This window comes from Phoenix dactylifera, chromosome 9 (genome assembly GCF_009389715.1).
Source record: "Phoenix dactylifera cultivar Barhee BC4 chromosome 9, palm_55x_up_171113_PBpolish2nd_filt_p, whole genome shotgun sequence".
Lineage (NCBI taxonomy): Eukaryota > Viridiplantae > Streptophyta > Magnoliopsida > Arecales > Arecaceae > Phoenix > Phoenix dactylifera.
The window spans coordinates 4,001,859-4,073,947 of record NC_052400.1 but is presented as its reverse complement, the minus strand read 5'-3'; the positions used below and the strand labels follow the sequence as shown (position 1 = coordinate 4,073,947).

Genomic DNA, 72,089 nt, shown 5'->3' with positions numbered 1-72,089 from the left:
GCCAGGGGGGTGTTAGAAAACTCCGATCATGCCGCTGAAATTTAAAAAATTCAGATGCAACGGAAGAGGCATGCGCGGGATCAACCGTTCATCGCATGAACGTTGTTCAAAACCGTTCGTAGATAGATAAGGATTAAAACTTTTAAAACTTTTAGAAGATCAGATCTTCACCTTGTGCGGGTAGATGATCACCGCAAACTGATGATCGTGGTTTTGGATGAAGGTTCGCTTGAAGCCGTTCAAGTGCCCGGCCTCTACGGGTATCCACACGAAGCAGAGGACCGATCAAAGCTTTCTTGTCTTCCCGGGGTGCTAGCTCCCTTGCAAAGACTTCTTTTGATGGCTGATTTCCTCTCTATCAATCAACCCTTGATTGTGCTTGAGAGGAGGAAGAAGAAGGATGAACTCAAGGAAGAAGAACACAGCCTTTCTTTTCCCTGCGTTGGAAGAAGGATTGGAGGAAGAAGAGTGCCGCCAACCCTTCTTTCTTCTCTTCTTTGCTTGCGGATGAAACAAGGAGAGGGGAGAGGGTGATGACGGCTGAAGGAGAGGAGTTCCAAGCTTAGGGCGTCAGCCCCCTTGTGGTCCTCTTTAAAAACTATCTAGGGCTCCTACAATTTAGGAGCCCTAGACTATCTTCCTTAAGAGGAGGCGCCGGCCCCTTTCTCCCTTCATGTCGCACCAACCAAGTGAAGAGGGGCCCTCTTACTTGGTTAACCTAATCCTCTTCCAAAGAGGATTAGGTGCCCTTTTCATGGTTTAGTCCTAATCTAATTAGGATTAACCAAATCATGAATCAATCGGGTTCTATGCTATGCTAGTCCTAATCCAATTAGAACTTGAATGAACCATGACTCAATTGAACTCTTCAATCCTAATCCAATTAGGAGTCATGTTGATTCATTAGATTAATAATTAATTAGGACTTAAGGAATCCTAATCCAAATTAGGACATATTTAATTTTAGTCCTAATCCAATTAGGACTCTATTTGAATCCGAAGTCCTAATCCAATTAGGATTTCTAGGAATCCTATTCTAAGTAGGAATCCAAAGATGAATTCAAAATCCTAATCTAATTAGGATTGTAGGAATCCTACTCCAAGTAGGAATCCCAGTCCTACTCCAAATAGGATTCCCAGTCCTAATCCAATTAGAACTCTAGGAATCCTACTTCAAGTAGGATTTGTGTTTTAAGTCCAATTAATCAATTTCCATTCCTTCTTCAACTTCTTATCAATCGAATTGATTACTCGTGATTCATAATCACTTTTCAACCATCGAATCGGTCAATACTTCTAGTGTGTGTGACCCCATAGGTTTTACTCTAACTGGTAGTGAGATATATTATGATCTCTATCATAATATCATTGAAAACTCCTTTCAATGGATTGAAACGATTCCAACTCTACTCATTAGGGTTTATCGATCATCGAGATAATCCCTGTGAGTCCCACCATCCACCAGTGACACCTAGCAGCATGTAGTGGCTACTCAGTAGAATAGAATGATGAACCTCTAGGTGCAGTTATCGTGTGATACAGTCCTACTATCGTGGATCCCTACAGGACGGAGGTCATGGATAACTCGTCAAACCCCTTCGTCTGTCATATGTCAAGATTTATTCGACTCGAGTTCGTTAGTGGAAAACTCTTTCTCCACTTTATATTACTGCCCTGGCCAAGGTCTTAGAACTCAGTCTAACAAATCACATAGGATCACTCCTCTTCTATCAAGGTCGATAGATTCCATGTGAGTGCATACCCTACTCCTACAGTGAACTTACTGCAGCCAATCTACACTACAAGGACCCATATGACTAGAGACCATGTATACGTGTAGTCAAACTACAATAACCTCACTGTGAGTAGCTGAAGCACCGCAGGTCAAAGGACCAGTCATACTACTGCAACATCAAGCAAGTCACTGACGAGTGGATAGACATCCAAGTGACTTCTTGTCTTGGTCACGCTCAGTACCCTTGTTCTCTAACAAGCACCTGCACTATCACTTCAGTGTCCCTACACTGTGGACTCAAGTCTCGTCCATCCAGAAGGAAAGTGATCTGTGCACTGATCGGATCGATCACCGTCCTCGTGATGATCCATTGATCAGGAGCATTTAGAAATTAATCACCAATGATACATGGCTCAAATTCTCAACTCTTGAGAATATGCATCATCATCTTATTAATTTCTTGGACGATTCATAGACACATAAATAATATGAATGAAAAGATGCCTTTTATTTATTCAATAATAAATAGTCAAGTACAAAATTATGTCCCTAGAATTAACAATGTGTCAGCTAGATTGGCTTCTAGGGCATACATCTAACAATCTCCCACTTGCACTAAAGCCAATCAGCCATAAACCTAAGCCCCATCTTCTCAAGATGCGTTTTAGTTTTCTGCCGACTTAGCTGCTTAGTGAATGGGTCCGCCACATTTTCTGTGGAGTCTACTCTCTGATCCTCTACTTATTTTCTTTCGAGGTAGTCGCTTATTAGGTTAAACTGCCGCTCTATGTGCTTCGATTTCTGGTGAGACCTTTGGCTCCTTAGCTAGTGCTATGGTGCCTTTGTTATCGCAGTAGAGTGTTTATGACATCTGATGTCATTACACCTAACTCTGCAATGAATTTTTTTAAACCAAAAGATTTCCACTGCACCCTTAGAGACGGCTTAACATTCCGCTTCTAAGGTAGAATCTATAATGACCGGTTGTTTGGAACTCTTCCAATTTACTGAACCATCATTGCACATATTCTGATGTAGACTTTCTATCATCAATATGTGTGCATCCTTCTACCTTCAACTCTGATCTTCTCCCAAAGACCAAGAACATGTCCTTAGTTCTTCTCAAGTACTTAAGACTGTTCTTCACAGCTATCCAGTGCTTTTGCCTGGATCTGATTGACATATGCTCATGACATTCACAGCATGTACTATATCAAGTCATGTACATAGCATGGCATACATGAGGCTCCCTATTGCTGATGCATAGGGGATCTTGCTCATGCGTTGAATCTCTTCAGATGTATTGGGGTACATCTTCTTGGAGAGATTAATTTCATGCCTTAGGGGTAAGAGACCCCTTTCAGAGTTTTCCATGCTGAACCTTTTCAGCACTTCCTCTATGTACATCTTCTATGATAGGCCAAGCATCCTTTTAGATCTATCTCTATAGACCTTTATTCCCAAATTATAGGATGCTTTTCCAAGGTCTTTCATGGACAATTCTTTTGACAACCAGACCTTGACCGAGGTTAGCATGGAAATATCATTCCCTTATCAGGAGGATGTCATCCACGTACAGTACGAGAAATACGACAGCGCTCCCACTAACCCTTTTGTAAACACATGGTTTCTTTTTGTTTTTGATGAAATCAAACGTTTTGATTGCGTCATCGAAATGAGTGTACCAACTCCGAGATGCTTGCTTTAGTCCATAGATGGACTTTTGCAGCTTGCAGACCTTGTGATCTCCATCACTGGAAGTGAAACCCAAAAGCTGTTCCATATAGATGTCTTCATCAAGATATCCATTCAGAAAAGCTGTTTTCACATCCATCTGCCAGATTTCATAATCATGAAATGCTGCAATGACAAGCAATGTTCGGATGGATTTCAGCATGGCTACAGGTGAAAAGGTCTCCTGATAGTCAATGCCCTTGCGCTGACTATACCCTTTCGCCACAAGCTTTGCCTTATAGTTCTCTACCTCTCCATTCGAACCTATCTTCCTTTTGTAGATCTATTTGCATCCAATAGGTACAATACCTCCTGGTGGGTCTACTAAGGTCCAGACTTGGTTGGAATGCATGGAGTCTAACTCTAACTTCATGGCTTCCAGCCATTTCTCGGAATCGATATCAGATATCGCCTCGTCGTAGGTTTTGGGATCTTGTGTATGATCCCTATCTCCCACTAGGAACATTTCCTCAGTATCCTCTTCTAGTATACCTAAGTATCTATCGGGAGGATGGGAGACCCTACTAGATCTACGAGGTGGTCGAGGGACATCATGTACTAGCTCTGTATGAATGGGTTCGATAGGATCCATGACTCGTTGTTTTTCAGAGACTTTCTCTTCAAGCTCAATTTTCCTCCCACTGCCTCTATCAAGGATAAACTGTTTTTCCAAGAAGATGGCATGACAGCTCACAAACACATTGTGATCCTCTGAGACGGAAAAATTGTATCCTAATGACTCTTTAGGATATCATATAAAACGAACACTTATGGTCCTAGCCTCTAGCTTGTCCGCCTGTAGTCTCTTGACGTGGGCCGGACATCCCCAAATCTTGAGATGACCAAGACTTGGTTTCTTACCATGCTATATCTCATACGGTGTGGTAGGAAGGGATTTAGAGGAAACTTCATTCAACAAGTAAATAGCTGAAAATAGGGCATCTATTTAAAGAAATAAGGGTAAATCAGTGAAGCTCATCATGGACTGGACCATATCAATAGAGTCCGATTCCTCCTCTCTGACACTCCATTGAGCTGAGGTGTACCAGGAGGAGTCCATTATGAAACTATACCATTCTCCTTGAGATAATCACGGAACTCTCCATTAAGGTATTCACTACCTCGATCTGATCGAAGAACCTTAATGAGTTTTTGTGCTTATTTTTCTACTTCATATCTAAGCTTTTTGAACCTTTCAAAAGTTTCATATCTGTATCTCATACACATATCCATACCGTGAGTAATCATCGGTAAATGAAGTAAAAAATTATAACCCCTAGCCTGCACATCGAATGGGCCACACACATCAGTATGTACTAGGATAAGTATTTCAGTGGACCTCCCTGTGTCCTACAAAGGATAACTTGGCCATCTTTCCTTGAAGGCAGAATTCACAAATCAAATATGACTCGAAAGTCAATGAGCCCAAAAGCTCATGTTTCTCCAATTTGTTTATTCTGTCTTCTCCTATATAGCCAAGCCTGAGGTGCCACAAATACTTTAGATTTATCTCATTTTTGGATCTATTAGATCCTATGGTATTCACTGTTTGCTTAGATATATTCACAGATACATCCATATGTATGTGATAGAGACTGTCAATCATAAAACCATGTTGAATCAATTTATTTTTCAAATAAAAATCTTTCTGTGCTAAATAAAATACAGAGATCAAATTTCTGCTAGCAATAGGTAACAGTCCCTAAGTATCCTGAGCATATCTGACATACCTTCTGAAGGTCTGTCACCCTTCATGTTCTTTATGCTTTCCATGTACATAGGACAGTTCCTTTTCCAACGGCCGTCCATGATGCAATGGAAACACTTTTCCTTGCAATTGGCCTTTTCCTTGGAACTTCCTAACTTGGTGTTTTCTTAGTCTTCTGCTTCTTCGCAGGCTTCTTCTTCTTCCAAATAGACTCTCTCTTGAAAGTAGAAACCAACTTGACAGCGAAAACGATGCCCCTTGAACTTCTTCAAGGTCCCTAAGTTAGTTACCAATTTATTCAACAATTCTATTTTGGTGCATACAATCTTGTTCATATGGTAATTTACTATAAACTGTTCATATGAAGCTAGAAGGAATTGTGGGATCAAATCCGTTTGCAATTCCTTGTGCATGGTCATGCCGAGCTTCTCAAGCTTCTTTAAGTCCTTTATCATGGTCAAACCATGAATATGGACAGACTGCCCATCGCGCATCTTTGCCTTGAAGAGCCTCTTGGACACTTCAAAATATGCTGCGCGACTCTGATCGCCATACAACTCTTGCAGGTGATTTAATATGTTCCTGGCAGTCTTCATGTTCTCATGCTGGCATTGTAATTCATTGGACATGGATGCCATTGTGCAGCACCTAACTTTATTGTCATTGTTCGTCCACTTAACAAGCGTCTTACGCTGATCAGTGATCTGACGGATTGGTAACATGGGGATTCCATGGTCTAGCATATATCCGAATTTCTCACAATTCAAAACTAATTTTGAAATTTGCTGAGCCAATCTTTATAATTGGGTTTGGTCAAACGGTTGTTCTATAGGATATGAGTTAAGAGTCTAGAAGCTGACTTTATAATCCTTAGAGAGTAAAGATTCTAGTTAGACTTTTGTACTTGATCCTAATCTGTTCTAAGGTCTTTTTAGAACAAATGTAACTCCCACTATTTTCTCGAATTCCTCACACTCCCCTGGTAGGAAAACGGAAATCCCACACGACTAGGGTTTCTAGTGGGTACTGCGGTCCCACCGATTTACATGCCACCTCACCTAACAGTTATTGGTGACACATAGATTGATGAATGTACAACTCTTGTACAATGCTTTTTAAGCATGTTGCAGTGTAACTTGGTCTCTAAGCCATGAAAACCTCACCTAACAGTTATTGGTCTCATTTCTTAGTTAAGTCAGACCCACCGGATAACCGTAGGAATAAAGTCATCATTGGGTCCTCACCTAACAGTTATTGGTGCCCAACCCCACCTTTACCCTACAACATCTCATGTCTATAGAGAGGTCCAGCCCCCCGATGCAACTTGACCACTGTATCCAGCCGAGACAAATCAACATCAGAAAGGCCTTAGCAGCTCTACTACAGTGGAAGACCTATTGACTTAATATTGGTTAATCAGGTCTTAGTGTTTGCAACTTGAGCTCTTCATAAGAGATAATCGAACAATTGGCCAGGTAAGCAGGTGGGAGGCTCCCCTTACTCAGAGAGTAAGGTCCTAATTAAGTAACCACCTTTCATGCTTTCCTAGACACCAATTAGATCAATTAATCTAATATGACTTGCTCATGTCGGTTCACTCTCGACTTGATTGAGGAGGTTTTAATTTAGGTCTCAATTGGGTTTGCTACATCACATGTAAACCTATCTACCCGACTCACATTCACATCACATGCAAACGGCACATTGCAGGCAGTTATAATCGCAGCAATAATTAAAGCCAAACTTTAAATAGGTGATGATCATGGATTCTAGTTAGGTCGTATTACAAGCACATGCACATCAATCGATCAACTGGTCTTCAACTCTTGAATTGGTTCCAAGCCTCCTTGACTCGATCCTTGACCAACTCTTGATCCAATCGCCATCAACCGCTTAGACCCCTGTTCATCTCATGCCTTGTCTTCAACTTGATCGTTGACGTACATCACATCACAGAAATACAACCAGATGTAAAATAAAAATAAAAATAAATTACATCCCCTTTTAGGAGGCACGCAGGCTTCTCAAAACATTAAACAAGATGCATGCAAGCATCTGAAAAATTACATGACATCACAGATCACATCGCAGGTCATAACATTTGATACCAAAAGGGTTTGAATCCTATGATCATCACCACATGCAGCAATTATAATTTTCAGATCTAAAAACTAATTGATTATCTTATGACATAGGTTGTTGATCATGCTAATCATGATTCTAAACTTTGTAATCCCATTAACAATGCAATTAGAATCATCTTTTTATCACATAAAAATCAGCATGTAAAAATCAGCACCCTAGAAAAAATCTGCATGCAGAAATTTTCAGCATGCATGATCATTCAATTTTCAGATCTAATAAGCCTTTAGATAATTAATTCTTACCTTAATCTACGATGCCTAGGCTCTGATACCACTGTTAGAAAATCTCGATCATGCTGCTGAAATTTAAAAAAATTCAGATGCAGCGGAAGAGGCATGCGCGGGATCAACCGTTCATCGCATGAACGTTGTTCAAAAACCGTTCGTAGATAGATAAGGATTAAAACTTTTAAAACTTTTAGAAGATCAAATCTTCACCTTGTGTGGGTAGATGATCACCGCAAACTGATGATCGTGGTTTTGGATGAAGGTTCGCTTGAAGCCGTTCAAGTGCCCGGCCTCTACGGGTATCCACACGAAGCAGAGGACCGATCAAAGCTTTCTTGTCTTCCCGGGGTGCTAGCTCCCTTGCAAAGACTTCTTTTGATGGCTGATTTTCTCTCTATCAATCAACCCTTGATTGTGCTTGAGAGGAGGAAGAAGAAGGATGAACTCAAGGAAGAAGAACACAGCCTTTCTTTTCCCTGCGTTGGAAGAAGGATTGGAGGAAGAAGAGTGCCGCCAACCCTTCTTTCTTCTCTTCTTTGCTTGCGGATGAAACAAGGAGAGGGGAGAGGGTGATGACGGCTGAAGGAGAGGAGTTCCAAGCTTAGGGCGTCAGCCCCCTTGTGTCCTCTTTAAAAACTATCTAGGGCTCCTACAATTTAGGAGCCCTAGACTATCTTCCTTAAGAGGAGGCGCCGGCCCCTTTCTCCCTTCATGTCGCACCAACCAAGTGAAGAGGGGCCCTCTTACTTGGTTAACCTAATCCTCTTCCAAAGAGGATTAGGTGCCCTTTTCATGGTTTAGTCCTAATCTAATTAGGATTAACCAAATCATGAATCAATCGGGTTCTATGCTATGCTAGTCCTAATCCAATTAGAACTTGAATGAACCATGACTCAATTGAACTCTTCAATCCTAATCCAATTAGGAGTCATGTTGATTCATTAGATTAATAATTAATTAGGACTTAAGGAATCCTAATCCAAATTAGGACATATTTAATTTTAGTCCTAATCCAATTAGGACTCTATTTGAATCCGAAGTCCTAATCCAATTAGGATTTCTAGGAATCCTATTCTAAGTAGGAATCCAAAGATGAATTCAAAATCCTAATCTAATTAGGATTGTAGGAATCCTACTCCAAGTAGGAATCCCAGTCCTACTCCAAATAGGATTCCCAGTCCTAATCCAATTAGAACTCTAGAAATCCTACTTCAAGTAGGATTTGTGTTTTAAGTCCAATTAATCAATTTCCATTCCTTCTTCAACTTCTTATCAATCGAATTGATTACTCGTGATTCATAATCACTTTTCAACCATCGGATCGGTCAATACTTCTAGTATGTGTGACCCCATAGGTTCTACTCTAACTGGTAGTGAGATATATTATGATCTCTATCATAATATCATTGAAAACTCCTTTCAATGGATTGAAACGATTCCAACTCTACTCATTAGGGTTTATCGATCATCGAGATAATCCCTGTGAGTCCCACCATCCACCAGTGACACCTAGCAGCATGTAGTGGCTACCCAGTAGAATAGAATGATGAACCTCTAGGTGCAGTAATCGTGTGATACAGTCCTACTATCGTGGATCCCTACAGGACGGAGGTCATGGATAACTCGTCAAACCCCTTCGTCTGTCATATGTCAAGATTTATTCGACTCGAGTTCGTTAGTGGAAAACTCTTTCTCCACTTTATATTACTGCCCTGTCCAAGGTCTTAGAACTCAGTCTAACAAATCACATAGGATCACTCCTCTTCTATCAAGGTCGATAGATTCCATGTGAGTGCATACCCTACTCCTACAGTGAACTTACTGCAGCCAATCTACACTACAAGGATCCATATGACTAGAGACCATGTATACGTGTAGTCAAACTACAATAACCTCACTGTGAGTAGCTGAAGCACCGCAGGTCAAAGGACCAGTCATACTACTGCAACATCAAGCAAGTCACTGACGAGTGGATAGACATCCAAGTGACTTCTTGTCTTGGTCACGCTCAGTACCCTTGTTCTCTAACAAGCACCTGCACTATCACTTCAGTGTCCCTACACTGTGGACTCAAGTCTCGTCCATCCAGAAGGAAAGTGATCTGTGCACTGATCGGATCGATCACCGTCCTCGTGATGATCCATTGATCAGGAGCATTTAGAAATTAATCACCAATGATACATGGCTCAAATTCTCAACTCTTGAGAATATGCATCATCATCTTATTAATTTCTTGGACGATTCATAGACACATAAATAATATGAATGAAAAGATGCCTTTTATTTATTCAATAATAATTAGTCAAGTACAAAATTATGTCCCTAGAATTAACAATGTGTCAGCTAGATTGGCTTCTAGGGCATACATCTAACAGGGGGGTTAGCATGCCACACTGGCCCAAGATGACAGTGATCTCCCGCCTGAGAGCTGAAAGGACAGGACCACCAGGTGGCCAACGGAGAAGACCTCCACAAACATGCAAAACGGGAACCCGCCACCTCCTCTTCCCCTCGGTAGGCGAGCTGTGAGCTGGCCTGAAGGGGAGGGGCAGCTGGTGGCTCCCGGGACACTGAGGAAGGAGAGGATGCCACCTCTCCTTCAGGAGAGGAAGGAGGGAGTGTACCGAGGTGATACTGCACAGCTTCAACCAGCCACAACAAGGTATGGAACCCTGTAGGTAGGTCTAGGCAAGAAAGGGGTGGAGGAACCCCTCTATGGGGTGTTCCCCTCCTTGTTTCATCAACGAAACAGGGAGGAGGAGACCAGCACAGTGAGGCAGTGAGGGTTATTCTTGATAGGGAAAACTAGAGAAAGACTCACGGGCTGCAGACCGGACCCACAGGCCGCGGGCCGGCCTGAGGACGGCCCAAGCCCAGGCCCAACTGCCACCCGGGCCAAGCCCAATCGGACTCGGCCTGCGGGTGACAGCCCTCGGCCGCCGCCGCCCTAGGGCTGAGGGGCAGCCAAAGGGGCCGCTGGGTCTGGCCGTACCAGTGACAGACGCGGCCTCGAGGCCGCCAGCCTCTGCCAAGCCCCCCGCCTCTCCGCCGGCGAAGAGGTGGCTGCGCGGCTCCCACACAAAAAAAAAAAAAGAAAAAGGAGAAGAGGGTAAACGGAACAAAAAAAAAAAGAGGGTTAAGTACTTACCTCGGTTCACGGCCTTACCTCGCCGTGGTCGGAGCCGGTGAAGACCCCCGGAGGAGATCCGACGTCGATCCCCCTCTCGGCTTTTCCCCTCTTCTTCGGCGTCACTTCGGAGAAGGGGAGAAAGGGGACCGGCCTCCCCCGCCACTGCCCCGAGAAGGGAGCACCGCTCCGGCCGGCGGATCGGAGGGCGCTTCATCTCCCCGGCCGCCTGCGAAAAAGAGGGAGGAGACGGGAGGCGGAAGGGAACCGGAGGAAGGGGGAGAGGGAGAGACACGGGCGAAGGGGGGGCCAAAGCCTCTGGAATCTCCCGGAAGAAGAAAAAAAAAAGAGAGGGGCCTTAACGGGCTGCCTAGCGGGTCGGATCCGAGTCCGGATCCGAAACCCGTTAGGCCCAAATAATTCAATTCGGTTTGGGTGAATCCAATAAAGGGTTGATCCAAGCCCAATCGAATTAAACGGATCAACTAAGCCTAATTGGTGTTGGGTCTGAACCCGACCAAGCCTGAATGAACCCAAATTAAGCAAATTGGGCTAAATCCGAACCCAATTAAACTCAATTCAACTGGGTCCGAACCATGTTCATAATAGGTTGACTCCAGGAGGCCCAATTAGCCCTAAATGAGGCCCAGACCAGGCCCAATTAAATTGGCAGAAGGCCAAATTGGCTAGAAAAGAGTGGACTTAACCACAAATCAGGCCCAACCTTTCCATTAGAGGCCCAATTAGGCCTTGTAGACTCAAATTTACTTCAATTGGACTAAAATTTATGATAAATAGAGGATAATGTGAGTCTTATAATATGGTTCTAGGAATTAAAGACTCGTCGTCCGAACTCAAAGAATTGATAACAACTTATTGTAAGTAACTTGTTCTAATCCTGTTATGGATCATGCCATGTTTACTAACATCCTCTAAATAATTTTTTTTAAAGTATATATGATTCATGCATGATGTGTTATGTTGGATAAGTAACTTGCCTGATCTCATAGACTATGGCCATGTATCGTACCATGATTTTGCTGCTATGTTAATCATATATGCAAGTTAGTACAGCAAAATACTATAATGGGCTCAAAGATGCTACTGATCGAATGCAACTGAGCTGGCCATGCTAGTGGCCGAGAATGACTAAGCTGGCCCCGCCAGTGGCCGAATGGACTTTGCAGTAGCATCCGAGAGAATGGACCACGGCATGCCGGGGCACGGTTAGATATGCATATTTTGTGAAAATTTTTGTGACTTGCAATACTGCTCTGTTTAATTCGCATACATATTATGCCATGATAACTGTTAGATAAATATGCATGTCAGCTTCTCAAATCCTGATAAACATGTTTAGCCTACTAGTTGATCCGGTAGAATTATGCAGGATTACTTACTAAGCCGTGTAGCTCATGCCTGTTTGTTTTTCATTTTCTTCCAGATCATCATTAGTGATCGCCATCAGATACATTTTTCTTTTGTTACAGAGCTTCGTTATTTTTGGAGAAGCTTATATACTTTTGTACATTTGAACAGCTTAGAAGTTCTGTATTTTTGTATCAATCTTCAAGGTTGTAATGCAAATATTTTAATATATGAAAGTTTGAAATCCATTGGCTACCTGTTACCCCTGTATGAGGCTGCGTGCTATTATGGGCGATAGCCGGCAATGGCACGGCCGTGTCATGGATCCGGGTCCGGGGCGTGTCAGTTGCCCCTACCATTCCTCTTCTTCCACCTGCATGAGGAGACAATGCACCTTGTGGGTCTACTAGGGTTTGTAGTTTTGTGTCCACATAGTTGTCTTTGCCTTTTGAGCTATGGACTGCGGCATGGTAGGGCTGGCGTTTAGTGTTCAGCTTGTTGGGTGGGTATAACGTAGTAGGATCGAGTGCTATTATGAGGCATTATAAAATGGATTTATTTAATAGTTTGTATACAAAATAACATTTTTGAATTTGGGAAATATTCCATTCTGAATCTGTCATTTTTTCTTCTTCTGAAAATACCCTTGCATATCTCATACAGTACATACCTAACCCTTATGTAAACTTTAAAAGACAACAATCAAATCCTTGTCTTTAAATTAAGGAAAGAAGGAAATAATTTAATTCTAATTACTCTTTCTGAAGGTGCTGATACAAGAAGAAAACAAGAGGGGTCTCACTGTTTTGCTTACAATTTATTTATAATATAGTTTAAAATTTAAATATCTCAAACATGCATTGCATGTTTCCTATTTGCAGTATATGGGGTTTGAAATGATGAATTTTTCAACATGCTTATTTTCTATAAATTGATATTTATTTTATTGCCTGTTTTATTTAGTTAAAATATTCATTACTTACTATGCTATCTAGCTTATTATTCTATATTTTACTATTTTTTTAGAACCTAAGAACTAAGACTGACATGGGGACATGCATTAGGAGAGAGTGATTTAGAAGCAAAATTTTGGTCTCTTAATTAGATTAAGATCTTATTTAAATTTGATAAAAGTGTATTGATTGGAATTTTACGATATATTAAATTCAATTTTTTTATATTTAATTAATTGATTATTTATTCTGCTATTTGCTTTATGATACTGTGATGAGATACCTTGCGTGCTTGTGAGATGAGTTTTCTATGGGTATGTAGTGTTTTTTGTGACTATGGCTTGTGATTTCGGGTCGAGGGCATGACAATTAAAATGGTAGCAAAGCATAAGAGGATAAATTATAGTATAAAGCCAGATATAGTATGAGTATAGATGGGTGGACACTAGGTACATTGGGATGTATTTGTGCTGATTACATTGTAAATTATCTGAATTAATTTTCTAAGCTTTATATTTATGTATGAAAACATCATCAAGGAATTATGATAAAATAGATTCGTAGGGTTTGACATATGCTAGAAGGCTAGACAATCTGTGAACCATGTCATGATAACTGGATTTTGATCTAAAATAAGTGCAGAAGGATTGACAATAGAATATTATCGTGCAATGTGATTATGTATTCATTATTTATTTAAATGGATTTGGAAGCCCAAATTTGATAAGGGAGAATACTGTGATATTGCTGAGTTTAAAGTTTATTATTTAGTGGCAAGGTAGGGTCTATTCATAAAAAGTTTATTTAGGTTTGGACTAGAAAATTTTTTATAATATTTGATTGGAATATTCTCTGAGGTTTGAAGCTGGTATGTGGATGACGTATAAAACTAGCATGTAGAAGGAAAATATATTTGAATCTATTGCAAGTAAGTCTATTTCTCATAGAAGAAATTAATTTTATTTGGGATTATAGAGTATTCATCTTGGTGGAATCTATGATTGCCATCTTTGGATCAAGATAAAAGATCTTATTTATATCAATCAGAGACTATGGAACGCATGTAAAACATTAATTTAAAATTTGGATTATGAGATGATCTAGGGTTCTCTTGCTATTGTTGTTGAGGTTGCTAAAAAAATTTAGTATTATATGGTTTCCAGAGGCTTACATGATCATCATAGAAGGTTCTTAACAGATGGTAAGGATCTTGATGAAGAAAACTCTAGAAGAGATAACTAGGTTGATTATACCCATATATGTATTAATTTAAGGCCTTCTAACTCGATGGAGCATCGAGACAATTTTTCTAATTGATTTTACTTATAAGAGTTCAATTTGAAAGCATCTAATTGGATTGATAAGGAAATCAAGATTTAATTCGCGTTTAGGAAATAATAAGTTAATTCATGTGGTAACCGGCTCATATGATAATTTTAGATGTAGCAATTGACTCAAGGGTTAATCAAGATTGATGTGCTCCAGGAAAATTGGAGACGAGACTCATAAGTTCCCCTTTAGCTTTACCTAAAATATGAAATTTTGGATATTTTCTGTTTACAATATAGAATAGTATTTTGGTAGAAAGTCATTTGATGAAACCAGAAAATATTAGTAACTTAAATTAGAGTACGCAATGGAAGTATGGTGATGTAAATTATTTTAAGTTAGTTAAAAACATTATTTCTTTGATTCTAGAAGGTTTATGATAAAAGACTTGATTGGTTTTCTTGTATAGGAGAAATTCATTTATAAATGAAAGGACAATGTTCTAATTCTTGGCTAATTTGGATGTTACTATGCTATTTTAAATTCTCCAATTTTATGTTGTGGTAAGAAAATTTTTAGCATGTTAAGTCTAGATTTAGTGGACCATTGATTCTTGATCTTGGATCTGCAATAATTTTGTGTTGATTTCTTTTCTCCTAGATTTGAAGCATACACTCCTCTATTTGTTTGAGAGAATTTGAGATTATTTATCTATCCTGAAGAATATTCTATGCTCAAATGTTCTTCTACAAAGAGTAAGTTGGAGTGTCTTAAGATCATATGATAGTTCTTCTATGTTGGTCACCGCTACCGACCATTGGTTGTAGGACATTTGACAGCACCACCATGGCCACTACCCCAGCCCCCTTCCTTTGAGTTTTAATTAATCCAAAGACCCTATCAGCCTTGTTTTTCTTCCGTTTAGAGAACCTCCTAGCCACTGTTCCACCATCGTGCCTAGTTGCCCGTCTTTCGGCCATGAATTGCCATTGCACCGGTGATCCTCCACTGCCTCCCTTCTCTTTCTTCTTTCCTAAGATAGAGTAGAGAGGGCCTTCTCTGTTTTGAGATTTCCTCATGCCTCCCCCCATCTCTCTCTCTCATTTTCTCTTCTTTTGTACTCCCTCTTCTTTTCTCACTTCCACTCTCTCTTTTAGGTTAGGTGGACCCTAGATTATTTCATCCTGATATCTCGATTGACCCTAGCAAGGGGTCCTGAGTTGTCTTGATGGTCATGAAGTATGTTGGCCCTACCAGTTAGATTACCAGATCAAATTAACCTGCACTACTGGACACCACTAGATTTGGTCACCCTTGATTTTTTTGAGCCATTGGTACCCTAGGTTGGCCTTTGATCAGATAAAATTGCTTTGATCGGACCAACTTGTACCATTGGGCAATGCCGCCTGATCAGGCCTGTTCCTCTTCCACCTTTTTCTTATACATTTCCATCATTGATTTTTCATTGATATTCTTTAATTGTAGGAGTTGGATCGATGTAGGAGTAAAGTTGTTTATATGAGAATATGTGACGCGAAGAGATATTAATGAGATAGTCTATGACTGAGGATTTTGAGAAAAAAAATCTGGAATTATTTGAATAGTTAGTGTATTTGTAAGGTAAGTAATGCTCTAACTTTTCTACATTTATCAGTAAATTAAAATTATTATATTAATAAATTTTCAATCGCACTATTCATATTACATAAATTTGATAAATGATAATTTTTATTGAATATATTTTATTTTGAAATAGAATGATGAAGAATGATCAAAAATATTGATTTTGTTCGATTGAGTTTAATGTCGCATGATTAATATATATTTGTCGAATTGAAATATGAAATCATATGATTATTTTGGACTCGCAACTTAACTATGTTAAGGACTCCGCTAGTGGGGGTTAATACGTTGGCAAATAATTGGTCTTAAAGGGTAACACTACAAGAAGATACGTAGCCAACTGCAAGAAGATACGCGGCCAACTGAATGAAGCCATGCGATCCTAAAGGACTATGCTGCAAAATGATGCATGGCACAACAAAAAATGATGTGTTGTATCATGTCCCTACTAAAGAAAAAAAATATGGTCATAGCACATGGCTAACAAGATGAACTTCATATTTTGAAAGAATTTGAATTTATGAATGAAATTTAAATTTCGAGAAAGATTTGATTTGTATGTATGATATTTCAATAATGATATATATCTAGATCTAGATTTTGAACTAATTAATTCAATACGCTTATTTTCTATAAATTGATATTTTTTTATTGCTTGATTTATTTGGTTAAATTGTCCATTGCTTACTATGTTGTCTAGCTCATTATTCTATATTTTACTATTTTTACAAATCTAAAAAACTAAGATGGCATGGAGATATGCATCAAGAGACAGTGATTAGAAGCATAATTTTGGTCTCCTAGTTAGATTAGAATTTTATTTAAATTTTATGAAAGACTTTGGTTGGAATTTTGTGATACATTATGTTTGAATTTTAGTTACTTAAAGTTTGAACTTAGTTACCTGATTATTTATTATATTGCTTGTTTTATGACATCATGATGGGATGCATTGCATACTTGTGGAAAGAATTTTCTATAAGTATGCGGAGATTGTTGCGATCTTGACTCCTGATTTTGGGTCAAGAGCATGACAATGAGTATGTAATATTTTATGATCTAACTTGTAATTGGTCAAATCACATAAAACATGAGCCCACAAGCTGATAGTAAAAGGCATTTTTCAAGTAGCAGATAACTTAAGTCTCAGGTTATAATCCTTTCTTGGATGTTGCTATATATTTTTAGGAATAAATATAAGGGTTATTTTATGATCTAAAGAATTATTAACAAAATGACCATCAGAAAATCAAAAGGATTTTTATTTTTTCCTTTGGTCTAAGCATTACATTTCACCATGTACCTGAACTTATTAATATGAAATAAGGAGAGGAAAATCTAGAAAATGAGTGTTAATTGAATACTTCACTAGGAACATATAAATTGAATATGTTAAAATGGATCTCAAGAAAACACGGTACCTAGGCCTCTCAAAATGATGAAGAAAAAAGAGATTCAAAAAGATAGAGAGAGAAAAACATAAAGTGCACAAATTTTTACATGGTTCAACCACTAGCCTACATCTACTAGCACATTAGGAGAAAAGAGTCCACTATAATGAATGATGGAGTAGAAGAACAATGCCGCCTCTCAACAAGATTTAACCGCAATACACCCCTATTTTTACCCCATCCTCTTTACAGAAGCAATCAACTAAGTAGGTGCCATATGGATAAGTTGAGGACTAGGCCAAGGTGGAGTAGGGTTGTACGACTTCTATCAAACCAATTAGGGGACTTGGTTGTGCTAGCTAAATGATTGCAAGAGGTATCAAGGGTATAGGCTGAACAATGCTAGAATTAGGTAAAGTCAATGCAGATTTTGGCTTACAAGTACATAGTGAGGAAGGTGTGTGTCTAGTTACAAAACCAAGCACACTCGTGGAATGTAACTTCTAGGTTTGCTAAGGATGCATGATGAGTGATATGGGTAGTTATAAGTAGGAAAACCAATGGTTATTAGCGGTTTAGGGTCATGTTGTACAAATAGGAAGATGCTAGCATTCTCTCCATCTTGTTCAAATGTATCACAGAGCTCGCTAGCAGAGTTCCATCCAAGTGTGGTAGAGAAGAGTGGTGACAAGTCAAATGGCAAAGGTTGGCATGCACAGGTGTGTTGCTAGTGTAGGATTAGCCAAAAAGTAATTGAAAGGAGGATAGAGAATATCAAGAGTCTAAGTGCCTTGACCCTCAAGGAATTTTGTGTCGCCACAACACCATTCAAATGGATGGAGAAGGGGTATGGTGCTGGGCTATGATAGACGAGTGCAGTGCTAGGTGATGAGAGCACAAAAGTACAATCGTCAGACCATTTTAATCAGTATTTTAGCTAATCATTAAAAATAAAATTAACTAATTAATGTTTTATTCGTGCAAGCATCCAACGGCGCCAAATTTCTGTTCGTCTGATTCCTGTCTGCCTAAAAATATGCTGGACAGATCGTTGTTAGAACCGACGAACAAAATTAAATTAATTTTACTCTTACCTTTCCTACTCGAAAAATAGTGGTTGTAAGAGGTCGATCCACAGGGAGGCGACTGGAGTTGCATAAAAATCAGAATATTCACTCAGATTTGAAATCGATTTTTGAATGATTAAAGAAAAACATTATTTTGAGGATGTTGATGGATTCTCTAGTCTGCCGAAGAATATTTTTTTAATTTAAAAATAATAAAAAGACAAATACTTAGAAATCAAAGAGTATTTATGAATTCATGAAATGTTTAACTATTCAAAGAAAAACTTTGCAATTGAAATTGGATGCAGAGTAGGGGTCGATTTTGAAAGACAGAATATGAATTAAAATCACCAGTCGAATAGCAAAGATTAATTTCAGAGTTATCTTAAAACTAAGAATTTCAGAATAAATTGCAGAGATTAAACAAAACCTAGAGCACCGATTGCATAAAAGAAAATTTAATAACTTGCATAAAAAGAAAAATGCTTACAAAAGTAAGAAGAAAAGAAAATGAAAACAAGGGAACAAGCAATTTTTCCCGGTGGAGCACTAAAAGAAACAATAAAATATATGCTTTTTTTTTCTTTCTTTCTTTCTTCTCCAAAAAGAACAGAGCTCCCCTGTTCTTTTCTAAAACTCTTCTCTCCCAAGCCGGCAGTCTCTTCCCTTCTCGCTCAACTTCTCCTCCCTCCTCTGTTCTTTGGAACCGACCCCCAACCGAGCACGCCTTCCTCCCCTGTTTCTTTTCCTCCTCTCCGCCTGTTCTCTTTGAACCAGCCGGCCACCACGTCCTCTTATAGTGCCACAGCAAGCATGGATGGCTGAATCATCGGCGGAAGGACAGCTGAGGAAACAGAGGAAAATGGGAAGAGGGGGACGCATGCGGAAGGTTGGACGCCATTCACGGACGCGTGATGCTGGCGTTGAAAGCGGAAGGTGGAGACGCGCGCTGAGGAGGAGGGGCTGCAGTCTTGATCGCGAAAGAGCTGCGGGAGTGCATCACGGGATGGATCGTGGAGAATGTGGAAGGAGCAGGGACTCGGGAAGATTGATCCGGCTGGAAGCTGAGATCTTGGGGAGAATCCGATCATGGCCACGGTAGAGGCTGGACCAGTCGCGGAAGGAAGGAGGCGCGTGGATCGCGGGAATACGAACAAAGGAAAGTCCTTTCCTTTTGTCATGACCACGCTTGTGGTGGTCATTTCAGTGGTAAAAAGACGACTGCAAAGGTTTTGCAGTGCGAATTCTATTGGCCCACACTATTTCATGACTCACACGAGTATTGCAAAGCATGTGACCGATGTCAAAGACTAGGAAAAATTTCAAGAAAAAATGAGATGCCCCTAAACCCAATCTTAATTGTAGAAATCTTTGATGTTTGGGGTATTGATTTTATGGGTCCTTTTCCTATGTCATTTGGGCACCAGTACATACTCCTAGCTGTTGACTATGTGTCCAAGTGGATTGAGGCTATCGCATGTAAGACCAATGATCACAAAGTAGTGATCAAGTTTCTTAAGGAGTCTGTCTTCGCTCGTTTTGGCACCCCTCGTGCTATCATTAGTGATGGGGGAAAACATTTTTGCAATAGAATTTTTAAAGCCCTTGCTAGGAAGTACAACATCACCCACAAGGTCGGTACACCATATCATCCACAAACGAGTGGACAAGTTGAGATTTCCAACAGAGAAATCAAGACCATCCTTGAGAAAACTGTCAATCCATCTCGAAAGGATTGGTCTCTTAGGCTAACAGATGCACTATGGGCATATCGAACGGCTTACAAAACACCAATTGGAATGTCCCCATATAGGATTGTCTATGGCAAGGCTTGCCATTTACCTGTCGAGTTAGAACACAAGGCCTATTGGGCAATCAAACGCCTAAATTTCGATCTCGACAAGGCGGGAGAACATAGAAAGCTTCAGCTCGACGAGCTTGAAGAAATTAGGAACGATGCTTACGAGTGTGTTAAGAAGTACAAGGATCGCATGAAAGTCATGCATGATAAAATGATTACTCATAAAGAGTTCTACCAAGGACAAAAAGTTCTTTTATATGATTCTCGATTACATCTATTTTCTGGGAAACTTAAATCTCGCTGGACTGGCCCATACACAGTAGAGAAAGTGCACCCGTATGGTGCAGTAGTAATATGCAATACCAAGGATGGTAGGTCCTTTCAAGTCAATGGACATCGTTTAAAACCATACCTTGAGTATCTGAGTCCAGAAGTCGAGGAGACACTTCTGACCGACCCTGTCTATTATGAGTAAATCGGAATTATCTGGCTGAAGACATAAAACTTAGCGCTCTTGGGAGGCAACCCAACATGTAAATATCTTCTATTAAAAAAAAATTCAATAAATTACTAACATGCAGGTTTGGGGGATTTTGCCCCAACTTTCAATTAACCCACCCATATCAGGTACTTCTCCTCTGTCCTCTTACTGCTTTAAATTTTCTTTAACATTGAAGACAACGATAGATTTAGGTTTGGGGATATTTTTACGCATTTGAAATTTTATTAAAAAAAAGTTTTTAGTTAAAATTTTTGAAAAAAAATATATATATACAACACACAAGATATATAAAATCTAAGAGCCCAATGACTAGTTGGAAGTAGTGCAAAGTGAGTTCTTTTTATTAAGTTCCTTTTAGTGAGTTGTAAGCTAATTAGTGCTTTGAATTTCACAATACATCTGGCCTGCATTTTCTAAGGTATAGGTTCGACATTGTGTTGAGAATATGGTAGCAACCTCGAATCCTGATGAACCATCTTTTTCTGATCCCAAAAAAAAAATGGCGGATTTAGTCAGGTACATCGATAAGGGCTACCTATTGTCAAAGGTCAGCGGGCTTGTGATGAGGAACCCGAGCATAGGTCCGTAGGGGAGTCTTGATGCCTGACACCTCATGCCAACTGGTGTGAGAATTGTCGACCAATTGCTAGCTACATGGAGGAATCATCACAGGAGTAAAAGTACACAATATATACATTATCATTTCTCTTTAATGCAAAAAAAAAACAAAAAAAAACAAAAACAAAAAAAAATGAAAAAAAAAATGTATATTGACCTTAAGAAAGACAATAGTGTGAAAGCCGTCATTGTAAAAATTCGAGTAAACTGGAATATTACAGATAAAGCCCATGAGGTATTAAAGTAAACATCCACAGCTCTCGAAATCCTGCAGATAAGATAATTTTGAATCAGCAAATAGGTCTTGTCCGACCAATTCTTGGAAACTACTAATATTAGCGATATTTTGGAGATCCGAAACCTTAGCTGGTGCATGGTCTAGACTTCACTAAGCACTCAAGTATAAATAAGTATTACAACTCCCTAACGGAAAACTTAATGACTTCAACTTAAATTGCATACTAACCTAGAAATTGGGCTACTTAGTAATTAAAACCTTGTGTGCTTTTGAAATTCTTATCAGTTATATACTTGAAATTAGACTTTCATTTCACAAACCAAATTTTATTTTGGGATTGAAGTTTGTGGGTAACTTCACTACAAACCCTCATGAGACAACACTCGTCCACTAGGATAACCTAGGGGTTTAACGACTTGTTGCACGTGCTAAGTGCAATCGTAATGCTCTACGAAAGTGAGTATTTATCTTAGTTCATGTATATAAATAAAACTTTTGCACTCCTATTTTATCATTGTCGCACTAAATTGCTAGAGACTAGCAATAAGCTGGTTGGGGGGTGTGATGAGAGCACAAAAGTACAATCGTCAGACCATTTTAATCAGTATTTTAGCTAATCATTAAAAATAAAATTAACTAATTAATGTTTTATTCGTGCAAGCATCCAACGGCGCCAAATTTCTATTCGTCCGATTCCTGTCTACCTAAAAATATGCTAGACAGATCGTTGTTAGAACCGACGAACAAAAGTTAAATTAATTTTACTCTTACCTTTCCTACTCGAGGAATAGTGGTTGTAAGAGGTCGATCCACAGGGAGGCGATTGGAGTTGCATAAAAATCAGAACGTTCACTCGGATTTGAAATCGATTTTTGAATGATTAAAGAAAAACATTATTTTGAGGATGTTGATGGATTCTCTAGTCTGTCGGAGAATATTTTTTTAATTTAAAAATAATAAAAAGACAAGTACTTAGAAATCAAAGAGTATTTATGAATTCATGAAATGTTTAACTATTCAAAGGAAAACTTTGCAATTGAAATTGGATGCAGAGTAGGGGTCGATTTTGAAAGACAGAATATGAATTAAAATCACTAGTCGAATAGCAAAGATTAATTTCAGAGTTATCTTGAAACTAAGAATTTCAGAATAAATTGCAGAGATTAAACAAAACCTAGAGCCCCGATTGCATAAAAGAAAATTTAATAACTTGCATAAAAAGAAAAATGCTTACAAAAGTAAGAAGAAAAGAAAATGAAAACAAGGGAACAAGCAATTTTTCTCGGTGGAGCACTAAAAGAAACAATGAAATATATGCTTTTTTTTTCTTTCTTTCTTTCTTCTCCAAAAGGAACAGAGCTCCCCTGTTCTTTTCTAAAACTCTTCTCTCCCAAGCCGGCAGTCTCTTCCCTTCTCGCTCGACTTCTCCTCCCTCCTCTATTCTTTGGAACCGACCCCCAACCGAGCACTAGGCTATGATAGTGAAAACTAAGCTACTCATTACTCCTACTTGTGAGGAAGAAACTCGGATAAACTATGACAAGATAAAATGCAATTGGAAATATTTTCGAACGACCCTCCATAAAGAACCACTGTTGACCCAAAGGATTGATTTGATTGATGATCACAAAATAATTGAGTATGTTTGGATGTTTGTATGTTCTTGGAGTAGCTTGATCTTATTCACAAGGAAGCTTTATGAGTTTGAAGCGCCCCTAGTTTCATCACTCATAAATTCAGAATTTGGAACAAGTCAACAAGTAAACAACTAAGACTCTAACTTACTAGAACTTTCAAATCAACTAAGACTCCAAAATAACTAAGACTCTCAAATAGACTCAATGTAACTCAACTTATGAACTCAATGTAACTTGACTCATGAACTCTTCATGGCGCATGGATTAAGAGTCTAAATCAGCTAGGACTCTTACCAAACAACACATGTGAGGATGATAGTGTTATTTTGATGATTAACACAACCATTGAGGAAATATCTAATTAGTACTACAAGGTTAACATGATACATCACTACTGAGTTCGACACTCTCGATACATTAGAAGAATGAGATCAAGATATCTTTCAATGATTAAGAATGAGATAAAATTTGTAATAAAAAAGGGATAGAGAATTCTAAATTCTAATTCAACAAAGTTTCAAGTGAAATGTACTCTTAAGGGCAAAATAGTAATTTTTATTGTTAAGAGTATGTAGCACTACTATGGCATACATTCAAATTTGCTTGAAATATATTTCATTGATTGTATGGATGAGTCTAACCTTAAGATGCAGCAAAGTGTGGAATGAGTCGAACCCAACATAGGTGGAGTCGACCCTGGCACATCATGGAACCATCAGGCACACCTCTGCAAAAATGGCACGGATGAACAGTAGTGGAGTTGACCCTAAGTAGGCTTGAGTCGACCCCAGGAGCGGAGCCGACCCCAAAGAACCTTGAGTCGACCCCAGCTTCAAGCCTCAAGAAAACAAGTCTCTGAAATTTACTGAGAGGGCCGACTCCAACTTTTCTTGAGCCGACCCCAGATGGAGCCGACCCCAGGAATGCTTGAGTCGACCCCCATAGAGTCGACCCCAACTGAACATGAGTCGACCCCAAGGTTATGTCATTCAAAACTGTGTCTCTGGAATTTCTGAGAGGGTCGACCCCAATGGAACTTGAGTCGACCCCACTGTAGCTTGAGTCGACTCCAAAAAGAGTTGAGTCGACCCCAGTGAAAAACAGCTGAAATACAAGGTTCTGTGATTCCTAAGAGGGCCGACCCCGCTGTAGCAGGAGTCGACCCCAGTAAAAGTTGGGTCGACCCCAGTGGAAGTTGAGTCGACCCCAAGTATGATGAACAGTGGTTTGAGTCGACTCCAGAAAAGTTTGGGTCGATCCCAGCACGAGCAGAAGCATAACGGCTAGTTCCGCAGAAGTACTTTTTGACCTCCCAACGGCTAGTAACGGATAGTTTTTCAAATCTAACCAATGGGGAGTAAGCTAAACATGTGGGAAAGTATTTATAATGACACTATTCATTAGAACAAGACATCCTTTGCATAGAAATCAAAGCTTACTCAAGAAAAACAAAGCCCTAGTATTCTTCATAGAGGTGCTTCATTCAAGAGTCAAAAGGAAGTGGTTGAGCAGATCAAAAGAAGCATTTAAGAGCTCCATCAACCCTTGAAGAGTGAAGCATTCCTTGACAAAGAAGAGAAGAGCCTTATCAAAGCGATAACTATATTCTAACTCTTCTTTGTAGCTTATAATTGTTATATCTGCTCATGTAGGAGTTTCAACCTTCTTCTTCTTAACAATCTTGTAAAGTTTATTGGTGAGCCCATAAAACCAACGGTGTAGGTTTGTTGGTGAACCCGTAAAACCAACAGTGAAGGTTTGTTGGTAAGCCCGTAAAACCAACATAGGTTTTTGGTGATCCCGAAAAAACCAAAGTGTAAAAGTTTTTGGATTGTGAGCCCGGAAAATAATCCAACTGTAATCCACGGAATTATAATGAATTCCCAAGGGGTCGCTTGGGGAGTGGACGTAGGTACATAGGAGAGCACCGAACTACTATACTTCTTGTTGTTTGTATTATGTATTGTTCTAACTTCACTACTTGCATTTAATCTATATTAACTAAGTCACTCACTCTTCAATTAACATAATTAAGGAATCGAAAATCAAGAAAAACCAATTCAGCCCCCCTATTGGCTTGTCACCTTGGGCAACAAGTGGTATCAGAGCAAGATGCTCTCATAGTATTTGTTGATCTTACGATCAAGAGTCAAAGATCATGACAACCCAAGTAGAATGTTCTATTAGCGAGGGACAATCCACAAATAGACCACCCTTATTTAATGGCACTAATTATACTTATTAGAAAGCTAGGATGAGGATATTCATTCAAGCACTAGACTATGACTTGTGGAACATCATAATTAGGGAGCCACACACACCAACAGTTAGTATAGAGGGTACAATCATTCCTAAGCCTAAAATGGATTGAAATGAGAGTGATAGAAGACTTGCACAATTAAATGCTAAAGCAATTAATGTACTTTACTACTCAATTGATGTAAGTGAATTTAATAGAATATCCACATGCATCTCCGCAAAAGAAATTTGGGATAAACTAGAGATCACACATGAAGGAATTAATCAAGTCAAAGAGTCAAAAATAAATATATTAGTACATAAGTATGAATTATTTAAAATGAAATTTACTGAGTCTATAACTGAAATGTTCACTCGATTCACTGAAATCATAAATGGACTAAAGAGTTTAGGAAAGTCTTATGCTAACTCTGAACTAGTGCAAAAAATTCTCAGATCTCTACCAAGAGTTTGGGAGGCCAAGATAACTACAATTCAAGAAGCAAAGGATCTCAATACACTGTAATTGGAAGAACTTTTAGGATCACTCATGATCTATGAGCTGACCATGAAACAAAACTCAGAAGAGGAGGTTAAGAAAAGGAAGACCATTGCCTTGAAGTCTATAACTCCAAAGTAGGAAACTGAATCAGAGGAGTCCGGTGATGAGGAGGAATATGATGAAGAAGGAATGGCAATGTTTGCAAGAAAATTCAGAAAATTCATGAAAGGTAAAAAGAAATTCCATAAAAGAAAACCTTTGTGGTTATCCCCGTCATGTCTAAGCCTCTTTCTCTATACTTCTCTTTCTTCTCAGTCCCTTCTTCGACCATTTCCGCCTTTATTTGCCTCCATCCGAGCAGCCATTACCTCCTAGGCCTTAATATACTTTTCTGCTCGGGATAGTAGCTCACGCAAATCCTTAGGAGTCCTCTTCTCCAAAAAGAAGTAGAAATGAGAAGATTTCAACCCACTCCTCACTAATGATACTGTTGTCTTTTGGTCTAGGTCATGAATCTCCAACATCTCTATACTAAAGCAGTTAATATAGCTTCCAAGGAACTCGTCTTCCCCCTGCTTCATTATGAACAAACTAGTTGTCCTACCCCCAGCTGCTCACAAAGTGGGCGACAAACTGACAACTGAGTTGATCAAAGAAATGAATAGATCCTGGTAGGAGGCCAAAATACTAAAGGCAAGCTTTCATCAAAGTAGCCAAAATCCTCGTATGAATGAATTGACTTCTCTCTTGGAGTGTGTTTTCAGTTAGGGGATTCCGAAGCTCTCCTGATGGAGCTTGTTTCGAAATGAGCACTAGGATGCTTGTCTTCTTCGTATCAGCCCGAGTTCTCAAGGCAATGACCAGTGTGCTATGTTGGGCCATCCTAATGGTCAGATGGTGCAGGAGTAGATTATTGGTTCGGGTATTGCAAACGCCAAACTACCTTATTAGAGTATATACTTACTAGATCAGCAAGTTAAGCTACTCTACCGTTACCGCCTCAGAAGTCGGCTATGAAGTCGAAGACCATCCAATGTTAGGTTAGGAGTTGTTAGACTCTTACTGAGGTTGGTTAGTGAAATGGTGATTATTTCATTTGGACTTGATCTCTCTTAAATCTTAAAAGAAACCTCCTCAAAAGAAGAAGATCCTTCCTCTAGCGCCAATTTATTACCACTCGAAACCGGACCTGACAAGTGGACAAAACAATGGACAAGATTGCTCTATTTGGTTGAGCTAGAGGAGCATCATACGACACTAAAGCTAATTTACATTCAAAAGAAATGATCAAAAGGTTGCTAAAACATATCTAGCTAGAAACCTTTCGATGCCCAAGTCAAAATAGAATTTTGAAAAAAACCAAAGAGTAAAAGAAAGATTGAAGTATGAGGATATAATATTCCAATTTCTCCTTGTACCTCAAGGAGCATGGTAGGATCCCCATGCTCGATACTTATAGAGAAAAGTTTACAAATAAGTGGACAAATAGTTAGAACTCTTTTTTTTTCCCATCTGACGAGAGCAATTAAAATATTTCATTTTAAATATGATCAGCTTTTCTTATTTACTAATCTAGTCGAGTCGGTTACAATATTCCTTTTTAACTGTATTGATATTACACTAAGCTAGAACCAATCTTGCTGATTGTTAAAATTTGGTCATTGATTTTACTGGATACATATTGATTTTACTGGATATATATCATCATCTGATTACAAGCTAAGCTATCAAACAAAATTTTAAGATTGACGAATCCAAACTATATCACCAAAAGTTCCAGTCCAAGATGCCTGTTCAAACCCAGTCTGAGTTTTCCAGGTTGTATTATATGATACATTACATTACGAGTAACTGAAAAATCATATATCACAGCTTATCTAAAAAAATCATATTGCAGCCATTCGGTCTACGGATCAGATGCACAATGATCTGCAAACCCCGTGAGCGCATTCCCCAGGCTTCCATCACCTCAAGGCAAGTGAGATGCACATTAAAAATGCTAGCGTGCAGTTCAAAGATAAATTTACATGATACCTAGATTAATGTATGAATTATTCACCAAATGCAAATTACTTCACAAGTATTATAAGAGGATTCGTACCTCACATGCATCATCCTTTCACGTTCAGTTACATAAACTCAAGCACATACCAAAATAAGCTGACAAACTTGAAACAACACATTATTAAGCATGGCTCACTTCCCCCAGAAATGAATACTATTCAATACGACAGCACAGCATAAGATCACTAATGGAAGATCCATCCCCTGATCCATCAAAAGAGTTGATAATTTACTCACAGAAATGAAACTTGTTCGACTGACCCCAACTAACCACCCACAAAGAAGAGAAACAAACTAGGGGAGATGCCAAGACAGGCCGTTGCCCCCCCCCCCCCCCCAAAACAAGATTTGAAGTATAACCCTTCATAGAAATGCATCCTTCTCGAGTAGTTTCAGCACCTCCTCCTGGTTATTCAGCTTGGCAACATCAATTGGTGTCTTCCCATCCAAATTTTGCAGGGTGCTGCACCAGATGAACTCGAAAGTAAACAATAATTATCAGGAAATGAAGGTAAGTACACTACTGTTTTACTTACACAGCTGCACCATGTTCCAATAGAAGAGCCACACACTCCTTGCGCCCATAACCAGCAGCATAATGAAGCGCCGTATTTTTATTTTTGTCCAGTGCATCCACTGTGGCTCCCCCCTCAAGCAACACCTGAGCGCACTTCACCTGAAATGCAAAAACCAAGTTTACAGGCACAATACTGCCCAAGAAAAAGAAAAGATGCGTGATAGTGTTTTCTAAACCAAAAAAAAAAAAAATCCTCCTGAGAATATGATTCTCCATTCTATGCTTCTATTTAGGACTAGTCCATCCTCTCCACAAGTTAAAAAAAAACTTCTGTTTGGGAGAAGCTGGCTTCCCTCCTAGACTTGCAGTTCTTTTGTATTGATATAGCAGCTTCCCCATCCCACTGCCCCACTTCAACGAAACTCTTCTCCTCTTTCTTAGTAGACCTAAAAGGGTTCCCTTCCTTTGCTCTTAAAAATGTGAATTGGATGCAAATAACTATGGTCCTGGTAAATTGGCTTTAAAGAAGCCAAAAGGGCACCAATAATTAAGTGACTCAAGATTTCAGATCTAAGATTGCAAGGTTCAATATAGATTAGAACTTGGAGAACTATACTGCTTTCTGATGAAGGGCATCAGTTAGGTTTTGAGCAATGAATTCAGTCGCATGGATCTTTTCACCTAAGAGAAATCTTTCTAAGCAACTACCGAAATACAACAGCCTCAGCGAGCTCACATGATGCAACTAATAGGTTCAGGAACAAAGACAACAAATATGAAGGGAAGAAAGTACAAAGTATCTACAATCGGAATTGCAATACTTTCTTCCTCAATGACAATTTGACTCATTCTGCAGATGGACAAGGAAAAAAAATCAACACCTAATACTCAGTTCATCTAGTGATTATTCTTTATCAATTATTAATAAGTTAAAAACCTTTGAAGCTCACCTAGTTGAGGATAGAGTCCACCATACCTTCAAGTGTACCACTTAGATTGACATTGCCTTCCTCTATTGGAGAAAATGAAAAAGAGAATCGACAGTTGGAAAAGCAAATTGTTGTCCTCCGGAGGTCGACTAACGCTTATTTAAAGTGTTAAAGTATTCCGATGCACATATCAATTTATCAAAAATGATATTGCCTCTTCTTACTGCCGTATTTATGTTAATGCACAGAGTAGTTTTTTCTTGAATTTGAGTGGGTTCTCCGCCGCCCTATATTCAGTCCTGGTATAGGGCAGTGGAGAATCTCAGATTTCCGCTCGGCTTTACAGATTTTTCTTTCGGCGGAACTCCGACATGTTTCCTAGGAGACCTCCGACACTTGCATCTTATTCTCCGACATTTTTAGATGTTTATTATTCAATCATAAATCAATCAAAAATGCTTAATTTTTACATTCTCCGACTCTTTTTTCGACAAAACCGCACCGGGGCCAGCGGAATGGGGCAACCCTCAAATTTGAACCCTCTAAGTGACAATGTTATTGTTCAATTGGCACGGGGAATGGAAACTCACCATTTACCATTGTTTATACCAGCTGAATTGGTTATATATAGTCCTCTTACTCTGCAATATTGCACCCGAAAGCCCAAAATTGGCTCAAAAAATATGCCCCATCCGTGAAACAAAAGGGGAATAAAAATTAAAAGCCTCGATGGATTGTCAACATGACCGATCTTCGAAAATGATGAATATCCTTTATTTGCCAATCCCTTTATTTTCAGTTCATTAATTCTGAGTTGGGACCACCTTGGAGGAAATTACACTGTTCTGCTTTTCCCTCACAAGATTGTGGCACATGCTTTTTAAAAAAGGAAAAAGATTAAAAACAATAAATAATAAACATTTTAGGAAGGGTTTGAATCCTTTACCTTGTGGTTAACAGCCAGAAACTGTGAGTGAGATGTAGCGCTCAAAACATGTGTGTGGGGGAATGCATGAATGTGCAACAGTGTAGTTTGGGAACCCAAAAATTGGATATGCACAAATGTGCTTCATGAACAGAGACACTGGGGGAGTTTTCTTTTAATATTAAAATAGATTATCTGATCCTAACTAACTCTTTCCTTTATGTATCCTTTCTTGATAATCCCATGATTTCACATAAATGCTTGTATAACCCATTCCTCCTGTGATCGATGAGGCGTATCTAGTTGAATCAACTAAGAGACACCAAAGATGGATAAACTTTGGATGATCCCTAAAACAGGAAATGATACCCTAACATTTTATGCATAATTTAAGTTACAAAGCACTATGTCATTACATTGCCTAGATATTAGAAGTGTTAGGTACACAAATGAGATGTTAACTTCACCACCCTCTTTGAGTGACACCAATACAGGTGAATAAATAGAATCACAGATGTAAAAACATAGATCAAATTTATTATTCAAAATCAATAGTCAAATAGTCAACATATAAAATTCCATCTATAACTAGCTGACCAACACTGTTCAAAGAAATCAACTGAGTGTATTGTCATTTATATGCCAGATTATTAAGTCATATAAGAAGCCTTGTCTCACACATGCATGCACGCACACACGCAAATCAAGGGACAGTCTCATATAAATCAACAGAGCATATTTAGATGCCAGATTATTGTCATAAATTAAGCCTTGTTTCATGCACACGCATGGGCTGACATGACTGCATGCACCTGCATGGACATATGCACACACTAATCAAGAGACAGATCTCATAGGAGTCCGCAGAGTGCGTTTCATTTATATGCCAGATTATTAAGTCATAGCAGAAGCTTCCTTTTACAGCATATATCCATGTGGATACGAAGACAAATGTAACTCATCAACAAAATTCCTCTATACCTTTAAGCCCAATATCGTGCATATGTTTTCGTAATCTAGTGGTTTCAAGATTTGGTTTTAGGGTTCCAATAATTCTTTCCTACAATTGTTCTTAATTCAGAAGAGTTAGAAGAATCTAAAAGTTAAAGGGAAGAACAAGCCTAGCAATGTGTCTGAAAATAATATGCCAGCAAGATAACGAATCTAACTGAGAACAATGATAACTCAAGCATGAAACATAAACAAAAGGGACATTACACCAAAATTAGAATCACTAATAAAAATGAGAACCAGGAACGGAAAAAAAAATCTAGGAAGAGTTATGCTACAGGCTCCCAAACCGGTTATCAAACTGGTTCCAAACAGATGCAGCAAGAGGATATTGATCAACTCATGGGGGATATGTGTTACTGACAGGAGGTTTGGCCATTCATAGGGCACCAGCAGATTGGCAGGCTGTCTGTAACTGGTTTGGACCCCATAGCTTTTTCCTTCTAGGAAGTACTAGTCTGATAAGGTAAAAAATATCAAGAATATCCATCATACCTCACCATAACCACATGCAAAATGCAAAGCTCTTCTTCCCTCGGAGTCTTCTTCATCCTTGTCTGCACCATTGTCCAAGGCTTTCTTCAAGCCCTATACAGGACACAAGTATATACTCAAGAATAATGCACAGAACAGAACACTAAAGCATATTTTAATTCATTAAAGATAAATGAGCCAGAAAATGAGCTGTGCCATTATGAGCTAAAATCCAATGTTAATTTAGAATAATAAAGGAAAATATAGAAAAAATAGCAGGACTTACAGATAAAAAGTAAGAACACAAATTTATGCATGTCAGATATGCATAAATATATCAGCAAACAGGCATAAACATTAATTTTTTCACAAAAAACCAAAGAAGACAGGATCAAAATAAATAAATGTAAAAAAAAAGCATTTACCCACATATAATTCCCAATAACTAACATAAATGATAATTTATATATACGATTGGCATGCTCCCCCAAAAATAAATAAATAAATAAAATTAAGAAAGAAGGGTTCATCATGACATAAACATCCAGGTGCAAGGAAAATACTTAATGGATCATTGCTTTTTCAATTGTGAAAAGTATATTGCCATAAACAATTGTTAGTGAAACATTTTTGCCCTTGTCATTGCTTGATGCAATGGACATTACCAATTTGTATGGAGATTGCATATTTTTGTCACCAAAGAACCAGAGAAAGACATAAGCTACATAGGTAATAAAGTGATATATCACAAAATCTGTAATAAAATTGAGTGGGATGCTCCCTCCTCCCCTAAATCATGAATTTTGACACCAAATAACAGAGACACATTGACATGAAGTTACCCATGGTTAAGAGAGAGGTCACCCAAGAAAAAAGCTGTAAAAAAAATTAAATGGATGCAACCTCCCTCCGTCCCCTAAATCATGCACTTTGGCACCAAAGAACTAGAGATACATAGACAGAGTTACATAGGGATAAGAAACATCACAAAATCCCTCCCTCCCTCCCTTTCTCCTCATGTACGACTGCTTGGGATAGAAACTTGTTGATAGGATTTGAGTCCAAAAACAGGAGAGGCTATCAAATTTGAGGGCTTGTTGGTGGTCATGATATACAACATTTACAATGTTATTTACTAGGAGATGGATTTAAGTTTCTCTGAAGCATAAATAACATGCTTACATTATGGCGCCAAAATGCATGACAGAATCTTTATGAACAACTTACATGATTTGCCGCATCTTTAGGCCAAAACTTCTTATTTCAAATAATGATTTAGAAGATCATGACTAACATATTTATTGCTAATGAAAACTTGAAGTAATTTATCCCCAATATGGATACAACCTTGGTTTTGCATGTTAGGCAATGCAGAATATGGCGGAGGGAAAATCAGTTCTTATTCTAGATGGGGGGTCGTGCATTTTGGCTCTAAAACATTGCAAATACGTAGAAGGAAAACAAGGAGAAGAGGTCAAAGAACTAAGAATTCACAGATAAATCAAGTTGATAGTATCCAAAATGTTGGGAATTGTGTCCCAAAGCCAATTTTTATTGTAAGAATAATGTATATGTTTTATTTAATGAATAATAAAATCTATTCTGGCATTCTTTTCATCACAAGTGTTGCATCTTCAAATAGGAACTCCTGTGTATTGTGATGAGTCCTTAGGACTAATTTAGTGGATAAAGGAGGTTTTATCATTTAGTCCTTAAATTGGTTCGCGACCGATTGACAAGCTATTAATTGGACAATAGCTATGTCAAGTATAGGTCGTTGTATGCCATTTAGTTGGTTGGTAAGGAGTGTGGAGACACTGGTATGGCATATAGGTGAGATGTAGGAGTACATCGTCGCTGAACAGTGACTCACCTGTTGAGCACTCCACTGTCAGGAGTTAGCTCACAAAGCATATGGGCATAAGTATCCCTTAGACCTGAGACTATCACGGTGACTTGCAAGCAACTCACTGTACTTTGGCACTGAACGATCTGAATTTCTAATTCAGATATTGAAAAGTTGCTGGGTGCAGTCAAGTACTCGCGAAGTCTGTGTATGAGTCAAGAAGGGATTGACCGCTCCAGATTATAGGAGTTGATGTTTCGCTGTGTTTCAATTTAGTAAAACCTTGTCCAGGGTAAACCAAGTGATTGGTCACTCGAATTTAATTAATTGAAATACAATATGGATGACCGAACCAAAGTGTGACAGTTCACTTTAGGTCATCTTGAGCATCGTTAGTCAAAAGGATGAATTATGCGGTAACCATATGAATGGGTTTTTGAATGTTGCTTTGCATATTCGACCTATTCGGACATCGAGTATCATTGCTAGATGGTCACCTCGATTAGTGCATGGAGTGGTTCATGTACTACCGGCTTAGTGTTCGAACCTATCGGAGTCACGCACATAAGTCAAGTTAAGTAGGAAGGACTTGATCCAATTTAATTGAGAATTAAATTATGGGTCATTTGAGATTTGGTTTTGTCTATGTTCAACTAGCACTGAACATGAGGTACATACTGAATTTCATGGATGTGTATTTAATTATGTCTGTATTCTGGCTTAATCAAGTTTCAATTAATGTAATTGAAATTGATTTGGACTCATTTGTTGAGTTTGTTTTTGAATTGGATTCAAATGAATGTAATTGGGCTTAATGATGATTTTATTAGAATTTATTCCATATTTATTCTAGTCCAAGTGTGACTCGGATTGATCTGAAAATTGAACTAATTGGAGTTCACATGAATCAGATTCATGTGGAATTTTTTCAGATCCAAAATCTTTCAAATTGGTCTTCAATTTGGTTTAGAACCAATAATGGACCCAAGCCCATTTGATTCAGCCCATTTGAATTAACCCATTTAAGAAAAGTCAAATTTGATTTGGAAATTTACTTGTTTGCCCCTCTATTTGAATGACACGTTTTTGGTTCTGGTTTCTTCCTCGGTCCAGTGGACCAATTTTTTTCTGCAAACCTTCTCCCGTGGACCGCGTTCTTCTTCTTCTTCCGAACACATCGAAGGCCGCTTGATCTTCCCTCTTTCGGCTACCATTTGAAGATCCGAAGAGACGTGTCTCTTCGGTTTTGAAACCTCTTTAATATAGGACTGATTTAATTGAAATCAAACGGTTCAAAAAATTCAATAAAATCATGAAACGTTTGGCGTTCACTCTTCCCTTTTGGCGTTTTCTCTTCCCTGGTTCAGCCTTGTCTTTGCCTATAAATAGGCTAGCTTTCTCTTCATTCTGAGCTAGAGATTTTATCTGGGGAGAGGGGAGATTCATGATCTTTTGAGTAGCCTGTAAAAGAGAGAAAAAGGAAACGGGAAGAAAGAGGAAAAGAAAGAAAAAGAAAAAGGGAAGAAAGAATTTTTGAAATTCTTTTCTTCCAGGGGTTTATTTGCAAAAGGGTTTTTGCACTATACAGACATCATCCTACCTTCCTGCATTTCTTGGCGTGCGTGTGAAGTAGAGGGTCCGTACATCCGGGCCTCGCATAGCACCAGATCCATCAGTACCAGATCCGGCACCAGATCTAGTTCCAGATCCAGTTCCCGATCCAGTACCAGATCTAGCATCCGATCCAGTATCTGATCCAGCACTTGGCCCTGTACCAGATTCTGTTCCTGAGTACCTTGACCATCTTCCGCTGCGGGATCGAGGTATGGTAAACATAATATAGTTATGTTATTTATTTATACCTGTTATAAATAAATAGATAAAATTTTAAAACTGATTTTCTGACCTGGCATCCAATTTTTATCGGATTTTGCGGGATATTTTTCCTTTAATTGGTATCAGAGCCAGGTTGGCCGATGGAATTGGCCTATAATATCTAGAATTATGCATGATTTAATTTTTAAATTTAGATTAGATCCAGATTTATTGATAAAATATCAATCTTGTGCTGAATTATAAGATTGTCCTGCTATAAGGTTAACCCCTTATAGTGAAAAGGTTGTCCTAGCACAAAATTGAGATTAATTTGTATCATAAAATAAATAGTTTATTTTTGTGAAATTATGCATAATTGATGTTTATGAAATTTCAGTTTTAAATTTATTATGACTACAAAGTTTAAATATAAATTGTTTATATTTGGAATAAATTGACACCTTGAATCCATGATCATAATACATTTAATAAAGAATTAAATGTTGAATTTAAAATTTAAAATTTGAATTTCAAATAAAGATTTAAAATTTAAAATTTGAAATTCGAATTAAAATTTAAATTTGAACATAGGTTTTGGGGCATGGGTTAGCACAATCAGATTAGTTGATTAGGTTAGACCTAATGTTAGAATTGAATTGGAATCAATAGTTGTATTAGACTAAATTCATTTTTCTAATTTGATCAAACTCAATAGTTTAGTTGATCATGTCCAAACACTTCAATTGGATCTGATTGTGGCTCAGTGGTCGAGCCTGAGTTCTCAATGACTATCTAAATCAACTTGACATACCATTTGGTGTCTAAGGCAAGTTGGATCTACGGTTATTAATTGGGGCTACCTCTTTCCTGGCCAACTCTGTTGGTGTCTAGGAAAGACGGTTAATGGCGGAACCCTCCCGTGATCTCTCTTACCTGGCCAATGTGGTCGTTCAAGCTTTGATTTAGATATCTTGAGACTTGGTACTCACCCATGTCAATAAGGAAATCAGTATGACTGATTTAGATGTCCATAGACCAATGAAATTCTATGTCCTCTATATGACTCAGTGCAGTCAGTGGGAGGATATAGAATTATCGGTCTCTCTAAAATCCTCTAAATTATTAGGTCCTTAAAATGATATAGTTATATAGATAACTAGGTCATAGCCTCCCATTAAAATGGATGATAATTGGTCCAGTATTTCAGTTGGACATGCAGGACGCTTCCGTCTGGTGTTCATCTGAATATTGGAATTATCCTTCATTATATGATAGCTCTTTGAGCTATCTGATTGTGATTAGGTTGGCCGAGCTTTCCTCGGGCCTGATCATACATTAGGTAGTGTCATCGAGTTAGTTCATTAATGGTTGGATCTGACCAGGATTTTCAGTGGAGGCCTCCGCCTACTGATTACCACCTGGGGCAAAATAAAATACTAGAAATTATTTAGAGAAATAATTGGTAATGTACCTACCCTTAGATGCATATGGGTTGGCCGAGCTTTCCTCGGGCCTGTATACAGTCCATGTGGATTCTAGTACCCGCTAAGGAATTAAAGTAATTCCTCGAATTAAAGGTAGAGGCTAAAAATTTGACTAAAATAGTGGGAGAAATCTTTAGACTGAAGTCCAAGTCTTTAGAATTAAAATAAATCATATACTAATTAGCTCTGGTTTTTTCCTTTCAGATATGGCTAACTCTTTGTCCCTCCGAACACTCTTAGACAACGATAAACTTAATGGACCTAACTTCGATAGCTGGTATCGGAAGTTGAAAATTGTATTAGAGCACGAGCGGATCCTATATGTGATATTGGATCTAGCACCTGAGGAACCTGCAGCAAATGCACCACGTGCAATCAGAGACGCTTATCAGAAGTGGCTTAATGATCGCACTACCGTACGCTGCATCATGAGGGCTTCGATGAATGACGAATTTAGTCGTAAATTCGAAGAAGCACAGCCTGTAGAAATATTTCAAATGTTGAAAGAGTCTTTCGGGACACCTGATGATGTCGAACGTCATAAGACCTCCTGTGCGATTTTCAATGCCCGCATGAGGGAAGGGGAATCAATCACAGAACATGTATTGTACATGGTCGAGAAAATTGATCTCCTGAGTAAATTTGGTTTTCCTCTGTACGAGCAATTGGGCAAGGATGCTATTTTGAACTCACTTCCCAAATCCTACCTGACCTTCCTTAGTCATTATAGAATGACTAAACCTGCAGTATCCTATCATGGATTGCTAGGTTTACTGCAGACCTATGAGAAGGATCACCAACTCTTTAAGGGGTCGGTGAATGTGGTGGGTGGAACTTCTGCAGGTCGTTCTTCCTTTAAGAAAGGAAAGAAAAAGAAGGTAAATAAAGTTCGTGCTAGGGCTTCTAAGCCCAAACAGACTATGAAGCAGAAATCTGATCAGAATAAGGCAGAATGCTTCTTCTGCAAGAAGCAGGGTCACTGGAAGCGGAACTGTCCGGCTTATTTAGCGTCCCTTGATCCAAACAGGCCAAAGAAGAAAATGCAGCAAACAGTTGCTGCACAAGGTAATTATATGATAACACCTTGTAATTTTTCTGTTTATGATTCTACTACCTGGGTATTGGATACCGGAAGTCCAATTAATATTTGCAATTCTTTGCAGGGACTTCAAGTAAGTAGAAGATTCAAGAACGGCGATCGATTCCTAAATGTTGGTGATGGAAGATCTGTTCCAGTCCTAGCTTTAGGAGTCATTGAGTTGTTTTTTGAGTCTGGAGTAGTTATGTTAGATGATTGTCACTTTTGTCCAGCATTCTTGATGAATGTCATCTCTGTAGGCTTTTTGGCCAAGAATGGTTATACCTTTTATATAAATGAAAGATTTTGTGATATCATTTTGAATGATACTAAAATTTTCAGTGGACAAATGAAATATGGCATTTATACTCTATCATTGCCTGTAAATGTAATGTACACATCTAATAAACACCCTAAATTAGATAAAGTCAATGAAACCTATTTATGGCATTGCCGGCTTGGTCATATAAACAAAAACAGGATAAACAGGTTAGCCCAATAAGGCATTTTAGAAATCAATGATTGTGAATCATTGCCAACTTGTGAATCCTGTCTTCTGGGTAAAATGACCAAGTCACCTTTTTCTGGAAAGGGTGAACGAGCCAGCGATGTTCTTGGCCTCATACATACTGATGTATGTGGACCTATGAACGTAAGTGCCAAAGGTGGTTATGCCTACTTCATAACCTTCACAGATGACCTATCCAGGTATGGGTATGTCTATCTGATGAAGCATAAGTCGGAATCATTTGAAATGTTCAAACAATTTCGTAATGAAGTAGAAAAACAGACTGGAAAGAGTATTAAGATCCTTCGGTCAGACCGAGGAGGAGAATACCTTTCCGGTGATTTCTTGACTTATCTAGAGGAGAATGGGATTCTCTCACAATGGATCCCTCCAGGAACACCTCAGCACAATGGTGTATCCGAAAGGAGGAATCGAACTCTGTTAGACATGGTTCGATCCATGATGGGGTTTACTAGTCTGCCTCTATCTTTTTGGGGTTATGCTTTAGAGTCTGCGTGTATAATACTAAATAAGGTTCCAAGTAAGTCTGTTGAGAAGACTCCATATGAGATATGGACTGGGCGTAAGCCGACACTTTCATACCTTAGGGTTTGGGGATGTCCGGCTTATGTTAAACGTTCTCAAACTGACAAACTGGGTCCTAGGTCCGATAAGTGTTATTTTGTAGGGTACCCCAAGCAAACTAGGGGTTATTACTTTTACCTTCCTAATGAACAAAAGGTGTTCGTAGGACTTAAGGCAACATTTTTGGAAAAGGAATTCCTTGGTGAAGGAATTGTTGCCTCTAAGGTTGAACTTAGTGAAGTTCAGCAGGTGGAAGATTTAACACAATCTACTGAACCCACAGAATCGGTTTTGATTAGATCAAACCCGGAGCCCAATGTAGAAGCACCATTAAGGCGATCCGGTAGAGTACCGCGTCAAGTGGATAGATACTACGGTTTCTTGGTCCATGACGCGGATCCTATTGAGCTCGATGAGAACAATGAGGATCCGATCACCTATATGGATGCTATGCAGAGGTCCGACTCTGAGTTGTGGCTTAATGCCATGATATCCGAAATGGAGTCCATGGAAATCAATAGTGTATGGACACTAGTTGATCCACCCGAAGGGATAAAACCCATAGGATGCAAATGGATCTTCAAAAGAAAGAGAGGCGCAGACAGAAAGGTGGAGACCTATAAAGCCCGTCTGGTTGCCAAGGAATATCGTCAACGTTATGGTATCGATTATGACGAAACTTTTTCCCCTGTGGCAATGCTAAAATCTATTCGGATCATGCTAGCTATAGCAGCATATACGGATTATGAAATCTGGCAAATGAATGTGAAAACAGCTTTTCTAAATGGAGAGCTGGAAGAAGAGGTGTATATGATACAACCTGAGGGTTTCACATCCATAGACGAGTCCAAAGTATGCAAGCTACAAAAGTCCATTTATGGACTTAAGCAAGCTTCTCGAAGTTGGAACATACGTTTCGATAAAACTATCAAAACATATGGCTTCGTTAAGAACGAAGAAGAACCTTGTGTCTACAAGTGGGTTAACGGTTCAGTGATCACATTTCTTGTGTTGTATGTGGATGACATTCTCTTAATTGGAAATAACATTCCTGCATTACAAAATGTGAAACTCTGGCTGTCATCACAGTTCTCCATGAAGGATCTGGGAGAAGCATCCTACATGCTAGGGATGAAAATCTATAGAGATAGATCTAAGAGGTTGCTTGGATTGTCCCAATCCACGCACATCGACACTATGTTGAAGCGGTTCAACATGGAGCATTCCAAAAAGGGCTATCTTCCGATAGGCCAAGGAATTTCTCTCTCTAAGAAAGATTGTCCGACAACTTCCGAAGAAAGAGAGCGTATGAGTAGAATCCCATATGCTTCTGCAGTAGATTCTATTATGTACGCCATGACATGTACAAGACCGGATGTTGCTTACTCACTAGCAGTAGCGAGTAGGTATCAATCTGATCCGGATGAGAACCATTGGAAGGTGGTGAAAACCATCCTTAAGTATTTAAGAAATACTAAGGACCAATGGTTAATCTATGGAGAATCTGACTTAAAACTTGTGGGGTTTACAGACTCTAGTTTTCAGTCAGACCATGATGACAGTAAGAGTATATCAGAATTTGTGTTTACCCTGAATGGAGGAGCAGTCTGCTGGAAAAGTTCCAAGCAACATTCAGTAGCCGATTCTGTATGCGAAGCAGAGTATGTTGCTGCATCAGATGCGGCAAAGGAAGCTGTTTAGATCAAGAAGTTTGTAAATCAACTTGGTGTTGCTCCCTCAATCAACGGTCCAGTTCTTTTGTATTGTGACAATACTGGAGCCATTGCACAAGCAAAGGAGCCTAAGTCCCACCATAGAACCAAGCACATTCTGCGTCGCTACCACCTTGTACGAGAAATCGTGGAACGAGGTGACGTCAATCTTCAAAAGATCGATGGAAAGGAGAACCTAGCTGACCCATTCACTAAAGCCCTTTCTGTAAAGGAGTTCGATTACCACAAATCGAAGATGGATATTAGATACTGTACAAATTGGCTTTAGTTCAAGTGGGAGTTGTTGGGAATTGTGTCCCAAAGCCAATTTTTATTGTAAGAATAATGTATATGTTTTATTTAATGAATAATAAAATCTATTCTGGCATTCTTTTCATCACAAGTGTTGCATCTTCAAATAGGAACTCCTGTGTATTGTGATGAAATCCTTAGGACTAATTTAGTGGATAAAGGAGGTTTTATCATTTAGTCCTTAAATTGGTTCGCGACCGATTGACAAGCTATTAATTGGACAATAGCTATGTCAAGTATAGGTCGTTGTATGCCATTTAGTTGGTTGTCCTCTTAACCAAGGAGTGTGGAGACACTGGTATGGCATATAGGTGAGATGTAGGAGTACATCGTCGCTGAACAGTGACTCACCTGTTGAGCACTCCACTGTCAGGAGTTAGCTCACAAAGCATATGGGCATAAGTATCCCTTAGACCTGAGACTATCACGGTGACTTGCAAGCAACTCACTGTACTTTGGCACTGAACGATCTGAATTTCTAATTCAGATATTGAAAAGTTGCTGGGTGCAGTCAAGTACTCGCGAAGTCTGTGTATGAGTCAAGAAGGGATTGACCGCTCCAGATTATAGGAGTTGATGTTTCGCTGTGTTTCAATTTAGTAAAACCTTGGCCAGGGTAAACCAAGTGATTGGTCATTCGAATTTAATTAATTGAAATACAATATGGATGACCGGACCAAAGTGTGACAGTTCACTTTAGGTCATCTTGAGCATCGTTGGTCAAAAGGATGAATTATGCGGTAACCATATGAATGGGTTTTGAATGTTGCTTTGCATATTCGACCTATCCGGACATCGGGTATCATTGCTAAATGGTCACCTCGATTAGTGCATGGAGTGGTTCATGTACTACCGGCTTAGTGTTCGAACCTATCGGAGTCACGTACATAAGTCAAGTTAAGTAGGAAGGACTTGATCCAATTTAATTGAGAATTAAATTGTGGGTCATTTGAGATTTGGTTTTGTCTATGTTCAGCTAGCACTGAACATGAGGTACATACTGAATTTCATGGATGTGTATTTAATTATGTCTGTATTCTGGCTTAATCAAGTTTCAATTAATGTAATTGAAATTGATTTGGACTCATTTGTTGAGTTTGTTTTTGAATTGGATTCAAATGAATGTAATTGGGCTTAATGATGATTTTATTAGAATTTATTCTATATTTATTCTAGTCCAAGTGTGACTCGGATTGATCTGAAAATTGAACTAATTGGAGTTCACATGAATCAGATTCATGTGGAATTTTTTCGGATCCAAAATCTTTCAAATTGGTCTTCAATTTGGTTTAGAACCAATAATAGACCCAAGCCCATTTGATTCAGCCCATTTGAATTAACCCATTTAAGAAAAGTCAAATTTGATTTGGAAATTTACTTGTTTGCCCCTCTATTTGAATGACACGTTTTTGGTTCTGGTTTCTTCCTCGGTCCAGTGGACCAATTTTTTTCTGCAAACCTTCTCCCGTGGACCGCGTTCTTCTTCTTCCGAACACATCGAAGGCCGCTTGATCTTCCCTCTTTCGGCTACCATTTGAAGATCCGAAGAGACGTGTCTCTTCGGTTTTGAAACCTCTTTAATATAAGACTGATTTAATTGAAATCAAACGGTTCAAAAAATTCAATAAAATCATGAAACGTTTGGCGTTTACTCTTCCCTTTTGGCGTTTTCTCTTCCCTGGTTCAGCCTTGTCTTTGCCTATAAATAGGCTAGCTTTCTCTTCATTCTGAGCTAGAGATTTTATCTGGGGAGAGGGGAGATTCATGATCTTTTGAGTAGCCCGTAAAAGAGAGAAAAAGGAAACGAAAAGAAAGAGGAAAAGAAAGAAAAAGAAAAAGGGAAGAAAGAATTTTTGAAATTCTTTTCTTCCAGGGGTTTATTTGCAAAAGGGTTTTTGCACTATACAGACATCATCCTACCTTCCTGCATTTCTTGGCGTGCGTGTGAAGTAGAGGGTCCGTACATCCGGGCCTCGCATAGCACCAGATCCATCAGTACCAGATCCGGCACCAGATCCAGTTCCAGATCCAGTTCCCGATCCAGTACCAGATCTAGCATCCGATCCAGTATCTGATCCAGCACTTGGCCCTGTACCAGATTCTGTTCCTGAGTACCTTGACCATCTTCCGCTGCGGGATCGAGGTATGGTAAACATAATATAGTTATGTTATTTATTTATACCTGTTATAAATAAATAGATAAAATTTTAAAACTGATTTTCTGACCTGGCATCCGATTTTATCGGATTTTGCGGGATATTTTTCCTTTACAAAAGGAATCCAACATTCTGGTACTAACTTTACAATGTTTGATAGAAAAATTTAGTTGAGACCAAACCTCTATCTGCCAAAATTCAACGTATTCCTATGCGTGCCAGCTTGATACGTCATTATTTTACAAGCTTTTAACTAGTGTCTTCCAATGTTACCAAAGATGCTCCGGGCCCTCGCCTAGGCACTTAAGCCCTGGCGTGGAAGTTCCTGAGCTCCTCAATAGTTCCAAGTAGAGGCGAGTTTACCAAGGCAATGCAGCTGCCTAGGACAAAGCAGGAGCCTTTGGGCAACTGTCTCCCCAATGTTCAACAATATTCTAACTACCCATACTTTCTTATTCTTTTCGAGCTTTATTTTTTGGGTTATTTTGGTCTATTGGAGTCCTTATAAATAAATGGCAAATCTAGGATGTTCAATGATTTACATTGTGTTATATTTTGTTAAAAAAAATCAAACATATTTTGAGAAGTGGTATCTTGCTATCACGATTGAATTTTGAAACTACTAAAAAATGTCTAGTGGTTTATTTTGCTGACTTTTGTATAAAAACATGATATGGGAAGTGGTACCTTGTGGTGCTGTTTTAAAAGATGTGAAACACAATATTTTATATGCAAGACAATTATGCGTTTTGATGTTAAAACTTAATTTTCTAACGCTTGCATTGTTTTAAGATACATATATTATCTATCAGTAATACATTTATTGAACCTTTTTAAAAATTGCACCTTGCTTTCTTCAGGGGGGCACCTTTTTGGTGCCTAGCATCTCAGGAAATATAGGGGGCCTATCAACCTTGGTGTCTTCTAAATTTAGAAAGACCATACAACTTAAAAGAAAACCGAATTTTCAAATACCTCGACATCACCAATACTGGCCATATGATGGACAACAGATTCATCTTCATATCCACCTTCTTCTTCTGCTTCTTCAGGTCCAGAAAGCTCAGTAGAAGTTGCAGCCTCTCCTGAAGATCCAATGCCCATTGCTTGACCAAGCTTTTGAAGAACTTCAGGGTCATTCCAATACCTGTTCCAAACAAATACTAATGAAAATTTTGTAAACATATTTCCAGGAAAATTTGCAGTGGTTCTTAGCATATGATACTTCATCATTGCAGTGGGACCTCCATTCTCAATCTCATCAAGAATTGGCTTCAATGTTGGGTCATCCTTAACGTGTGCTAGTCGTTCTTCAAGTTGTTCTTTTTGAGATGGATTAGTCAAATTATCAAGCATGGAGGCCATAGCAGGCTCCTGTTAGTATACAGGAACGAGTCAAAACCACTTGACCAAAGGCATGCTTCAAACAACAAAATTTGGAAGGACTATGCATATTACAAATACAATATCGGAAAATATCATTTTACCTGCATTAAAGCATTTCCAAGCCGCTCAGCCATTGTTATGAACTGAGGATTTTGCATAACCTGTTGCATGGTTGAAATATATTGTTGCGGATCCAACTGAGGAAGACCATCTTGCCCTGCACCTTGGACACTTTTTTGAAGTTGTTCGGCCATCTGATTAAAAACAGGATCCTTTGCTATTTGTTCTGCCATGTCTTTTATAGTTGGGTCCTACATTCATTATAAGCAAGTTAATATGGAGGCTTTGAAGTTGGTTGTATTAGAATCAAATAAAATTATCAGTCAAATTTTAGTAGCAAGAGACTGCGAAAATAGTGCATGTAAAGATTATTCAGAGGAATTATCTCACATTCCCTTCTCATAAGTTGTCACAAGATGCCTAGTCAATTTACCACCATGCCTATGACTATTAATTAGACATAATATGTACCATCTATTATTTTATTCATTTAAGTTAGATGGGTGAAATTGCATGATGCTGTAATTTTTTATGTTGCAATCTGTATGACTGAGTAGTAGCATAAAGTCAGAATAAATACCACACCTCATGGAAGATCATAAGTGGTGATAAACAGAGCCGATTGTATGATTATTTAAGTGCATGATCGAGCAAAGAGAATGAGTAAAAACAAGTTGAAATGTCTTACTAGTCACCTCCCTTCTAAATCAATGACAAGTATGCACATGGTTCTTGAGTAAGGCTAAAATGGTGAAAATATCATGATTAGTAATATAAATAGGATCCATCAAAATTGTATAATACGTCGAACAATTTAATTTCCAACTAAAATACACTAAAAAATGCCAAACCAATTTTAAATAGATGTGGAGGCCAGGTTACAAATGATGATTCAGGGTTCCAACACCATATAAGTTGCTTTTTACCATTTTCATCGAAGCCTTATCTTTTGTATGGACATTATTGGGTTCATATTAGCTCAATAACTTACTCCATTCCTAGTCACTATCGGGCCCACAAAAGCTTAAAGGAAAAATAACCTATGAATAAAAGCTTAGCCATCAAATGATAGTCCTCCGATTAAGAATGAAAGAAAGTAGTGAAAAAATAAACTGCAACCCTTTCCCTCTCAAAAAATGCAACCTAAATCCTACTCAGCTAGAAAAAACACTTTTACCCATTGCTTTTATATCCTATATTTCTCCATTCAACTCTGCTTATGCTTCGTACATACCTGGTCCCAAGCCCAAATAAACGAGCATTGTAGTAGGTTAACGGCTAATATAAAATTATAGTCACATCATATGAAGATGATTCCTGAGGAAACCGTTGGAGTGTTCCCTACTAGTGGCACACTACATCAAACCTCAAGGTGTACTGAAACGTGGGCAAGGGTTAACTAGGGTATTCCCATAAGACGTGCCATATCGATGCTCGAATGTGGTGAGAAGTAGGTAGACAGATGTGAGGTAAAAAAGTTAGTCCATAAATGTAAGATATATTTAGCAACTTGGAATATAGGATTGATGACAAAGAAATTGAAGAAATGCACAATAGCTAGGAGGAGACTTAACATAGTTTGCCTGCAAGAGACTTAGACAAGAGAAAAAGCAAAGAAAGTTGGTAAAACATGTTATATACACATAAAAAAGGTTCGCAGTCTCAGTACCAAACCCCATACTAATACCATTCTATTTCAGTGTTAGTATGTGGTACGGCATGATAAGGTTCAACATCTCGAGTGTCGGTGCATGGGCCGATACAATATACCGATTTGGTACCAGTACGGTGCGATACCAACCGGTATAACAAATATTACTTATAGGGAAAGATAGAAATAAACATAAAGAACTATTGTAGACAAGAGTTCAAAAGATGACATTTAAATATTAAGAGAGTAGCAGATAATATAATCTTCATAAAATCGGGGTTAGAAGATGAGTCTATTAACATCATTAATGCTAATACTCCTCAAGTAGGATTAGACAATACTACAAGGCAACCACTTTTAGAAGAAAATAGACTGACTAATTCAAAAGATTCCTAGTGGAAAAAAGTTATTTATCGAAAGAGATATGAATGGGCACGTGGGGAAATATAGTGTAGGTTTTGAAAAAGTGCATGATAATTATAGTTTCGGAGATAGAAACGAGAAAGGAGATGCCATCTTAGAGATCATGATGGCATATGGCCTAGTAGTAGCTAAAACATGCTTTAGAAAGAACTCTCATTTGATAAAATTTAAAAGTGCACATCACTAGTCAAATTGATCGAGTTTTGTGTAAAGATTGTAAGGTTATACCAAATGAGAGTTTAACCACCCAGAATAGATTGGTGGTTTTAGATATACACATTAAAAAATGAAAAAGAATGACAAAAGAAAAGAGGAACCAAGGACTAGATGGTGGAATTTGCAAGGAGAGATAATTTTTAAGGATACAATGTAGAAGAAAGTTAAATGAAATCCAGATGTGGAAATCAATATCATGTGGGAAGAGATGGCTAAGAACATTAGGAAAATGGTTACCAAGGTATTAAAAGAACCAAAGGAAAAGAAGCTATCTAGTAAGAAAACTTGATGATGGAACAAGAAAATTCAATTGGCGGATAAGGTTAAAGAGAATGATATAGAAAACTACCCAAATGTAGAGAAGTGTGTAAAAGCTATAAGGTGACTAAGAAGTAAGTTAAGAAGATGGTACAAGAGATTAGATTCAAGGCACATACAAAGATATCCCAAGTTAGAATCTAGGGATGGGGAGAAAGATATCCAGAAAATTGTAAGACTAAGAGAAAGAAGAACTAGAGACATGACAAGGATTAAATGCATCAAAGATGAAGATCAAAAAGTTATTACTAAGAAGCGCGAGATCAAAGAAGATGTAGAAGTTATTTGATAAGCTAGTCAATGAAAGTCATAGATGATTTAGAATGTCTTACAAGTTCCATTGAGGATAAAAATGTTAAGTATATATGTAAAATTAAAGTATCTATGATAAAGAAGGCTATGAAAACGATAAAATAGAAAAAGTGGTTGGACCCGATAGAATCCATATTAAGATTTGAAAGTATTTAGGTGATATAAGAGTAACGTGATAGACTAATTTGTCTAATAAAATTTTATAGGCCAACAAGATGCCTGACGAATAGAAGAAGAGCACTACAATACCGATTTATAAGAATAAAGACTAAATTCAAAATTATTCTAAATATTGTCATATTAAATTCATAAGTCACACTATGAAACTTTAAGATGTGACACAAAGATATCAGAGGACTAATTTGATTTTAGGCTACAAATGTCGACCATTGAAGTTATTTTTCTCCTTCAAACGTAAATAGAGAAGTATAGAAAAAACAGACAAGATATTCATACGATATTTATTGATTTAGAGAAGGCATATGATAGAATCTCTAGAAGAGTCACATAGTAAGTATTAAACAAGAAAGAATTTTCATTAGATATATTAATGTGATTAAAGACATGTATGATAAAGTGGTTACTGTGTGAAAACTATTAGAAGTAATACCAGTGAGTTTCCAATCACAATAGATTTATACAAAAGATCTGCTCTAAATCCTTTCCTTTTTGCACTAATTTTTAATGAGTTTACAAGGCATATTCAGAAGATATTCCTTGGTGTATGCTATTTGCAATTGATAAAATCTTAGTGGAAGAAACTAAGGTTAGGATTGACCATATGTTGAAATTATGAATAAGTGCATTAAAATCTAATAGTTTTAGGTTAAGTAGGACCAAGACAGAATCCACAGAATGCAATTTTAGTAAAATTAGAAATACAGATAAAGGTAGAGTGAAAACTAGGTATTATGAAGTTCCCAAAAGTGATTGTTTTTGGTATGTAGCATTTGATTATTCAAAAGGGGATAATGAAGACGATGTTATCCACAAGTGCAACAAAGATATTATAGTTGCACTTTTGGAGGAGTGCAGTTAAGATATTATGTAATCATAATATCAACGAAGTGGAAAGAAAAATTTTATACAAGAACCATACGACCAGCTATACCTTATTATCCAAAATGTTGGACCAAAGAACGTTGTACCGCCCGGTTCGGGGCATAGCAAACCATCCAAGGGCGGACCGGCATAGTTCCATCCCTTGATTCGAAAAATTGACAACGGGGGAGGAAAAGGGATTCGATAAATTGACAACAGAGGGGGAAAAGGAGGAGAGGAAAAGAGAGAGGGAGCGATGGACAAGGATTGGGAGAGAGGGAGGAGAGGAAGAGAGAGGAGGAAAGAAAGAGAGGCCAAGAGAGGGCTCAAAAGCCATCATCTCATCCTCCATCCACCGTCTACAAGAGATCACCCCTGTTTCGAACGAAATAGGGGCATGCCCTCAATTTTTTGTGAAATTAAAGCCATTTGCCAACTTCAGTTGTAAATTCGTAAAAAAAAATAAATAGGGCACTCCCTTATTTCATTCAAAACGAGGGCAACCGCTTATATATGGCGGACAGAGGATGAGATGAGAGCCTTCGAGCACTCTCTCCCCCTCTCCCTCTCTATTTCTCTCCCTCCCTCTTTCTTTTTCCCTCGTTCTCCCTCCCCCACCCTCTCTAGTTCTCCCTTTGTCAGTACAACCCAGAACACACAGCACGATACCATACCGTCAAGCAATCGATATGAATCCCAATTCTAGTACAATCAACCTTGTATTGGACAGCTAGAAAACAACATGTGCACAAGATGAATATAGGCGAAATGAGAATGTTGAGATGGATATATGGTAATACATAAAAAAATAGAATAAAAAATGAAATTATTCATAAAAAGGTGGAGGTAGTACCAATTAAGAACAAGTAGAGAGAATGATCACTTAAACGGTTTAGACATGCACAACATAGAAGTAGAAATGTACTAGTATCAAAAGAATTGATATGCTTAGAAGGAAAAAAAGAGAGATTGAAAATCATACAGAAGGAAGTAGCAAGAAAGAACTTAATATCTCAACATATTACAAAAAGTATGACCCTAAATCAAGCAAAATGGAGGAAAAGGATTCACATAGCCGACCCTAACAAGTTTAGGATTAAGGCTTAGTTAAGTATTTCTCCATCCCCCCCCCCCCCATCTCACTTTTTTAATCTTTTCCCTTTTCCTACTTAACCTCCACTTTCTTCTCTTCCCACCCACCCTCCGTTAGACTACATCTTTGGTGAAATATGCGAAGGTTGGTTGTTCTAAATTGAGTTTGAAAAATTCAATCTATAAAAAAAAAAAAAGATCCAAGAAATATACACTTGTTTATAGTTTTACTATTTCGAACTAAAGGGCTGAAATTGTCAAAGCCTTTAAATTATACTAAAACCAACTAAAATGCTAAGAGATTCATGTTACACATCAAGTACGAAATATTCTTCAATTATTTGATATATTTAATCATCTGACACCATTACATGCATACATAAAGAGTAAATGCACAAAAATAAAAATGCACACAATTTCAAGCTTGATAAAAAGGGCATCCCAATGCACGAGACTCCCCCCACTATGGGCTTCAGGGAGGGTCAATGGACATAGCCTTATCCCCATGTACAGAGAGGTTGTTTTTTGTTTCAAACCCCTAACACCTAGGTCATACTAGAAAAACTTTACCATTGCACCAAGGCTAGTGTTCTTAACTAAAAGCTTGATGTGTATTTATTATGCTTCAAAATTAGACTACAATTAGATATAGCTCAACAATTTGTTCATAATATTTGAGCTTATTTTTCAAAATTCAAGTTCGAGTCTTATAAATGATCTTGATAAAGTTGGAAACTCGATCTCCTCGACGTAGATTTCTCTTTATTCTTCTAACAATATCGATCAAAAACTCCAAAAAGAATTCTTTTATGTAAGAAGATGATAATTTTCTCTTAAATTTCATGAGGTTAAACTCCTATCTACTTCTAATCAGGTTCAAAGTTTTGCCCAAAACCCCAAAACCAAAACCTTTAAGCTTCACTCAGAATCAATGACAAACTAGTGCTATTAGGATGAATCTTAACCTACAAGGCCATATTTATTGTACCCAAGAATTGTCGATGCCAACATCAATCAATTATTGATTTCTGTCTTGGAAGGATTTCATTTAGATCAAGCTTTGATCTTCGAGTTTACAAAATAAGTTATAAAGCACTCCAACTAGGGTCGGCGGAGCCGGTACCAAGCACCGTACCGATTGCCCGGCAGCACGAGTCGGTGCGGGCCTGCATCATACCGTGTCGGGCCTGTACCGACAGAGTAGAAGAGACAGAGGAGAGAAAGAATGAGAGAGAAAAAGAGAGAGAGAAGGGGGGGCGAGGAAGCCGATGAAGAGCCAGCAGAGGGTCGGGGAGCCGCCAAGCGAAGGAGGCGGAGGCCGGAGAGCTGTCGGAAAGCCGCAGAAGAAGGGCTCCGCTCTGGTCCCCTATTTCGAATGAAATAGGGGCCAGAGGGGGCCCTTTTATTTTTGATATTTTTAAGTAAAAGTCGGCATACCAAAAATCTCCAAAAATAAAAGGGGCCCCTTCGGTCCCTGTTTCAAATGAAACAGAAAACCAGAGCAAGCCCCTCTTATGCGGCTCCCTCCTTCACGCAACGGCTCCCCGGCCTCTGCCAACCGGTCTCGACCTTCCTCTCCCTCTTCCTCCCCCGCTTTCTTTTTTCCACTTTTTCCTTCACCTTCTTCCCCTCCAGCGCCGGTCTCGTTTTCGTCGTCGGAACTGTTCCAATCCACAGCCGGTACAACTCGGGACGCCCCAAACCGGGCAGCTCAGGACGGTTCCGCCGACTTTGACTGCAACATTACATGCAAAGAGATTTAGAGAAAAATAAAATTTCTAACAAATAATTGGCTATTCTAAAACCCACATATACATAGGCATTTATGTTTTCTATTTAAAATAATTCTTAGTGTCTCCTCACACTAATAAAATGATATCAAACTGCATGGGTTACCTAGTTCCATAGTATTTGATAAAGATGTTAAGTTTGTTAGTTACTTTTGGAAGACACTTTGGAAATTGTGTGGTACTAATTTGATTTTTTCCCCTCCATTCTACCCCCAAACTGATGATTAGAATGAAGCACTTAATTGCAGTTTGAGTTGCCCTGCTCCCAACTCTCTCTCTCTCTCTCTCTTGTTGCGATCACTTTCAGTCCTTCCCTTTTTACCAACGATTGCTGTCCCTGACTTCTCCTCTTCTGCGCTCTCCCATCTCGATGCCCCCTCCAAATTGCCATCCTACGTCAGACCACCTCTTTTTTTCCCTTATGGACCTCAACTACTTTCCTCCACTTCTATTTTCTCACCCAATTTACTATCCATATTAGTCACATGCCCTACTGAAATTAAATGAATATAGCAACTGAAAAGGAAGTGTTCACATTACACCTAATTACTTCATATATTTTTTTATTACTAATTTCAGTAAAACATCTAGACATCTAAACTAGGATCTGATCAAGAACATGTATATGGCAAATAAATTGCCATTATGCCCCAACAAGGAAGAAAGATATAGCTGACTGTATAAAACTTTCATCACTAAACATTATTTGACATATCAGACTAAGTAGTCTAATGAGAATTAGTCCAACCAAAAGTTTGTTTAGTAAGATATAATTACATTAAGCAGATTACTCATAGAAGAGAAGTCAAAAGGATTTGTGGGGAACCCAGTAGTTGGTATTGAAGCAGTCCTATGTCCTGACTGTTGCTGGGCAGATGATGCTTCAGTTTTGGAGCTTTTGTTTTCGCATGAACTAGATTTGTCATCTGGAAGAAGTATCACATTGGAAAAGTTAAAATCATTTACCAAACATTCTACTTCATGATACAAAATCAAGTGATCTGTCCATAACAATTAACAAATTTTATCAAACTCTTCAAACTATATGACTTATCCACAGCAAGGATAAGGACCTTTCTTCATTTTCTTTTTTTTCTTTTTTCACTTAGAGAAGTGTATTGTGTCAAATAGAATTCAAAGACAAAGTTACAAGAAAGAATATAAGAGGCAAAGGAGACAATCAACAATGAAGTAAGAAAAGAATAACTCAAAATGGAGAAGAAAAAATCTCAGCAAACAAGTTTTGGTATATACAAGAAAACATTTTATTAGAATTTAAAATTTACTAAGACAGGAACAAATTGAGATAATTCAACAATGACATTGTTTAGGAAAGTCTACCCAAAGGCTTGTTGTTTCATCTTTGCCCTTTCTTCTTGGTTGAAGAGCGTTGCAGAAACAAGATTGTACCAAACAACAACCAACGAGCCTCAAATAAAAGTACATAGTTCCCACAACCAACTAGCAATTCCAAAAGGCTAAGTTAATCCATAAGTTTTGTAAGGTGCATGACAAAATAGAGAGGCCAGGTTACTGATTACAGCAAACTAGGTAAAGCCAAAATTAGCACACATGGACCTCCGAACTTTGTGAGCACATTTTTGATACCCAGCTCCTATCTGATTCTGCACTGCCCAAATTATAAATTGCAGCACTGGTGCAATACTCCATCTCTCTTATCCACATCTTGCAGGTGGTTCTCCAAATTCCTAACAACAACAGGTAAAGTTTGGGGTTGTCTTGGGGTTCACTGTAAAATTATGTTGTATACTAATGATAACCAAAGAGTGCCAAAACCTATCAGGTGAATGTCAGCGCCTAGGTTTCAGATTCAAGTAAAACATGTTCTCTAAATGAAACGTATGGAGCAAAACAGCAAAACTTGGCCCATCAAAGTTCCAAATATTTCACTTCAAGCTTTGAACCATAAATTCTTTCTCCATAACTAACTCCAAAATATCTCCCTCTGCTCTACCAAAATGCTTTTCCCCATAACTTGAATCAGATTAAGCATCAAACAATATTCATCTGGACCAGCAAAACAGCCGACTAGTTCGCTGCTTCCTATAATCTCCAACGCATAATTTATGCAAAACATTGTTTAAAAGATAGCCAACCAAACAGCCTGCATATGCTGGGGCACCTAGGCATCATATTAAAATTTCGCATCATATTTGACTATCAAGGATGAGATTGACTTATAAATTATTATTTGACGTTGCCAAGTTGATACCTACTGCTCAATTAATGCATCTTACTTGATGCATTAATTTTCAATTGTTGGATTATAACTATTTCTTTCAAATTTCTCCTTAGATTTATTTGTGCTATTTTAGAATTTATCCTTTTAAGCTTTTCATTAAAAATATACCTGAATTTATTGATTGTAACTTATTACCTAGGGGCCATGTTGACCTCTACCTACTAGGCAGCCCTTTGTTACCCGTATGGCACCATAAATTGTGTCCTTTATACTTCCTAAACTAAATAACACAGGCAAGGATTATGGAATATCGCCGACCATGTCTAATAAAAGACATATGAAGAGAATGGCATTACAGCATGGAGCTATTTTCCAAAGCACCAGATGAGACTAGAATTCAATTATGAAAACGCCTGTGGGCTCAAACACATAACCTATCTTGACTATAAACTTGAACACTCGGTCCCTTTATCATCTTCCAGTCAGATGCAGTCTTGTCTGCAAGGAAAATCACCAGTCTCTGACTCTCACTGCCACTTGATTAAGCTACTCATGCAATGCATATTTCTTTTTGTTTTTTATCCATAACATACGATTTCATCTTTAAGTTTAATTTTGATGGTCTACGCTTCAAGAAAACGATAAAATCTCCATGCCCCATAAATCGTGAATTATTAGCTCTCAAAATGAGGAATATAAATTTAAAAACAACAATTATAAAGAGAGAGAGAAAAAAAAAGCAAAACAGACAAAAGAGAGTAACTTCGTAGACCTAATCTAGGTACCATCGAGTAAACCGACGGAGAAAATCAATAAAAATTCCTCAATTCCCATAAAAAATAAGAGGAAAAAGAAAACGAAAGCATTCGCTAGAGGAAATGGCTGGGGTTTTGCACAAAACCTTGATTTCCCGAAGACATGATGGCAATTGCCGCCTTTGTACAGCGCAAAAGTGGACTGGATTCGTGGGAAGGAAGGGAGGAGGCCAAGGAAAGGGCGGTTCACCACCAGATCTTCTAGAACCAAAGCCCCGATAGCGCCCACGCGGAGGAGACGAAGGAAACCCTCGGGAATTATTATACGAGTGGAGGGGGGATTTCTTGGGGTGTGGTTTTGGACGATGCGGCGGAACTGGACCTCGTCTCTAGGGTGGGTTGCGAATATTTGCCTCGCGTCCACGATGCCTTGCGTGCGCTCGTTGGCGTTCGCATGTGGATGGATGATGAGATGAAAGGCGTGAGGACCAGATTGATCGACAGCAGGGAGCCCTCGCTTTCGCCACGACACTTGTCCATCGGCCGTTGATTCACAGTTCAAAGCCCGCCAATTGGCCCATAGACGCTGGGCCGGGTCGGGTTTTACTAAACCGACCCATACCTGTTGGGTTTCGGGTCTGTTTTGTTCCATACACGTCCATTGAAGAATCAGATTAGATCTTGGTTCGCGCTTGGTCCATCAAGTAGCATCCAAGTAATATCTATAAAGTATCAAATATTATACCTTAAAAAGTTGATGAGAACATATTCAAATACGCGTCAAATATCAAATATTATATCTTAAAAAGTTAATCAAGCCAAAACAATTCATGCTTTAAGGTATTTATCAATAAAATATCCAGTACATGCTAAAAGAATTAAATCATAAACAATAAATATTTTATGATTTACCATTCAACAGTAATTGACTAAATTTTAGAAAGATACACATTATGTAAAGCTAAGTATAAAAATTAAAACATAATATAACATGTGATTACTTTTAACTCTTTCTACCTCTCTAAGCTATAAAATAAAGTTTCTATGATAAGACATTAAAAATTGAAAAAAAATACTATAAAGTTAATATTATATCTGTCTGTGTATGTGGATGTTTATGTACGTACGTACATACATACATACATACATATATATATATATATATATATATATATATATATATATATATATATATATATATATATATATATATATATATATATATATATATATATATATATATATATATATATATATATATATATATATGTGCATATATCTATGTAGTTATATAATAAATAGGTACTTTATGTGGGTTTGGATTTGCTTCAGATCAAGTCAGTCTAAAAACTCAAGCCCAACCGACTTGAAAGTTTTAGTGGATTTGGCTTTAGGCCCATGCCTAACCTATCCGTCACCAATTTGGAGGCAGTTTGGTCCAAGTCAGGTAGCAAGTTCACGCAATGAGGTGACAGTCTAGGTGTGGACCATAAAAATTGAATTTTAGATTAAAAAATGTACATAAATATTAAAGTCGGGTAGTAGGTTTGTCAAACGGATGAAGGGCCTATTTGGGTCCCAGGGGTTCTCATCAGCCTCGTAAGATCTTCCCGGCGTATTTTATCCAGAAAATACATTAAACGAATAAGGGCTTGGAAAGATGAGGACCCTGTTGGGGAAAATACAAGTCCCCCCAAGTACGTGGGCGCATCGCTAGCACGTGATCGGAAGCGCCCTAACCCGGACGTCCAACCTCGGGCGACTGACCTGACGCCCAAGCTCGGACGACCGACCTCGGACGACCAACCCGGACGTCCGACCTCGGACGACCAACCCGGACGTCCGACCTCGGACGACCCACCCGGACGTCCGACCTCGGACGACCGACCTGGCGCCCGAACTCGGACGACCGACCTCGGACGACCCACCTGGCGCCCGACCAGGCGTCCAACTCTGGAACTCTCAACCTTAAAGCGACCGATCTCGGAAGGCATCCGATCCCAGAAGACGAACCCCTCCTACTGCCCGCTGCGGTCACATCCTCCTACAGCCCGATCTGGGACCATGCCCTGAGTAGCTTACTCAACAATTAATGCGTATGGTCTCTGCAAACCTCCGGCTTACTCAATAATTAATGCGCATGGTCTCTGCAGACCTCCGGCTTACTCAACAATTAATGCGCATGGTCTCTGCAGACCTCCGGCTTACTCAACAATTAATGCGCATGGTCTCTGCAGACCCCCGGCTTACTCAACAATTAATGCGTAGGGCTCCCGCTGTCCGCAGATCTCCAGTCCTCCACGGCAAGCCAGCTCGGCTGCGTTCGATCAACCGTGACAACTCCCTGCTTCTGACCTCATCCTCTACGACAAGGCATTAATTCACATGATCATGCACCAATTCATGCGACGTGCTCAGTCATACGGCAGCCTGGTCCCGTCGCATCACAGGTAACCCAGTGCCCCCTATAAAAGAAGAACCCCTCTACCTTAAAGGGGGCTGGATGCTGAAACTCTGGGTACATTGTTTCTACCTATATTTTCCCTCTGACTTAAGCATCGGAGGGCCGGCGCCGAAAACCCCAGCCATCGGTTTGTTGCAAGTCTACTGGAGGACGCCGCTCGCCGACGGACCACCTCCTCCCGCCGACCCAGCGCCGGAGCTCCTCCTCCTCAGCCGACGGCCGCCCCCGGGTCCAATTTCCAGCAACAGTTGGCGCTAGAGGAAAGGACCGAGTTGTGGCCATGAAGTTGAGGAGCAAAGGAACTTCTAATACCTCCCGGCGTCTCCCACCAAGTCCTGGACACTCTGTCCAGAACTCACCATCTCCGGCTGGTCCAGTTCCTCAAGTCCAGCCGGAACAGTTCAACATCCTGGTGCAGCAGGTCCAAGCCTTGGCTGCAGCTGTCCAAGGCTTGCAGCGCGAGGGATCCCTACCTATGCCGCCCCCGCAGGCCCAGGTCCAGCCAGTGCTCCCTCCCAATGGACCAGTGCCCCAGAGTCAAAATCTCCGTGGCTCCTCGAGGGCCAACGACGAAGAGTGGAGCCATCGCCAAGACTCAGCCCGAGCGTCACCCCGGAGGGAGCTGCCAGGGAGAAGCATCGATCGAAGGCCGCAACTTTCGGAGGCCGAGTCAGCCTCGGACCGCCACGAGCCGGAACAAGCTACCGTGGCAACCCCCCAGGTTGGGGAGCTCGACAGGAAAGTCGAGAACCTCGAGCGCCAGATTGAGGCGCTTCATAGTAGGAAGGCGAGGCGCGAGGGGGACTTTGAATTTACCACCAAGTTCCCCTTCTCCCGCCAGATCGAGGACGAGCCGGTCCCACCGAGGTTCAAAATGCCCCAAGTGGAGCCCTACAATGGAACTACTGACCCCCTCGATCATTTGGAGAGTTACCGAGCTCTCATGGCACTGCAAGGGTCCTCGGAGGCTGTGCTCTGCAAAGCCTTCCCAGCAACTCTCCGGGGGACAGCTCGGTTTTGGTTTTCCGGACTAAAGCCGAGCACGGTGTTCTCTTTCGAGCAGCTTGGCAGGCAGTTCGCCACCAATTTCGCTGCCAGCCGGCGCCAGCGGCGAACATCGGACTTCCTCCTGGATGTCAAGCAGAAGGAGGAGAAATCTTTCAGGAAGTATCTCGACCGCTTCACCGCTGCAACTTGGGAGGTCCGCGAGCTTGACCAGTCGATAGCCATGTCGGCGCTAAAGACTGGGGCTCGCTCCTACAGATTTCTCTTCTCCGTCGAGAAGAGCTTCCCCGCCGACTTCACCGAAATGCTGGCCCGAGCTCGGAAATATGCAAAGGCTGAGGAGGCTATCGCCTCCAGGCGGGGTGCGACCGAGCGGGCTTCAAAGAAGCAGAAGAAGTGCCGCAAGGAGCGCGGTCGCCAGAGGAGCCGATCTCCCGCCGAGAGAAGAATCTCCCTCGTCTGAGGAGTCCGCCTCGACAGTGGGGACAACCTCGACCAAGGTCCCCACCTCGGCCGAGGTCCCCGCCAAGACCTCGAATGCAGTCGGGGAGGTACGAGAACTACACACCCATCAATGCACCCCGGACCGAGATTTTGATGGAGATTGAAGGTCGGGACTTTTTCCGACCTCCGCCTCCGATACGGGATGTAGGAGTCCCGCGCAACCCCAGGAAGTATTGCCGCTTCCACCGGGACCACGGACATGACACGGAGGATTGTTTCCAGCTCCGAGACCTTATTCGCCGTGGGGTACTCAATCGGTTTGTGAGGAACCGACGTGAGGAAAGGAGGCCAGCGAAAAATGTCATGCCGTCCGAAAATCCAAATGACAACAGGCCCATCGCCGGCACCATCAACGTCATTGGACGAGGAAGCTCGGCTGAAGAATTAGCCGAGGAAAGGACCCCCCTTAAGCGCCCACGCACCTCCGAAGCCATTTCGTTCTCGGAGGAGGACTTAGAAGGAGTTGAGACTCCTCACAATGACGCTGTGGTCATATCCATGATTGTAAACAAGTTTCATGTAAAGCGGGTCTTAGTTGATAATGGAAGCTCAGCAAATATTTTGTATTACCATGCCTACCAAAAAATGGGGTTAGCGGAAAGCCAGCTTCGGAAAATAAATGCCCCGTTGGTCGGATTCACCGGGGACTCAGTCCCGGTTGAGGGTGAGGTCAGCCTTCTAGTCACGGTTGGTCTCGCCCCCCGAGAAAGTACTGTGAGGACGGACTTTCTCGTGGTCCGCCTGCCTTCGGCCTACAATGCTATCCTAGGACGACCAAGGCTAAATGTCTTCCGAGCTATAGTCTCGACCTACCACCTGCTCCTGCGGTTCCCTACCAACCAAGGAGTAGGCGAGGTCTGTGGAGATCAGATGGTGGCCAAACAGTGCTACATGGCGACCCACAAAGCGAAGCGATCGACCAAAGCATTAAGCCAGCAGGAGCTACTGGCCAAGGCGTCGACCCAAGCAATGGACCGTATGCTGCCCATCGAAACCTTGGACGTGCGGGACGATCCTTGGAAGAAACGGGTAGAGCCGGGTGAGCTCCTTATCCAAATCCCTTTACTAGAAAGTTCTCCCGAACTAACCGTACAGGTCGGCTCCGGCTTGAGTTCCTGCGAAAGAGGGCGTATGATCGAATTTCTTCGAGCCAACATGGATGTCTTTGCCTGGTCGCCCGCCGACATGCCAGGAATCGACCCTGAGGTCATGGTTCACCGACTCCAGGTGAAACCGACCTGCAGACCCATGAGGCAAAAGAAGCGAGGCTCCGCCCCGGAACGACAGCGAGCGGCGGCCGAGGAAGTGGACAGACTCCTCGAAGCCGGCTTCATCCGAGAGATCTCCTATCCAGACTGGCTCGCCAATGTCGTCCTCATGAAGAAAGCCAATGGAAAATGGCGCATGTGCGTGGACTACACCGACTTGAACAAGGCCTGCCCAAAGGACAGTTTCTCCCTTCTCAGCATCGACCAGCTTGTCGACTCTACTTCGGGACATCAACTGCTAACCTTCATGGACGCCTTCTCAGGATATCATCAGATCCGAATGGCGCCCGAAGATCAGGAGAAGACGGCTTTCATCACCGACAAGGGCACTTATTGTTACAAGGTGATGCCATTCGGGCTGAAGAATGCAGGAGCTACATATCCGAGGCTGGTCAGCCAAATCTTCAAAGACCAGATAGGCCGAAATATGGAGGTCTATGTGGACGACATGCTGGTGAAAAGCCGGACGGCAGAGCACCATGTGGCTGACCTCAATGAAGCCTTCTCCAAGCTCAGGAAGTACCAAATGAAGCTTAATCCTACAAAGTGCGCGTTCGGAGTCACCTCGGACAAATTCCTGGGCTTCGTGGTAACCCAACGCGGAGTTGAAGTCAATCCCGAGAAGATCCGAGCGCTGCAAAACATGGTGCCACCGAAGACGGTCAAGCAGGTACAGCGACTTACTGGGCGGGTCGCAGCTTTGGAAAGATATGTCTCCAGGTCGGCTGAGCGGTGCTTCCCATTCTTCAAAATCCTCAAACGACCGAAAGATTTCTTATGGTCGGAGGAATGCCAGCGAGCTTTCGAGGAACTCAGGCGCCTTCTCGCCTCCCCTCCACTACTCACCAAACCTCAGCAAGGCGAAGTTTTTTAATTATTGATAGTCAATATTAAAGACCACGCAATAGCACGTATCTGGTAAAATAGTGATTACGGGTATCGATCCACAGAAATTGGGGTATAGTTGTTTTCTTAAAAAAATATTTAAAAAGAAAGTTTAGGAAGACTATTGAACTAAATAATTTAAGAGAAATGCAATTAAAATGATATCAGTTTGGAAGAAATCTAGGGCAAGGAATTCACCACTAACATCGGAACAAGGGTTAATTGTATTTCAATTTATTCTTGGATTAACATGCAAATTGGCTACAAGCCTAATAAGCATTTAAATAGAAATTCACAAAAGTAATTTGAAAATAATCCATCTTCAGTTGGCATGAAATGTCTACCCTAAACTAATGTGGCAGGACACTGCATCTTCCCTAAGCATGGACTATCTTATATTTACTTAGTGATCATGAAGAACAGTTGTATAAACTTCATATTTAAAATCACAGAAATTAAACATGAAATAAAAGAAGATATTCATTAAAAACAATAAGTTCATACAACTCCAAGAATATAAAATAAAATATAAAACCCATATCTCTTTGTTAGGACTGCATCCAGCCCTAGAGAAGAGCTCAGCCTTCCATGGAGTAGTGGACGGCAGCAGCGGCCTCCCATTAGGACTTCCTTCCTCTCGCTTGTGTTTGGTTTTCTCTTCTCTAGCCTCTGCAGGAACTCCTCAGATCCTTGGATTAATGTGGGAACTTGGCCTATGAACCCGAGCTAGATGGGAGAAGCCTCCCCCCCGGTGGGGGAAGAAGGAATGCCCCTCCTTCACGTCTGACTCCCTTTTTATAAGCTGCCCCCACTCCCTCTCTACTCCCCTGTTTCAAATCAAAGATAAGGATGCTGGGAATTCGAGTGGATGCTCACAGCTGAGAGAATCTTTGGATGCAGAAGGAGATAAGGATGCTGATCCTTGGATGGGGAGAGGATGAACTCTAAGGATGAATGCTGGGAAGAAGATTCTGTTTCTGGAAGAGGAATTCTATTTTGAGGCAGGGGAAATGATCTGGAATGCTGGGAAAGCGAAATGATGGCTGGGACGTTGGGACTGTTGTGATACGATGGGAAGAGGATAAGCTCTGTTTGGATGCCGTGAAGGCAGTGGGTGAGAGGAAGATGATAAAATCGCGGAGAATGGGGAGGATCTTGGTTTTGTTCCTTAGATGCGGAAGGGAAGAATGCTAACATGGAGAGGATGGGATCTGAATCGTGGATGCAGAAGGATGGAGCTTACGGCTGATGGCTTGGACTTGAAGCTTAGATCGAATCTGTGGATAAGGATGGATCACAATGGGATGAATAGGAAAGATGAACTGGGAGCTATCCGTAGGTGGTTGAAGGTGGGATGCTAATCGCGGATACGGGGAAGATGAGCGGGGGCGTGATCCACGGAATGGGGAGATGTGATCCGGAGGATGTTGGGCTGCTCCATGAGATCAAACCGGAAGAAGAGTGATAAGTGCTTAATAATTCATAATTTAGTTATTTTTCCATAGCACTTATCAATGTTCTTAAACTAATAAATACATATTTTACCATGAAATTGAATAAACATTGAAATAAATTTAAAATATAGTAAGAAGTAAATAATTCTTTTCTTAAAACAGACTCTGAACTCGTCTCTCTCCTGGTTGCGATCTTTCATAAAAACAGGGGATTGGGTTGATCCGGTTTAGTAACCTAATGGAGTTGTAATCAAGCTAAGGCTATAATTAAATAGATTTTGGTCCTGATTAGATAATTATTTTTGTATGGAAAAAAGGTTTGATTAACCTTTTTTATTAAGTCTCGGTCTTATTTTTGGTCTTGTTGAGTCCGGTCTGAAGCAGTTTAGCACGAATTAAATTTAAATGACATTAGGCTCGAGAACAAGTTCAAGCAAATCAACGATCATGACCCACCTCAAATCTAAAGCCAATTTCCAACCAATTCCTTACCTGCCTTCGTATAAAATTTATATTTTTTAAAACTAAAAAAAACTAAAAAATAATTAAATATCCACAGTAATTTTGGAAAAAAAATTACTAGAATCACTGTTCATATGAACAGTGTTCCGTGAAAACACTGTTCATATGAACAGTGTTACAAAAAAAATAATAATAATAAAAAATAATTCACTGTTTATCTTCTCCTTCCCAGCGCTGCAACAGGAGACTTCTTCTCCAAATCGGCCAGCCATTCTTCCATTCCTTCCCACCCGTCCGCGTATCATCCCGCGTGCCATCCCCGGGTATTCCGCCATCAGCCGGTGCAGCCAGCACCACTCCTCCGCGATCCCGGCCTTCCGTGATCAGCGACCCAGCCGCGTCGAAATCCCTGCATCCCCACCTCCGCACTGCCGTTCCGAGCGTCCGAGACAAGCTCCGCATCCTCCCAGCGTATCATGCCATGGATCCGGCCACCTTATTATTCCGCCCGTGACGCCTCCGACCCAGCAATCACCCAGCATCCAAGCATCTGCGCGTCTCCCCTTCCGGATTGATCCCTAGCACCAAGCCGTGATCGGCTCCCAACAGCCGATAACCCAGCTCGGCATCTATCTCCAGCTCTGTCCCCGTCTTCTCCGAGATCCAGACATTCCGCATCAGCCTCCCATCGATCCCGCGGCCATCTCGTCTTCTTCCATCCACCACCCGTCGATCCAGCGGCCAGCTCCATTTTTGGCCATCTACAATCAATCCGGCGCTCCACAGGCCACGTATTCCTCCCAAGATCAGCCATTTCCACGGATTGACACCCTTCATCCTCTATAAAAGGAGGAGGGTGGCCATCGGCTAGGGGGAGCTGGGGGGGAGAAAACAGGGGAGACCCCCTATTTCGGTGAAAAGAAGAAGAAAACCGAGAGGGAAGAGGAAGAAAAGAAATAAAAAAAGAGAGAAAGGAGGGGGAAAGAGAATAGTTTTGGATACTTTGGGAATAATGGGAGGTGATCAATTTCATTTGAATATGGAGGTCGTCCGGAAGCCATGTGTGGCTAAACGTCTAGTCTAGGGCTGGATGAAGCCCTAGCAATGTATCAGGGCATTGTAGTTCTTATTTTTTTTATTATTTTGGAGCTTGTTTAAATTCTTATTTTCAATGAAATATTCCTTTATGATATTTAAACTTTGAGCATGCTAGCTACTAATCATGTTTGCTAAAGTAGTCTAAGATGATCCATGCCTAGGAAGATGAAGTGTGCTGCATCCTAGATTAGCATACTTAGGTAGGCACTTCATGCTACACCGAAGATGGATCTTCCTAACACTCTTTATGCTTTTATTTTAAAAGGCTTGTCGCCAATTTGCATGCCTCTCCAAAAGATAAAAATTAAGAACACAGTCCCTAATGCAATGCTATGCGGTGGATTCCAAACCCTAGATCTATCTACTTTGATAAATTTGAATTCGTACTCATAGATTAATTTAGTTAAATCAAGTTAGCAAATCCTTCTTCTTGATTTATTTTTAAAAGAAAAATAACTTATTCTTCAATTCCTGTGGACCGACACCCGCAATCACTATCCTACAGGATACGTGCTATTGTGTGGTTTATTTTCAAAATTGAAAGAACCGATCAAAGAGGAAGCTTGGACTTGAATGTTTGACTTCCTTCAGCTGGGAACAAGGGAGCTGGGATGTTGGGAATTAATCCGGAAGAAGGTTGCTGGGTTCATGCGGATGGAAGGGAACGGATGCAAGGCTGTTCCGCTAAAGAAGGGGATGATGTGGAGTTCGGGAGGATGAAGCTGCTGGGAGAAAATCTTTGGATGATGATGGATCACAACGAAATGTAAGCTAGATTCATGGGATGCTGGGATTTGGATTCATCCCATGGATGAACTCTGTTCTGCTGGGATGCAGGGGATAAGGATTAACTTGGAAGGAGTTTGGAAGTGAGACTTCATATGTGGTGGATCCCGGAATGGATGCGGCTTTAGCTGGACTGGTTTTGTTCGTGGGACACGAGAGGATGTGGAAGAGTCTGGATTTGCTGGGAGGAGAGCTTTGGATATTGGGAGATTTGGGAATCCGGCTGGGATCAGTCCGGAAGATGGGATAGGTTGGATAGTTGGGATCTCTGTTCTTCCGTGGCGGATGCAGGGGATTGGAGTTTATCCGGGTTGTATTTGGACGTGGAGATCACATGGGATCCGGCTTTGGGATATGGATTAACGGGATAAAGGCTAGGATTCATCACAGGTGGAAGCGGTTCTAGTCTTTGGAAATGGGAGGGAAGGAATGACGTGGAGGAAGATGGTGTTCTTTGTTCCAACGCATGGGAAAAACAATGGGTTTGAGAGGAGTTGGGTGATGCAAGATGAATGGCTGAGATGGGATGAGGCTTTGGGATCCGTGCAACTAAGATAGTATGCTTTGAGATCTGAGAAATAAATAATTGAAGGAATTTTATTGTTTTTGAGATTAAAATTGGATCATGTGGAAAAAGAGTTGGAACGAGTGGAAAGAAATTTAGGTGAACATATGAAGAGTCAGGAATTAATGGGAAGCACTGGGTTTTGGAGAAGAGTTTTTGGAGTCGACTCTGGAGGATGTAAAATTGTGAAATGATGCAGTGTAGTTTAGGCTTTACCTAATTAAGCGTGACTCGACCTGCATACATTAAATTTAATTGGTAAATAAGTAAAACTTGAATTATCTTTAATAATTTATTAAAATGCAATGATGAAGGTAGCACATTTTTTTTAGTTGAATTTACAAAATATGTGAATTAAAATAATGATAAGTGCTATGAATAAGATATTAATTTATGCATTATTTAGCACTTATCACACCCCCCAACCTACATTTTGCTAGTCCTCGAGCAAAATAAAAACTAACTCACTTTCGCAGGAATCGCGATTGCATTTACCGTATGCAATAAGGCTTTAAACCCCTAGGTGGCCCTAGTGGACGAGTTTTGTCTCGTGAGGGTTTCCGGCTCAGATACCCACAAACTGTTGTCTCAAAAAATTTATTTTATTGTTTCATAAAATCTAATTTCAAATGCATTAATGCCAAGAATTTCACAAGCACACAAAGTTTTAATTACTAAGTCAGCCCAAATCCTAGGTCAAAATGCAATTCAAGTTGAAGTTATTAAGTTTCTGTTAGAAAGTTGTAAGGCTAATTTATACTTGGGTGCTCGGTGATATTTGGACCATACACAAGCTAAGACTTTAGATCCTCCAAAATACTGCTAAAGCTAGTAGTTTCCAAGAGTTGGTCAGATAAGACCTAATCACTGATTCAAAATCATCCTATCTTGCAGGATTTTGAGAGTTGTAGATGTTTACTTTAATACCTCATGGGCTTTATCTGTAATATTCCATTTTACTTGAATTTTTACAACGACGGCTTTCACACTATCGTCTTTTTCAAGGTCAATATTATTTTCTATTTCGCTGTTTTTTTTATTTATTTATTTTGTATTTATAAATAAATTATGCACTTTTACTCTTATAATGATTCCTCCATGTAGCGAACATTCAGTCAACAACTCCCACACCAGATGGCATAAGGTGTTGGGCATCAAGATTCCCCTACGGACCTATGCTCGGATTCATCATTGCAAGCCCGCTGACCTTTGACAATAGGTAGCCCTTTTCGATGTACCTGACTAAATTCACTCTATTTTTTTTCTTTTTTTTTTGATAATAGTGAATTAGCTAGGTATGATTCATCAGGACTCAAGGTTGCTACCAGACTTAACAACATAATGTTGAACCTAACCCTTAGAAGTGCAGGCCATGTGTGTTGTAAAATTCCGAAGTAAAAATTATCTTACAACTCACCAAAAGAACTTTTAATGAAAAAAACTCAAATTGACTTACTCCTGACTAGCCATTGGGCTTTTTAGATTTTATATACTTTGTGTGTCTATCATTTCAGCACTAAAGCATAGAAATTAGGTTTTTTTTAATAAAAAAAATCAAAAAACTTATTCGAAAATACAAAAAATTTCTTCAAAAATTCGAATCATATACCCCCCAACCTAGATCAGACATTATCTTCAATATTTTTTTTGAATATTATATTATTATTTTTATTTTTTTATATTTTTTTTATTTTTTTATTTTAGTTTGGACGAAAATATGATGCAAATGGAGGATAGAAGCATTTTACCATAGTTGCATCAATAATATGAGGGATCTTGTTAAGAAAATAACAAAAAAAAATGCGACAAGAAAATATGCAAAAATAACCTACGAGAATTGGGTTGCCTCCCAACAAGCGCTAAGTTTAACGTCTTCAGCCAGACGCAGCGCATCCTTATCAAATCATACCGAGTATAGTTGATTCTAATATTCTGATCTCAGCTCGAATATTTCTAAGGGTCCGTTCTATTTCAGGGTCAAAAGGTAATAGTTTAGGAGATCTGGAACGACACCCTAGCATGCACCAATACTTTTCGGATCAGTCACGTACAGTCAAGCATGCACTAAAAGAAAAACACATCAAATCCTTGTATTTGCCCTAAAATCACAAGACATCTCCTAAATGGTTTGAAGAGGGCACCTAAGCCTCCAATCCGGTCTAATGAACTTAGTTGACCAGGTAAGCTCCCAGGTAAGTAGGGGGGTCAAGATGTGTTCGCAAAGGTTCCACTTAAAAACCACTTGCCTTGAACAGATGAACTGTCTCCCTTAAGGGACAAAGCTTGCCCAGACATCAACTGAGCCACAGAGCGAAATTGGTGCAACTTTCGGTGATCTTCGTCCTATTGAGCTCGAATGTCCCTAGGGGCCAACGTCTAATTAATTTTAATTAAGGTGATAGCTATGTGAGAATTGATTCACCTAATTTGGGCAAGAATCTGCTGATGAAATCCAGTTCTTATCTTGTTGGGGTGATTGCTCTTACTATGTGCGGATTAATTGGTGTATGTGTATCAGGCATGCATTCACACTTTTGCTGAAATTAAAATCAAACAATCACCACAAAATTTTAAGCTAATTGGGAATCAATTTAAATAAGAAAGGTTTAGATGTTACCAAAGGAAATTTTCCCAGCAATTTTTTTTTTAAAAGCAAACCTCTACAGCATTCCTTTTCCAGCAGTTCCCTTTTGATCGTCCCAAATTTTCTCTTCGATTCCTGATCAAATAATATCAAAAGAAAAATTAAAAATTAGTAAGAGAGAGAAAGAAGATAAGAAAAGTAAAAAGTAGAAAATATTTTTATTTTATTTTATATATATTATTATTATTATTATTATTTTATTTTTATTTTATTTTTTTTTGAAATTTTTTTTATGAAAAGAAAAACAACTATGCTAGCAATCCCCGGCAACGGCGCCAAAAATTGATAGTCAACTTTAAAGACCACGCAATAGCATGTATCTGGTAGAATAGTGATTACGGGTATCGATCCACAGGGATTGCGGTATAGTTGTTTTCTTAAAAAAATATTTAAAAAGAAAGTTTAGGAAGAATATAGAACTAAATAATTTAAGAGAAATGCAATTAAAATGATATCAGTTTGGAAAAAACCTAGGGCAAGAAATTCACCACTAACATCGGAACAAGGGTTAATTGTATTCCAATTTATTCTTGGATTAACATGCAAATTGGATACAAGCCTAATAAGCATTTAAATAGAAATTCACAAAAGTAATTTGGAAATAATCCATCTTCAGTTGGCATGAAATGTCTACCCTAAACTAATGTGGCAGGATACTGCATCTTCCCTAAGCATGGACTATCTTATATTTACTTAGTGATCATGAAGAACAGTTGTATAAACTTCACATTTAAAATCACAGAAATTAAACATGAAATAAAAGAATATATTCATTAAAAATAATAAGTTCATACAACTCCAAGAATATAAAATAAAATATAAAACCCATGTCTCTTTGTTAGAACTGCATCCAGCCCTAGAGAAGAGCTCAGCCTTCCATGGAGTAGTGGACGGCGGCAGCAGCACAGCAGCGGCCTCCCATTAGGACTTCCTTCCTCTCGCTTGTGTTTGGTTTTCTCTTCTCTGGCCTCTGCAAGCACTCCTCAGATCCTTGGATTAATGTGGGAACTTGGCCTGTGAACCCGAGCTCGATGGGAGAAGCCTCCCCCCCGGTGGGGGAAGAAGGAATGCCCCTCCTTCACGTCTGACTCCCTTTTTATAAGCTGCCCCCACTCCCTCTCTACTCCCCTGTTTCAAATCAAAGATAAGGATACTGGGAATTCGAGTGGATGCTCACGGCTGAGAGAATCTTTGGACGCAGAAGGAGATAAGGATGCTGATTCTTGGAGTGGGGAGAGGATGAACTCTAAGGATGAACGCTGGGAAGAAGATTCTGTTTCCGAAAGAGGAATTCTATTTTGAGGCAGGGGAAATGATCTGGAATGCTGGGAAAGCGAAATGATGGCTGGGACGTTGGGACTGTTGTGATACGATGGGAAGAGGATAAGCTCTGTTTGGATGCCGTGAAGGCAGTGGGTGAGAGGAAGATGATAAAATCGCGGAGAATGGGGAGGATCTTGGTTTTGTTCCTTAGATGCGGAAGGGAAGAATGCTAACATGGAGAGGATGGGATCTGAATCGTGGATGCAGAAGGATGGAGCTTACGGCTGATGGCTTGGACTTGAAGCTTAGATCGAATCTGTGGATAAGGATGGATCACAATGGGATGAATAGGAAAGATGAACTGGGAGCTATCCGTAGGTGGTTGAAGGTGGGATGCTGGGAGAAGCGGAAGAATGAATCGCGGATACGGGGAAGATGAGCTGGGGCGTGATCCACGGAATGGGGAGATGTGATCCGGAGGACGTTGGGCTGCTCCATGAGATCAAACTGGAAGAAGAGGAAGCTTGGACTTGAATGTTTGACTTCCTTCGGCTGGCAACAGGGGAGCTGGGATGTTGGGAATTAATCCGGAAGAAGGTTGCTGGGTTCATGCAGACGGAAGGGAACGGATGCAAGGCTGTTCTGCTAAAGCAGGGCATGATGTGGAGTTCGAGAGGATGAAGCAGCTGGGAGGAAATCTTTGGATGATGATGGATCACAACGAAATGTAAGCTAGATTCATGGGATGCTAGGATTTGGATTCATCCCGTGGATGAACTCTGTTCTGCTGGGATGCAGGGGATAAGGATTAACTTGGAAGGAGTTTGGAAGTGAGACTTTATATGTGGTGGATCTCGGAATGGATGCGGCTTTAGCTGGACTGGTTTTGTTCGTGGGACACGGGAGGATGTGGAAGAGTCTGGATTTGCTGGGAGGAGAGCTTTGGACATTGGGAGATTTGGGAATCCGGCCGGGATCAGTCTGGAAGATGGGATAGGTTGGATAGTTGGGATCTCTGTTCTTCCGTGGTGGATGCAGGGGATTGGAGTTTATTCGAGTTGTATTTGGACGTGGAGATTGTTGGGAATTGTATCCTAAATATTAATCGTCAGCATATTGATGATTGAATTTTGTAAATAAATTAACAAATTAATAAAGTATTATTTGGCATTATTCATCATTTCATCTTCAAATGAACTCTTATATGATGAAGTCCTTATGACTTATGTTATGATAAAGGAGGATTTATCTTTGAGTCCTTAAACTTGTTCGCGACCAAATAATATGTTGTTACTAGGACGACAACATTATCGAGATTAGGTCGTTGTGTGACATATACGTTGGTTGTCCTCTTAACCAAGGAGTGTGGAGACACTGGTATGCCATACAGGTGAAGTGTAGGAGTACATTTCACTGAACGTGACCAATTAAGGAACGCTCTACTGTCGAGAGATGTTCCGAGTGGATATAGGTATAAGTTTGGCCCTCTGACCTGAGACCGCAACCTGTGACTAGCAAGCAACTCACTGTACTTTGGTACCGGACTACCTGAATTTCTAATTCAGTGACGGAAGGTCACTGGGTGCAGTCAAGTACTTGCGTAGTCAGTTGTGAGTCAAGATGGAATTGACCCCTCCTGAAAACAGGAATAATGTCTTGTGATTAATTTAGCAAAACCTTGGCCAGGGTAATCCCAGTGAGGAGTCACGGGATATCTAAAGTTAATCAAATAATGGATGTACTAATTATAGGGTTGACAGTGAGCTCTATGTCATCCTGGCATTAAGAGTCAAAGAGATTGAATTATACAGTAACCATAGTTCAGGGTTTCAGAATATTTGCTTCGCATATATTCGGCTTATTCGGACGTCGGGTACCATTGCTAGATGGTCACATCGATTAGTGTAGGAAGTCGTTCCTATACTACCGGCTTAGGTTCGAACCTATGAGGTCACACGCATAGAAGATTCCTGATTGATCAAGAAGGCTGATGAATGATTAAGAATCATTCAGGAGTAATTTGGTCAATTCGATTGGCAAATTATCTTATAAAATAATTAAAGTAATTATCAAAGGATTAATTAGTAATTAGATTGCTAATGAACTTAATTGGATTGAGTAATTAGACTAAGGATGAGCCAAATTGAATTAGATTCAATTCTGGGCTCAATCAGGGTTTTTGACCTGATTGGATTAGGTCTGAATCAAGAGGACTTAGGTTGACCAAATTATATTAGATTAAATTTGTGCTTAATTAGGGATTGACCTAATTGGATTAGGTTCAACCCATGGTAATTGGATCATTCTAATTGTTAGGATTTAATTAAATTAAATGGGTTTGATCTGAAACTGTTCGGATCTTGAAATCTACTTGTCACATATCCATGCATGGCGCCATAAATTGATTTTTAATATGATTAAAAATTAATTTAATTTATTTAATGGTGCCATGGGACACTTGGCAACATCAGGGATCTCTTTCATCATTAGATGGGTCGAAATGGAGAGATAAATTCATGAAAAGAATTGGATAAGATCAAATTCTCTCTCTTCATGACATATGTCATCCTTATCTTTATCTCACTTCTAATTAAGGTTGAATTTCGAATTTAATCATCACAAAATCACCACGTGACCCTCTAATCTGTTTGGGGGCATGGAAATTTCGAAATTGAAAGAGGAAAGTGGCAACATGATGAATGGTTTAGATTAGATCAAGCTTCATCATGTAATGGCACATGAACTTGAATTTTGAATTCAAAATTCAAAACCCCACAAAATCCTCCACAAATATGGGATGGTTGGCATGAAGTTAGGTAGGAGAGCAACATTAAAAGGACCTCCATCATCTGGTGGTCGAATTCAAGGAAAAAAGAGAGAAAAAGAAGAAGAAAAAAGGAAAAAGAAAAGAGAGGAACCCTAGTTCATGCATGGAAAAATTCTGCATTCAATCTAGCTGACTTCTTCCTCCTCTAAGTCCATCGCGCCATTAGTGTTAGGGGTCCCTAATAAGAGTCTTTAGATCATATCTAAGTCCTCTTCAATCCCTTTAAACCTTTCTCCAAGTTCTTCCAAGAAGGCGGATCAAAAGTTGATAGCGTTTGGAAGATCAAATTTCAGCCTCAAGAAATTCTGCGCAAGCTAG

General features: G+C 39.7%; 1 protein-coding gene and 1 long non-coding RNA gene across 4 annotated transcripts; one reads left to right on the top strand and one right to left on the bottom strand.

Annotated features, from left to right (window-relative positions):
• Positions 1-27,922: 27,922 nt before the first annotated feature.
• On the bottom strand, positions 27,923-54,932 carry LOC103696354 (ankyrin repeat domain-containing protein 2A-like). Of its 3 annotated transcripts, XM_008777952.4 has the most exons (8): positions 54,693-54,932; positions 52,366-52,514; positions 44,787-44,996; positions 44,525-44,673; positions 44,275-44,446; positions 31,825-31,917; positions 28,484-28,623; positions 27,923-28,410 (listed from the first exon to the last, which is right to left on the bottom strand). In XM_008777952.4, exons 1-8 carry the CDS (start codon positions 54,709-54,711, stop codon positions 28,311-28,313), a joined length of 1,032 nt encoding a protein of 343 aa, XP_008776174.2. In that variant the 5' UTR covers positions 54,712-54,932; the 3' UTR covers positions 27,923-28,310. The 3 variants fall into 3 exon arrangements, with proteins under 3 accessions (XP_008776174.2, XP_038985791.1, XP_038985792.1); XM_039129863.1 differs by having other exon boundaries at positions 44,275-44,673; XM_039129864.1 differs by lacking the exon at positions 52,366-52,514 and having other exon boundaries at positions 54,693-54,927.
• On the top strand, positions 32,821-43,799 carry LOC120111848. Its single transcript, XR_005513243.1, has 2 exons — positions 32,821-33,326; positions 43,420-43,799. It is a non-coding gene; the product is annotated as an uncharacterized LOC120111848 (long non-coding RNA).
• Positions 54,933-72,089: the final 17,157 nt, after the last annotated feature.

Coding starts and splice junctions, on each gene's coding strand:
- LOC103696354 (XM_039129863.1), bottom strand. Junction 31,918..44,274: donor CCAGTATTGGTGATGTCGAG/GTATTTGAAAAT, acceptor TGTCCTGTATAG/GGCTTGAAGAAAGCCTTGGA. Junction 28,411..28,483: donor TTGGAACATGGTGCAGCTGT/GTAAGTAAAACA, acceptor CATCTGGTGCAG/CACCCTGCAAAATTTGGATG.